Genomic DNA, 72,089 nt, shown 5'->3' with positions numbered 1-72,089 from the left:
TTAAAGTCCGAGTCCTATATTTTAGTCCAAAATAGGGATGTATACAAACCAAGCCATTCAAATTTTCAGTGGTTGATCAGTTTGAATAATTTTTAACCCAAAGTAAAACTCAACCAAATCCATCAGATGACGAATAATATATATATATATATATATATAATATTTTTAAATATTTTTATTATAAATAATTACATTTTAAAGTTTTTAAATTATTTAATTTAAGATATTACTTGTTAAAATATATATATATATATATATTTAAAGAATTATTAAAATAGTAAAAAGTAATAAAATAATATAGTATTGGGTGAAAGTTTAAATTGAACTGATAATGGTTGGTTCGATTTAGGTTGGTTTTTCTCAACAATTTGATGCAATTTAGTTTGTAGGAAACACAAAAAAACCAATCGAATTATAATAGATACTATTGTAAATTTTTGTTTGGTGAAAATTTTATTGAAAGCCCTTTAGATTTATTATAATTATATTTCATACTTTTGAAAAATACTTATTTGGACTTTCTCTAACAATTTTGAGCAGTAAATTTTAATAGTTAAAGATTATAATTGTATTTTTAATGTATTGTTTAATCATAAAATATTAATTTTTAACTTTTCAATTACTTTTAATTGTAAAAATTAATTGGGAAAAAGTACAAATGTGTTTATTTTGACAAATATAGAAAATTAAAAAAAGATTAATGATGTTTTTTTAAAAACATAGAGTTTAAGTGTAATTATGGCGAAACTGAAAAGGTATAAATGAAATTTGTTATTTTTTATTATTATAAAAATATCTAATTTAAAAGCAAGGATGTGATATCTTGAATCCAAAATACCATGGATATGCTTGTAAATGTAATAGGCATACTGACTAAACCAATCTTATTTGAAAAATTTCAATTTAGCTTCAAACATGTTATTAGCCTATGTTTGGTGTAACTAAAGCCGTAAAAAAACTTTATTTGAAGCTAAAAATTCTTTTGCAAAACAAATGAAGCGTTTGGTTGCAATCATCAAATATTTGTTGCTCAAAAAAAAAAAAAAAAAAGCCATTTTAGTTAGAGCATATCTAATGGCTTTCTGAATCTCTATAGTGGTTTTAAAAAAATCTCCATAAATTTATTTAAGAATTCTATCAAGCTCAATAACAAAAGAAAAAGGAAAATACTATAAAGGTTGTCTACTTTGAAATATGCTCGACAGTGTAACTAGAAAAAATAAAATAAAAACAATCCTTATTAAGAATAAGTTTTAAAAAGAAAGAAAAAAAAAATATATATATATATATATATATATATACAAAAAATCTATTTGGGCCAAGCAATCAAAGTCAAAGAATAGAATCATGAAAGAATGAGAAGGGGAAGAAATGGGTAATCAATTGGTCGACTTGTTAGGCCCATGACTTAAAAGATTCCATGAGTCCTGTCCCCCACCATTTAGAGAATATTGTTCACTCTGATCCAAAGGTTGGTTCCAACCTATCTACCAACGTCATTTCATACAGATAAAGACAAGCTTGGGGGGAGGGGGTTCTAATCGGTACAGGCAGTATATTAGATTTTTAATATGAAGAATCAAAGTTTGATAAAATTATTGGAGACTGATTTTTGGAATAACTATCTATTGAAATAGACATCTATATTATATAGGCAACAAATTCTTTCGGTTTTTGACCATATAGATTACAATGCATAGAGCCACTATTTGAGATGTTTTTAAGGGTGCTTCATCATTTTGGAAGTAGAATAAAAAAATTGTTCATCAATCGGTTCAATTCACATATGACCTTTTTCCATATTGACAAGCATTACAAAATATTGAATCTTTATTAATTGACATAGTTGGTTTGTACAATGAGTCAACTTTCTTGATAACCAAACTAGAAGCATGACCAAGAAATCTATGAAGGATCTTAAGATCAATACAAGCTTTACTAGAGACAGAAGTTTCTCCATTATGACCTTCAACTTTAGTGGAACAAGAAACATCATCCCAACAAAAACTGGAATTATTATCAGAACTATTATCAACGGCACTACTGGCATAATTGTTATTCGTAGTAGTGACATTAACAATACAACCATTATTAGAACCAACTACACCAATTGGAGAGTGAACAAAGGACAAAGTACACAAATTATTATTTCCTGTAACTTGTACAATATTAAGAACATGACTTGAAGCTTGAGGAACAGATCTAAATCTGGCAGGTTGAGCACATAAAATCCAATGTGAAGGAATTTGAAAAGGCACTTGCAATTTGTACAGACCATCTTCAAGAAGTCCTTGGAGAACAATTGTGCCCATCTGCTTGTCCTTTATCAAGCAGTGAGTATCGTTAAATTCAGCAACAACATTATTACCCAAAGTTGACTTGGAGATGGTCGAGCAACAACTAAAACTACTTTTAAGCATCAAAACATATCTAGGACAAATGAAGGAATGTATGAGAGTATTACCTACCCTTTTGATCTCAAGATCTTGTCCATTGCCCATAAGAAGCTTATTTTGAATTACCATTGATCCCTAAAATTTAAGTTGATGGGAGATGGATTATTATTTCTTTTATACTTCTTTTCTAATACTCCCCCTCTCATGTAATTCTAAATGAAATATCAAATAGGCTTAGAGTCCTATTTATAGGTATAAAGAGAAAAGAAAACGAAATAGGAAACTAAACAAATAATAATCATAACAAAATCCTAAAAATAAATTTGAAAAAAATAGAAAAATCTCATAGATCCAATAGCCTCGAATTCCAAGCATCCCCACAATCCCCAGTCTCCCAAAGCCGAGCTTGCTACCAATTCCACAATCCACCACTTGCAAAACCAGCTCAGCCCTTGAAGATTTTCTTCTATTTGTATTCTGGAGAACTACCTAGTCTATGTATTATATGAGACATTTGCTCTGTTGTACAGATCCATCGGACATTTCTATGTGCCATATCTCTACTCTATTGAGCATGTAGCAATGAATTTGATTTGTCGTGGTGCACTCTCGTTTAATGTAATAAATTGTATGCGGTTGGAAAATTTGCCTTTGTTTTTCATATCTTTGTTGGCAGTGTGGGCAAAGGAGGTAAGTTTGGCATGGTAGGCAATGGGGGCAATTTGGACAAATTTGGAGGAGTTGTTTGCAAAAGTTGACGACCTGCTAGGCCAACATTGATATTGCTCAAAAATGCAAAACCAGCAAAGCATAAGGCCAAGAAGAAGGAATTGCTCAAGGCCATATCTGAATGAAAATTCTAGAGAAAATTTCTTACAAACTTAATTAATATAAAAATAAAGGATTCGTTTTTGATTTCATGTGACGTATTTCATGGCTATCATGGGTTTTTATGGATATAGATTTAGACCTGGCAATTTGGATCATGACACGGTGACACGATTCGAAAACGACACGGAATAAATGGGTTTGGGTTTATTATAAATGAGTTCGGGTCATAATCGGGTCAACCCGTTTAACACGATTATTAATCGTGTCATTTTCGGGTTGACCTGTTTAACTCGAAATTGACCCGTTACGACCCATTTATTAAACGTGTCAGTTTCAACCCGACACGATTATATACCTATTACAACCCATTTAAATTTAATTTTAAATTAATATTTTATCACTAATATAATATTTAATAACTAAAAAATATTATAAATTAAAAATTTTATAAAAATAATTTTCTATTACTAATTTTTTAAAACAAAAAATACATCTTTAATAAAACAAAAACATAAAAATAAAAAAAAAATAAAAAAAAAATTTCGGGTTAATAGGTTAATTTTCGGGTTAACGGGTTAATAGGTTAGTTTTCGGGTTAATAGGTCAATTTCAGGTTAACGGGTTAATAGGTCAACACGACCCGTTAAAATAATCGTGTTAAACGGGTCGTGTCGTGTTGACCTGTTTATAAACAGGTCGGGTTAGTGTTTTAGATACCTGATACGATTAATAAATGGGTCGTGTTCAGGTTAGGTATTTTTGACACGATTATTAAACGGGTTGACACGAACACGACCCACCAACCCGAATTGCCAGATATATATAGATTAACGGAGTAGTGTCCGATTAACGTTACATAGTTTTCATGTTTGGTTGGGAAGGAAATAGAGAGAACTTTCTCTAACTTGGGAGTTTTTGATTTGGAGTAGTGTTCGATTAACGTTACATAGTTTTCATGTTTGGTTGGGAAGGAAATGGAGAGAATTTTCTTTAACTTGGGAGTTTTTGATTTAGTTTGTTCACCTTCTCATATTACGTACCATCTTAGATTATTTTCTACTGTCTAGGGTGTTTGGTTAGCTAACATGGGTTTATAATATAAAACACCTTAGTTTTTACAAGATTGTTGACCCATCTTAACCAACCAAACTTATTTCAAATCGGAAAGGTCAATACATAAAATGCATTACTTTAAAGTCAAAAAGCAACTATTACAATTAATACCCAATTTCAAGTTATAATTTTCGGAAATAAAATAACTAAAATTTACATTTTAGTTAATTTTATTATTTGTCATCATCGGTAACGATTGATAAATTTTAATTAAATTATTTAATTTTATTATTTTTTTATATTAAAACTTTAATAGTGACCTTTAATTGTAATTTAAATTGCTATATAACATATAAATCCTACTGGTAATCACTAATAATGATAAATAATATTTTTTTTAATTTTAATTATGAAGAAACGAATATTTTAGTGTTTATTTTAGTAATATGGCACTAAATCATTGGGTCAAAGATCTGAGTAAGCATATATTTAATGGACTAAGCATTCTCTCTTTTATTAATTTGTTGCTGTCTTGAACAAGCCTACATGTTTTGTACGTGAGAATATTTTAAAACTTGTGAGGTTAGAATATTCAGGACTTCTAATGTTATTTACAAAACTTTGTCCTGTGCAAAATAAACTTCAATTTCAATATGTTTTGTACGAGAATGTAAAAAGGGATGAGTTGCTAGTGAATCCGAGCTCATATTACCAAAATAAGTACACACGAGGTGAAAAGAGTTTCAACTCTATATCTCCAGCTAATAAAATGTAACATAACGAGAATAATCTCGATATTAGCTATAAAAATTATCTGCGGAAAACCTATGGTTACACGATCTATATATCGTACAAACTTAAAATAATATTCATCTTGTTCTTATTCCTGAGAGAAATTGCATTAGTGTAGAGGAACAATGGTGGCCATGGAAATAAACATTTCCTGTATAGGGAAGGATCACATTTACTAAAGCTACCTTCTTTCTTTTAGCTGTTAAAACGAACTTTTTTTGGACATGGTTAAAAGAACTTGTTTTATTATGAAAATTTCGCAGCCACAACTAAAAGAGATAAAATTGTTTTCCAAATAATTTCTTTTCGTTCTTGTTCAGAATGACAAAATCAATAAACAGAAATTGTTTCATCAATTTAAAATCTGAAATTATAAAGAATTTTTATCTGATTTTCACATCCTATATATATATATATATATATATGGATTGCTTATAATTAGAAACAGTGAGGAAAGAAGAGAGATGCCCCTTAAGTGCCTATACAAGCTCTAAGCATGGCATGGCAGGGTTGATGAGGAACAAAGCAGTGGAGTTGGGACTTTATTGTGTTCGTGTTAACTGTTTTTGAGATCTATCCATCTCTGTCCCTCTTGGTCAAAAGACTAGCTCATTGCCAAACCTTTTGTTAGAAGAACGTGGATGAGATTAATTTAAACATGGAAGTTAATATACATCCAACACCGCAAGATGTGGCTAGGAACCCATACATATGAAAAATACTTTTTGTTCACTTCTTTATGACCATCATCCATATCCACAAAAAGTATCTTTCTTGCCTGATATATTAATTTTGGATGCTTGAACTAAGATCCCATTTGAAACTAAGGTAGAAATTAATGTCATCAAGGAAGCCATCGAATTAGATCTCGAGGACTTTAAAAATATTAAATATTTACTCTCTATTTATCTAGTTTTGTTGTTGTTTATCTTTTTTCAATTAAATTTTTGCAATGCCCTTGTTAATGGTTATATCCGTTGGGGGCATGCAATATGATTAATATAAAGAAAAAAATGTTTGAAACTTCAATATTATATATGGTTTTGAGGTGCATTAGTCAAAGAAATTCCCAAAACGGTACCAATTAGGAAAAAATAAAGAAAAGGAAACTTTATATATATATATATATATATGTATATATTCAAGAATCAAGATATCAGATACGATTTATTATTGATAAATATAACTGCATAACAAAAAAATCAAATATACTGCTACAAGCTCCATAGAGTACTAGAAGATCACAGACACATATAGTATGTCCTCACTACAAAGCAATAATAATGTATCATGTATATGTATATATAGAGCTCGTACTACTCCAGAGAACACAACAGTGCGGAGTGAATATATATCTTCAAGGGCTGGTTTTTGAAGGTGGTGGGGAGAAGAAAGGGATATTGGATGGGATTGTTGGGATGGAGGGAATGTTTGGAAGCGAAGTCGCTGGCAGGGGCGGGAAGCTCAGCTTCGGGAGATTGGGGATGTTTGGGATGGTTGGAAGTGGAGGCAGAGTGCCTGGTTTAGGCAGAGATGGCTGTGTCGTTGGCAGTGTGGGCAAAGGAGGTAAGTTTGGCATGGTAGGCAACGGGGGCAATTTGGGCAAATTTGGAGGAGTTGTTTGCAAAAGCTGACGACCTGCTAGGCCGACACTGATATTGCTCAAAAATGCAAAACCAGCGAGGAACAAGGCAAAGAAGAAGGAATTGCTCAAGGCCATGGTTGATAGAAAATTCAAGATAATTTCTCAGAAACTGAATATGGAAAATGAAAGTTTTAAGATTTGGTTTTGTATGATGGATTGCAAGGCTATTTTGGGTTTTTATAGATGTAGAGATTCATGGAGTAGTGTCCAATTGGCTAGCTAGCATACATAGTCTTCATGTTTGGTTGGGACCAAATAGAGAGAATTTTCTCTAGCTTTTGAGGTTCTGATGTAGTTTGTTCACCTTCTTAAATTACGTACCATCTTAGATTATCGACAAGGGTGTTTGGTTATCAAACATGTGTTTATGATATAAAGTTTCAAATCTACATTTTCAAAAAAAAAAAAAAATAATAAATAAATAAAAAGGGAAAAAAACTTAGTTTACAAAATTATTGACCCATCTTAACCAACCAAACTCATTGCAAATAGAGAAGGTCAACAAATAAAACGCGTTACTTAAAAGTCATAAGGCAACTATTACAATTAATCCCTGATTTTTCAAGTTACAATTTAGGAAATAAAATTAAATTAAATCTACATTTTAGTTCCGGAGAAACTAATATTTTATTTGTTTAGTGGGGGTTCAATGCATTGCATTATTTCCTAATTTGGCACAATTGCGAGTGAAGGTCAAATCGTCTTCTTTCATCTTCTTCTTCTTTTTTCTTTTTTCTTTTTTTTTTTCCTTTTTTTTTTCCCCAATAGTTTCTTTTAATAATGAAAAAGACAATATTTGTTCTTTTCGAAAACAAAAAGACAATATTTGTTAACCGGAGCTATAACGCGGCTAATAGAAAACGAACACGTACCTTTCATGTGTCTTTCCATCAGTTCCATTCTAGTAGCGTTGTCATCAACTGTCCTAATAAAAATTCATTTATTCACAAAGAAAACCCAAAAAACAAAAATGATAAAAAAATTATTAAAAATTTTAGAATCTCCATTAAGGTTATGTTACGTAGCATGCAAAGACTATTCCTTTAAAAATATAAATAATTATTCATAAGAATAAAAAATAAAAAAAAAATTAATAAATTTTATTTATATATTCGATAAAAATAATAAATTTAAAGTGATTAAAATTTTTTATCAAAATTTTGGTGTCATGATTTAGTATTTTTTAAATGGTTTACATTCTCATGTATATATGATAATATCAATTTAACACTATTAAAAAACCACTACATAATTAGTTATCAAAATTTTGGTTAAAAAATTTGGCGTACGTAGTATTACTCTTGGTAAAAATATTAACTTAAAATCAAGATTTAGCCTTTATAAATATTTTATTTTTAAAAAAATATTCTAATTTAGTAAAATTAATTAAAAATTAAAAATTAATATATTTTTAGTATGTGATAATTAATTTAAATCTAAATATGATAAGGATATTTTAAAGTTTATCCACATTAAAACATAGAAATAGAAATTTTGAGATTTTAAAAATGAATTGTTATTTTTTCAAATTGAGGCATATCTATTTCTATAGAATAGCTAATACTAAATTCAAAAACTTACCAAATATATAAAAAATGAAATCTATAGAATAAAAATTTTATTCTCATGTTTATTCCATAAACCAAACATGCCCTAAAAAAAATATTCAAAGATCCTCAATTATTATTATTATTATTATTATTATTATTGTTACTATTTGTGGAGTATCAAACTTCCTCAATAATCTTACCAAAATATAATAAACTATCAGGACCCATCCAAAATTCATCACCGTAATCCTAGACAAGCCCTGATCCCAGAGAAACCCTATCGGACCCTCCAATAGAAAATTCGGCAGAACCTCCCGTAAGGGTTGGACTTACCATAATTTTCCTGCACTGAAAATATACTTCTATATACACTACCTTATTCCTCCCACATTACTACAATTTAAGTTCCACAACTGGGAGCACTTCGATAACAAATTATATAAAAAGGCATATAATGGAATTAATTTAGTAAATAACCAATTAAAATATACCAACATAGATTCTCGTCCGCCCACACCACCCATTTAGTGCTGCACAAGTCAATTACACTTCAATATCATGTTAAAAATATACCAATGCATAACATAGAAAGAAAGGTAAAACAACATCACATTAACAACAAAAATAAAAACAATAACAACGTTTTAATGATTCTGGTATTAATGTAACTTGCCCGAGGGTTACCACATAACCACACCTGCCCAAGGGCTATCTCACCTACCCAAAGGCTACCTCTTGTCTGAGAACTATTATACTTGCCCGATGACTATCTTTCTTACTCATAGGCTGTTATACTTATCCGAAGGTATCATATGGTAGTAATAATAATATAATAACATCGATTGAGAATATTGGTAAGAAATTAAATCACAGTTAGATAACATAACATAAATACATAAAAATCATATCTTAAAATCCATACATAAAATGAAATATGCACGCTCGTAATGGAGATACGTACGATACCTTCTGACATACTACGTGATCCATGATTCCAGCTGTCGCCGCACCTTACTACCAATACAAACCAGGGTGGTTCCCTATATTGGCCATCCGATCCCCTGGACTCGTAGGCAACATGATTATGGGGCTAGCTCCACATAGACCACATTTGTTCGCGGCCTCTGTATGGTGCGGTATATACAGAATAATATCAAATAATATAACATACAAATATATGTACGAACACACACACACACATATATATATATATATATACTTGATGCACCATACTATATACCAGTGATGCCCTCCAATACCCAGCGTCCCGAGCACCGACTGGCGGGGGGCTTAAAGAGAGAAACTTGCATACGGTCGCTTCGGCGTCCCGACAGCGCCACTGCTGAAACCGTCATCCTGGCCACGGAGGGGGGCGGCTGATGCGCATTACATAAAATTTGCCTGCCCTCTGTCCAATGGCAACTCACGGGAGACATTACAACTTGCGCACTAATCACATCCACATCCACCTGTGCGCTAATCACATCCACAACTACAAAACACTGGTACGTGTATGGGTGCATCTAAAATAAATAACCATATTTATTATTAAAATTTGCAATTTTTTCCAAAATTCACCATGGGAATTATACCATTTTTCAATTTCACCATCCCACATTTTTCTTAAATAACACCAGCATAAATCCACCGATAATAATATACAAATAATTTTTCCACAAATCATAAAATCAATTAAATAACATTCCAAGGGCATAATTATATAATTTGAAACCACCAAACTTAACCAATATTTTCCTCGAAATATTTAAAACCAAATCATGCTCAAAAATAATATTAAAATCCAAATACACTTAATTAAATGAAAACACCTTGCTCATACGTAATGAATACAATTAAATCACAATAATAAAAATCAAGAATTCTTTAATAAACCAAATTTCCATTTAGCATCAATAAACATAATAAAATTTAAATCATAATTTCATAAAATTTGTCTCTTCCACAATAATTCAATATAATCAATTTCGCAAACCTCCAAATTAATTCATACTAAATGTCAATAGAACCACATACAGTTCCACAAATAATTAAGCATATAAAGATACATTTTATTAGCTATTATAACTTCACAGTAACCTCCCAGTAAAGTTAACAATAATTTAACAGCAGTTTAAAATCTACAGCTTTCCAAATTTAAGAAAAATTAATTCAATCCATATTTATGCAATTCAACACAATTGGACATCATCAATATAAATAACAATTACTTAAACATCACACATACATTTTTCAGATTACCACATTAAAATAATATTATTTTATCCAAAAATGGCATCTTTCACAATACTCAATCACAATTCACAAATAAGGTACCAAATCAAAGCTTATAACGAGGACATCAAGAATATACCTTCAATTTGCCCCACCGCAGCCGGAGATGGCTGAAATTTTTGTCGGAAGCCGCTGCCGACTTGCCCCCCCGGTACACCATGAACGAGCTTGAATTGGAGAAATTGAAGGTCACCATCAGCTTTAGAGGGTCCAAATTAAGGGGAAGGGACCGAGAACTCAGTCGGAAACGGCGAGAATCCGGTGACCGGACGAGCTGCTACCGCCGGCTTCCATGGCGGTTTCCTGGCGCGTCAATAGCTTCCCCGAAGACCTGAGCACATTTCGATGAAGCTCAGATGATGGGTTGCCAGTTGGTGTGGTCGGTGCAACTTGGGTGCGCCAAAGCACAGCAGATTCGGCCGGAGAGAGAGGGACGGCTGCCGCCGCTTCCACCACCCGATCTGGGCGCGTCGCAACCTGACCGGCCACCAAATTTGGCAACCTAGCTTGCCAGCGGCTGGGAAATGTCTATGGCCAGCGCGTCTATCCAATGGGTGGCCGGAATGGTGAAGGCCGATGGACCCGAGGGAGAGAAGAGAAGAAAAAAGAAGAAAAAAGAAGAAGGAAGAAGAAGAAGAGGGATCGGGGGCTGGTCCCCTCTTTTCCCCACATGGGGGAAGGAAAAAAAATAAAGAAAAAGAAAAAGAAAAAGAAATAAAAAGGAAATAAAATAAAATAAAATAAAATAAAATAATTAAATAATAATAAAATAATATTATTGTATAAAATAATAATAAAATAATACGGCATTTAACCATAGTTGACATGTGGCATCTCACCGTTGTAACACATGGCACCTTTTATTAAGTCACACGTGGCACACTGTTCACATAGTTAAAAATAATATTAAAATAATACTGTATTTGAAAAACTCTACAGGTCCATAACTTTCAAACCACATGTCTAAATCGGACGTGCCGCTAGTCTACGGACTCGTATCGACAAGTACTTCGTAACGGTACCTTAGTTAACCTAGAATTCCATCTGAGTCAAAAAGTCAACTTTTGACCCCCTTCGGTCAATGGTCAACGGTCAACCTCGGTCAAAGTTGGAAAATTTCTGCTGTACTTTGGGACGGGGTGTTACAAAACCTTCGTTTAACTTTTAATCCTTATAGGAGGATATCCAATGGGTTAGAAGGATTTTCAAGTTATTTGCAATGAATGTCTATAACCTCATAGATACTAAATCTAAAAATTAATCTATAATAATTTTATCTCAATTTCAATTAATTAATGATGTATCTATTATTTTTTATTTTAAAAATATCCATGTTTCACCATATTTTCTATTTTTAGTTTTCAAAAATTTATTTTAAAAATAAAAAATAAAAAACAATTTTTATTTATTTCATGAAAACAAACGGTGTTTGGTTAGTAGTGTTTGAAAACAGTTTTTATAGTAAGAAAAAGAAAATAGAAAACATCATTTTAATGTTTTCTACATTTTTTATTTTTTTGATTTGTTTTCTAAAACTGTTCACTATGCGAAAAAAATGATTTAGCGACACCATACATGCAACGTAATATAAAAAAGAGAAATAACACATCGCTAAATAAAACAACAAGCGACGCACTATATACGGCGTCCCTAAATAGATAGAAAATTAACGTCTAGCGACATAAAATTAGCGACGATACGAAAAGCATAAACCGAAGATCGCTAAAAACAACAATAAGCGACTCTGGTTCTCGGCGTCGCTGCATATATAAATACCAACTCTTTTTCTATTGTTCTTTAATTATTTTTTATATTTTTTTATTTACAAATAAATATTGAAAATATTTCTTAAAATATAAAGGAAAATTACTGGTGTGGTGATTAATATTTTTATTTTTCAATTACAGATTATTTTCTTTTAAAATTTGCAAGTAATTCAAATAGTATTTTTATTTTATAATTACGAGAACCAACGACGCCAAGATTTACTCATGCGTCGCCGGATATATGAAATTAATTTTTTTATGTTTGTTAATAAATTTTTTTTTTCATTTTCAAATAAGCACTGAAATTATTTCTTAAACATGTGAAGCAATATTGCTTAGGTGATTGTTTAATGTTTTTGTTTTTCTAGTACAGGTTATTATGTTTCAAAATTTGCTACCCATTTAAGGTTTTCAAATGGAGCAGGCGACGCAGAAACCTTAGTTTTGAGTCGCCGGTTCAAAAAATAAAATTTTTATTTTTTAATAATTTTTTTCTCATCTTCAAATAAGCATTGTAATTATTTCCTAAATATATGCAGTAATATTTCTTAGGTGGTTATTTTAGTTTTTCTGGTATAGGTTATTATGTTTAAAATTTGCTATCCTTTTAAATTTTTTTTTTTTTTGAATGGACCAGGCGACCCAGAAGACTTCCTTTGGCATCGCCTATTCCAAAGTTTTTTTTTTTTTTTGTTTTTTCAATAATTTTTTATCTAACCATCAAATAAGCATTGAAATTATTTCTTAAATATCTGAAGCAATACTGCTTAAGTGGTTGTTTAACCTTTTTGTATTTTCAGTACAGGTTAGTATATTTTAAAATTTGTTATCAATTTAATATATATTTTGAAACAAACAGGCGACGTAGATATTTTGCTTTTGTGTCGCCGGTTCCAATTTTTTTTTTTGATTTAATAATTTTTTATTTGACCATCAAATATGCATTGAAATTATTTCTTAAATATGTGAAGTAATATTTCTTAGGTGGTTGTTTAATTTTTTGTTTTTCCAGTATAGGTTATTATGTCTTAAACTTTGCTATCAATTTAATTTATTTTTTTAAACAAACAGGCGACTCGTAAACATTCCTTATGAGTCACCGGTGATAAATAAATTTTTTTTTGTTTTTTTTTTATAATTTTTTACCTCATCATCAAATAAGTATTGAAATTATTTCTTAAATATGTAAAGTAATATTTCTTAGGTGTTTGTTTGTCTTTTTAGTTTTTTTAGTACAGGTTAGTATGTTTAAAAATTTGCTATCTGTTTAATTATTTTTCTTTTTTGAAGGGAACAGGCGACATAGAAGATATTTTTATTCGTCGCAAGTTCCAAATTTGTTTTGTTTAATAATTTTTACCTCATCATCAAATAAGCATTGAAATTATTTCTTAAATATGTGAAGTAATATTTTTTAGGTGGTTGTTTACTTTTTTTGTTTTTCCAGTACAGGTTATTATATTTTAAACTTTGCTATCAATTTAATATATTTTTTGAAACAAACAGGCGACGTATAACTCTTGCTTTTGTGTTGCCGGTTACATTTTTTTTTTATTTAATAATTTTTTATCTGACCATCAAATAAGCATTGAAATTATTTCTTAAATATGTGAAGTAATATTTCTTAGGTGTTTGTTTAATTTTTTTTTTTCATTCCGGCGATGCAGTAGCCTACCCTAAGCGTTATTGGTTCCCATTTTTTTTTTTTGAATAATTTTTTATCTCATCTTCAAATAAGAATTGAAATTATTTCTTAAATATATGAAGCAATATTGCTTAGGTAGTTGTTTAACTTTTTTCTTTTTCCAGTACAGGTTATTATGGTTTAAAATTCGATATTTGTTTAATTTTTATTTTTTTGAATGGAATTGGCGACGCAGAATCCTTCCTTATTTGTTGTCTGTTCCAAATTTTTTTTTTCTTTTAATAATTTTTTACCTCATCATCAAATAAGCATTGAAATTGTTTCTTAAAAATGTGAAGTAATATTGTTTAGGTGGAACAAGCGATGCATAAGTCTTTACTATGCGTCGCTGGTGACTTTTTTTTTTTTTGATATTGTTTTACCTTACCATCTAATACGCATTGAAATTATTTCTTAAATATGTGAAGCAATATTTCTTAGGTGGTTGTTTAATTTTTTTTTTTCCAGTACATGTTATTATGTTTTAAAATTTGCTGTCACTTTAAATTTTTTTTTTCTTGGGGAATGGAACAGGCGACGCAGAATCCTTCCTAATGCGTCGCCATTGACATTTTTTTTTTGTATTTTAATAATTTTTTTCTCATCTAATCTTTTAATAAGCATTGAATATTTGCAAAACAAATTCACCATTGAATTAATTAAATATTAACTCATGTGCGATATTTACATATTGGTCAACCATTTTATATGTACAAACAAAAGATATTACACAACCATGCATAGATATTCATTGTGATGAGATGTTTGAGATCATCTGTGTTGCCCATTCTTCTCTAAACTGGTTGACCTGATCAGCTTGTAACCAAGTGACACTTTCATACTGAACATTATAAAGTTATATAATCATACATATACAGACAATCATAAATATTAATTATTATTAATAGAAATACGAAATCATTAAATAATTTACCATTGTTCTTATATTTTGTCGATGAGGATTTGTCCTGACAATATCTCTCATTATCATCATAATATAATAACCGCATTCAGTGTTTCTGGGCTGCATAAGAGTCTGAATTTACAAACAATATGTAATATTAGATAAGAATACATGTGTAAGACAAAAAATATCTAAATTTATTAACAACTAATAATGCTCACTTTATATATAATAATTACCTTAGCATTTACCGAAGTTTCTTTTCGGGTGTTTTGCCCTTGTTCCATGCAACGAATGAACTATATAGAAATATAAATATTGTATAATATTATAGTGTAGCTTAAATAGTATATTCAATATAAGAACAATTAATTAAATAAAATTAAGAGTTTTTAACTTACTCATCGAGCAAAGATTTTAGACCCCCATCAATTCTATTCTTATGAGTCTTCAAGGAATCAAAAAACCATGCTACTGCTTTGTATACATCAACAACACAAAGCATCCAATGATTGCTAAAAACACCAATAAATATATTAGTTAATATGAGGTTTTATTAAATTAATATTGTAACAACATAATTCAATTAAAACTAACACAATATACCTTGCACAATAAGGAAAAAAACCATAGCTGATCTGGCGATGCATCTTGTCATTTACTCACTATATGTATCATCCGTTCATAAGGGTTTGGATGACCAACCGGTGCAATAATAGCTGGATGAACAAAGCAAAATTTTCGTTCAGATGGTGTGCCTGTTAATCCATCACATAAAAACTTGCGTAATCTAATTACAAGTAAATATAGTTTTTAAAACCAAATTTGTAAATAATTGAATGAAATAATTAGTTATAAACACATCCAAATTTAGGTTACCTTATATAGAACAAGATGCACTCGGCAGACAATTCTTGCATGTAACAAAAATCGGATATGTCACTTCTAGCTATGCACAACATTTGTTCTTCCCCAAAAATCTCTTTTTCCATTTGATATGTATATAAATTATTGCTCTTGACATTTTTGATCTGACGCAGCAACTCGCGGATCGGTGGGGTAATGCTTACGGGATCAACATCATCATCTTTATCATCCTCAACATGTGAACTCTTCGGACTTCCCTACAAATATCAACAAACAAAATTTGAAGTATAACAAAAATGAAATTAGTTAAAACATATACAAAATTAATTATTATATATAGCTCAATCAAACAATACCTCATCGGATGGCAAAATAACAAGATGTCTCGGCCATGCAACAAAAACACCTTCAGCATTACCGACACATGTAATGTTAAATGACGGAACAGGCAAAGGTGCAAATGCATCAATCACCTCATCAACAGTGACCTTATAATTTTGTGCACCTAGTTTCGTACCATGGCACATATCCATTGGCATAGAAGGTACCAAAGTGCCACGTGCTACAATATGGCCGACATTGCCTTGTGCAAGATTGCATTTTACGCCCTACAAAATTAAAAACAAATTAATATATATTCACATGGCAATATTCCTTCACTCGAAAGACTCGATCCCATGATCTCATGGACATTGATAGGAGTACTCAACTATGGGAGCTACCCACTTGGACAAGATAACATCTTAACAATAACCCATTTAAACATATATGTAACCGCATAACATAGATATTAATGCGCAAAATACGGTTATTTTTTTTTTTGTCAAAATACCTCTGCAGACGTCATGGGAGGAGGATCTCCCATAGTTGTAGATAGAGTCTCTTGAGCAGCAACATCATCGGATGTAGCAAAAAGCGATGGAAGGGTAAAACCACATGACGATAGGAGCTTGCGTACTTTCTCTTTGTTGCTTTCAGTTTCAAGGATGCCCACAAGACCAACAATCAGCTTCTCCATATTCTTATATTTTTCATTATCCGGGGCCTTAGTCTTTTTCTGTGGACGTTGCTTAGGGATATGGAAGAAGTTTGCCACCATGTATCCTTTGCCTTGACCCCTAAGCCTACCTCCTTATTCGTCATTCCCCAACGCTTGTGTAAGGATATCAATCAGAGGTGAATGGTCAATTTCTTCTTCCGCTGCTTTGTTCCTTAGGACATTCTACAATATATTTATCAAATGATTAAATGTCTCGATCGATATAAGATTTAACAAAATAATAATATATGCAACAAATAATCATAAAAAAATTTACTCACAATTTTTTCCACCATATTTTCAGTTTCTTCATTTGCATATTTTCCATCCTTCCCCATACGCGCCCGTATCCATAAGTCATCTCGGTCGATACTGTGAGATCCCATATTGGTTGGAAAGGGGAACGAAGCATTCCTTATAAAGGGTGTGGATATCTTTTTCTTGATAGGCCTTTTAAAGTCGTGCGGACATAGCCCAAAGCAGATAATATCTCATGCGGGTGGACTGGGCTGTTACAGTTGGTATCAGAGCCAGTACCCGGATTGATGTGCCAGGGAGGACGCTGGGCCCCAAGGGGGATAGATTGTGAGATCCCACATCGGTTGGAAATGGGAACGAAACATTCCTTATAAGGGGGTGTGGATACCTTTCCCTTGAGAGGCCTTTTGAAACCGTGCGGGTGGAGCCCAAAGCGGACAATATCTCATGCAGATGGACTGGGCTGTTACAGATACACTCTTGGGTGCCTTTTTCTTTTTGCTTCAAAAGTTACAAATAAATTTTAAGAATGCAAGTTATTAACAATGGCCAAATTACATATAGTTAAATGTAAATAAAAATAAATTGCATACGATGGTTTTTTCCAATTGGGCATATCCCATTATACCCATTTGATGCGGATACTTATTATTTAATTTCTGTTTTTTGAAATATTGGCGACTTGTTGCCTACAAAAATTATAAACACATGTACATATTAGAAAAGCCAAATAATGTAAGTCACCATAACAAATTTTATACAAGTAACATTAACGTGCATTAAATAAAACTATACCTTGAATTCATTCGACAACTTTTATTTGACAAATTCATTCCACACCTCTGGGGTTATGAATGTATACATATTGGGTTGATGTTCAAACACTTCGGATGTGTCGATATATGGTTTAATAAAATGTACATATAATTTATTCTTGAATTTTCTCCATTTTTCAGTACAATTGCTTAAAGTTCTCTTCCTTAAACTCTCGTCTTTTTGCGTATATTGCTACAAATTTAAAACATATATATTTATTAATATTGGTTAACAAGTAAATGTGGTAAGTTAGAAATACAAGTAAAACGCATACAACTTACTAATGCAAAAAACCTATAAAATCTACATCAAATAAATATGACTAATAATAAACATTTAACAATAATGTATTACCTTTATCGAAACCCATAGGTTATCTTTTAACATGTTTGACACGTCTCTCCATTTTTTAATAGTAATTGGAATTGTACTCCTAACCAACGAGCCCTCTAAATTGGTAATTTGGACAGCCGCATGGTTAATAGCAATGCCAACCTCATTATATTGAGGTTCCAAACTTTTTCTTCCCCCCTAAATCCGTCCTAAGGCCTTTCATCAGTGTATCTCCTCTTCTTCTACACTCTGTGGATGATGTAGTCGGTCTTGCCATATCACTTGATGGCGATCCATCGTCATCCTTATCCAAGAGGGCATGATCATTAAAAGGATCCATAATTCTACATACATGTACATTTAAAACAAAATATTAACTATAATTACTGATTAATGTTAATAATAAAAATAAACATCCATAGGTCATGTAATTTATTTACCAATTTATGCAGCAAATAGTATCCTTTTAACTTGTATCTCCCTTAACAGTCATTTAACATTTTCAACCACAAAAGGCAACAAGATCCTTAATTGGTTGTGAGGCATATTTCTCCTTAAAACGACGTCGTTTTTTATTTCCCTCGCATTTTATAACGGCTATATCTTGAATGTAAAATATCAACACATAATATAACTATTTTTCAACAAGAAGCTAAACATACACCATCGAACCCCATATATCATTAAAAAAACAGCACACCTTTACAAATCCAGCAATCAAGAGGGACAACAAGCCACCAAAGTAGTCGATGGTGACGGCAAGGTAAAAAACCAGACCCCACTATAGGCGACGGCGATGGCAAAACCCAGCCACCCAACCCCTGCAACGGCGACGGCAAGAAACTCAGCCACCCAACCCCGCAACGGTGACGGCCACGACCCAGCCACCCAACCCATAGCAAAAACTTGAAGTGCTTCCAATCCAACCAACGGCAAGAAGAAGAATATGAAAAAGGAAAATTTTTAAGGAAATAAACCGTTGAAATCCTTCAAACCCTTCAAAGAAACCCGATAGCCTAATGGGAGAGAAACCTTCAAAACCTTAAAATATTTTGTAGATTGCTTCCAAAACTCAATTTCCCCTAACATATGTAACCGGTAGTAGTGGTTGACAAGAAAGCCCATTGGAATACGTGCCATATTAGTTTCTTATTATTTTCATTATTATTGGAAATTTAGGGGCAAATAAAAAAAAATTTAAAGACCCAAAAAATTAACATATATATATATACATATCTCAAAAGGAACTAGAGACACTAGGGGAAACATATTGGGTCGCCAGTTAGCTTTTTTTTCAAAACAAAAAAAAACAAAACAATTTAAGAGGCTTCCAAATTTGAACACAAAATAAATTGTACTTGAAATATAAGACAAATAAAGAAAAACATAAAAAAGGGTACTGGCGACGCGTTGTGTAGTCATTGCGTCGCATTTAGCAATTTTTTTTTTTAAAAGAAAAAAATATATATACAAGTTAAGTGACTTGCAAAATTAAACACAAAATAAAATGTACTTAAAAAAAGATAATTAAGGAGCGAAAAAAAAAATCATTGAGCGGAACAGGCGACGTGATTACGTTCAGTTGCGTCTTCGGTTCAATATTTTTTTTCAAACAAAATGAAGACTTGAAAGTTTAAATAACAAATAAAATGTAAATATGAAAAGCAAATAAATATTTTATTAGGATTGCAACTTTTAAAAGCAAATAAACTATCATTGTAGCACTAACAAGTGAAAATACAGCCTTTTAATCAAACTTACGTATAGAATTGGTCAATAAGTCCTTGTTATGTGGTACAATTCTACTTTTAGATCAATGGAATATATGTTCATTGGATTGTTACATGGATATATTTGTAGATGAACAATCAAAAACAAAAATAAAGAAGAAAAACAAATTAAAACATGAACTGGTGACGCAGTATGAATAAACTAGGTCGCCATATTGCTTTTGTAAAGGGAACCGGTGACGCGTGTTGTAGTAACTACGTCGCTATTTTTTATTATTATTATTTTTTAAAAAAATGCAATTTAAGTGACTTGCAGATTTAAACACAAAACAAACTATATTTGAAAAATAAGATCATTAAAGAGGGGGAAAAAACCATTATGTGAACAGGCGACGTGATTGGGTTCACTTGCGTCTCCAGTTCATTAATCTTTATAAAACAATATAAAGACTTGCAAGTTTAAATAGAAAATAAAATATAAATATGAAAAACAAATAAAAATTTTATTAGGATTGTAACTTTTAAAAGCAAACAAACTATCATTGAAGCACTAACAAGTGAAAATACAGCCTTTTATCAAACTTATGTATAGAATTGGTCAATAAGTCCTTATTATGTGGTACAATTCTATATGAAGAGTATCGACAAAACTGTTTTCTATTTTAAGATCAATGGAATATAAGTTCATTGGATTGCTACATGGGTATATTTGTAGATGAACAATAAAAAACAAAAATTAAGTAGAAAAACAAATTAAAAAAAGAACGGGTAACTCAGTATGAACAAACTGGGTTGCCATATTGCTTTTGTAAAAAGGAACCGGTGACCCATGTTCTCGTGTTGTAGTAACTACGTCACCATATTTTATTATTATTATTTTTTAAAAAAAATGCAATTTTAGTGACTTGCAGATTTAAACATAAAACAAACTATACTTGAAAAACAAGATCATTAAAGAGGGGGAAAAAAAACCATTATGTGAACAGGCGACGTGATTGGGTTCACTTGCATCTCCAGTTCAATAATTTTTATCAAACAATACAGAGACTTGCAAGTTTAAATAGAAAATAAAATGTAAATATGAAAAACAAATAAAAAATTTATTAGGATTGCAACTTTTAAAAGCAAACAATGTCAGGACCCATCCAGAATTCCTCCCCCGTAACCCTAGACAAGCCCTGATCCCAGGGAAATACCACCGAACCTTCCAACGGAAAATCCGGCAGCACCTCCCCTAAGGGTAGGACTTACCAAAAATTACCTGCACTGAAAACACACTTCTATATTCACCCCCTTATTCCTCCCGCAAAACTACAAGTTGTTCCACAATTTACAGCACTTCACAACAATAACAGCAGCCCAGTGCATAAATAAAACATAAGTGTCCAAATAGTATACAAAGCTTTATGAAGTGCTAATCAACAGAAATACAACAAAGATGAAAGAAATAATACAACTGAAATGAATGAGTACAAAGGTACTTCTCGAAACACGATAGCAGCGGATAATTGGTTCGCTCCGGAAGAACGTTTACCACCCCTTACACCTAAGGGAATGGAACTTAAAAACGTGAGATGCTAATCATCTCAATGAGTGACCCTAACTACTGAACACTTTTAATGATAATAATAATAATAATATAACAAATAAGGGAATTGAATTAATACCAACAATTAATAAATAAATAATAATAGTTGGAAATGATAATTTTCCCTCAAAACTCTCACCAATCACTCCGTTGGAAATGTTCCTTTTTTAAAACGATTTCACAAAACCCGATATTCGTACCTCCCGAAAACCACGGGATCAATCATTTGATAAACAATAAATAAATAAATACCCCAATATATAATTAAAATGTAATAAATTATAATAAATAATTTTTGAACACCTTTGGGGTTTGAAACTTTATCTGAAAATTACACTTGACGCACCACACCATATACCGGTGATGCCCTCCGATACCCAGCGTCCTGAGCACCGACTGGCGGGGAGATTAAAGAGAGAAACTTGCAAACGGCACTTCGGCGTCCCGACAGTACCACTGCTGAAACCATCATCCCGGCCAAGGAGGGGGGCGGCTGTGGCCAATAACAAACTTACCTGCCCACGGTCCAATGGCAACTCACAGGAAAAATAATAATACTTGCACGCTGAACCACATATACATATACCAGAACACCAATACTGTATGAATGTGTCTAAAATAATTATTAAACCAACTGTACCGTTTTCCAAAATTACCGTGGGAAATATATCAAAATTTCACACTTACCATCCCATATATTTTTATTTAACAAACCGGTACGAAAACATCGATAACAAATAAAACCATAATTTTCTCGTAATACGAGGTTCAACAATTAAAATACCGTGGGCATAATTATAAAATTAAACCACCAATTTAACAAATATTTTCATAAAATATTTAAACCAATTATGCCCAAAATAATACTTAAAACCACGTACGACTATTACCGAAATATACTTTGCTCATGCATAATAAATAAATTAAATCACAATAAAACCATAACTAAATGGTACCACATGAACATAATTTAAATACCAATTAAATATAATTAATTTCCCAAAATATTTTTAAAGGTGGGTCACTCACCTTAAGCGCGTAAATCAGCTAAGATCCTCCGCAGGTCAACTCCACTACTCGTATGCACACCTAAAATATCCACAGTATACCAACCAAATATATTAATATTTTAATCGGATAATTCCCAAATGGGTATCCGGGGAGCGAACACAACGACAACTAAAAGTTACGAGTTATACACCGAATCGAAGCTTGAGTGATGAGGATCACGGATTCGCTCTTACTTTCCGGTGATCGGACCCGAGGTGGCTGGAATCTCGTCGGAAAGCTTTCAGGTTTCGACTCCTCAATTCTCCCAAACCGTCGAGAATTGGGGGAAAAGGATGCCGGATTCGGGTTCAGAAGATTGAACACAGTGAACAAGGACCGACGGTGCGACTGGGTACTCGCCGGAACAGTAACTTCCGGCGAGCCGCCGCGGTCACCAGCAACCGTCGCCGGCGGCGGTGCGTGCAGTGGCCGTTGGCTGAGACTTTTTGCAAATTTGTATATTGGGGGTAGAGGATTCCAACGGGACCGGTGGTGAGGCAAACGGAGGCCGGACGGCGGAGAAATCGGGGTTTGAAGATTTTCGGCCCCTCGGCGGAAAACGCTCCGATCCCGGCGCGTCGGAGGTCCGGTGGCCGTGAAATTTGGTGAGCTGGCCGAAAATGAGGAGGTGGTGAGGGGTGGCTAGCGCGTGTGGCCGAAAAACGGCCGGAAAGGGGTCAAACAGTGGTGGTTGGCGGTGGAGGGAAAAATTGCCGCCGAGCTTCGGCGCCTCGATCCGGGCGCGTCCGGCGGCCGGCAGTCCTGAGATTTTGGGGTTTGGCCGGAAATGAGGAGAGGCTTCCGTCTGGCCGACGCGTGTAATGAGAATCGACCGAACAATTGGTCGGAATCCGGCGGCCGGTCGGTTTCTCTCTCTTTCCTCGAGATTTTTGTCAAATAAAAGCCACAGTGGTGACACTGTTCATCCACGTGGACCAATCAGGTGACGACACATGGTATTTCAATGTTCATCGACTCAAAAATATTAAAATATTACGGTATCCGGCAAACTTCACGCGTCCATAACTTTTTAACCGGATGTCCATTTTAAGCGTGCCGCTAGTCTGTGAACTCGTATCGACGAGCATTTCACAACCATGCATGAGTTAAAGCTCATTTCCCCATAAATAAAAAGTCAACTCGGGCATCCCTTGGACAGTTTGGACCTCAACTTATTTTGCTCATAACTTTCAAACCGTAGCTCCGGTTTCAACGTGCTACTAGTCTACGAACTCGTGCCAACGTGTACTTTGTAACGGTACCTCAGTCAACCTAGAATTCTATCCGGGTTAAAAAGTCAACTTTTGACCCCTTCGATCAACAGTCAACAGTCAACAGTCAACCTCGGTCAACGTGCAAAAATTCCGACATGGTTCGGGATGGGGTGTTACAAACAAACTATCATTGAAGCACTAACAAGTGAAAATACAGCGTTTTATCAAACTTATGTATAGAATTGGTCAATAAGTCCTTGTTGTGTGGTACAATTCTATGTGAAGAGCATCGTAAAAACTATTTTCTTTTTTTAGATCAATAGAATAAAAGTTCATTGGACTGCTACATGGGTATATTTGTAGATGAACAATAAAAAACAGAAATTAAGTAGAAAAACAAATTAAAACATGAAAGGGTGACGCAGTATGAACAAACTGGGTCGCCATATTGCCTTTGTAAAAGGGAACCGGCGACTCATGTTGTAGTAACTATGTCACCATATTTTATTATTATTTTTTTAAAAAAATGCAATTTCAGTGACTTGCAGATTTAAACACAAAACAAACTATACTTGTATAAGAAGATCATTAAAGACGGGGAAAAAAAAAACCATTATGTGAGCAGGCGACATGATTGGGTTCACTTGCATCTCCAGTTTAATAATATTTATCAAACGATACAGAGACTTGCAAGTTTAAATAGAAAATAAAATGTAAATATGAAAAACAAATAAAAAATTTATTAGGATTGCAACTTTTAAAAGCAAACAAACTATCATTGAAGCACTAACAAGTGAAAATACAGCCTTTTATCAAACTATGTATAGAATTGGTCAATAAGTCCTTGTTGTGTGGTACAATTCTATGTGAAGAGCATCGGCAAAATTGTTTTCTATTTTTAGATCAATGGAATAAAAGTTCATTGGATTGCTACATGGGTATATTTGTAGATGAACAATAAAAAACAAAAATTAAGTAGAAAAACAAATTAAAACATGAAAGGGTGACGCAGTATGAACAAATTGGGACGCCATATTGCTTTTGTAAAAGGGAACTGGTGACTCGCGTTTTAGTATCTATGTCGCCATATAAAATGCAATTTCAGTGACTTGCAGATTTAAGCACAAAACGAACTATACTTGAAAAACAAGATCATTAAAGAGGGGGAAAAAAAACCATTATGTGAACAGGCGAGGTGATTAAGGTCACTGGTGTCTCAAGTTCAATAATTCTTATCAAACAATACAGAGACTTGCAAGTTTAAATAGTAAATAAAATGTAAATATGAAAAACAAATAAAAAATTTATTAGGATTGCAACTTTTAAAAGAAAACAAACTATCACTGAAGCACTAACAAGTGAAAATACAGCCTTTTATCAAACTTATGTACAGAATTGGTCAATAAGTCCTTGTTGTGTGGTACAATTCTATGTGAAGAGCATTGACAAAACTGTTTTCTATTTTTAGATCAATGGAATATATGTTCATTAGATTGCTTCATGGGTATATTTGTAGATGAACAATAAAAAACAAAAATTAAGTAGAAAAACAAATTAAAACATGAACGGGCGACGCAGTATGAACAAACTGGGTCGCCATATTGCTTTTATAAAAGGGAACCAACGACTCGTGTTGTAGTAACTACGTCGCCATTTTTTATTATTATTTTAAAAAAAAATGCAACTTAAGTGACTTGCATATTTAAACACAAAACAAACTATACTTGAAAAACAATATCATTAAAGTGGGGAAAAAAAAAACCATTATGTGAACAAGCGATGTGATTGGGTTCACTTGCGTCTCCAGTTCAATAATTTTTATCAAACAATAAAATGATTTGCAAGTTTAAACAGAAAATAAACTGCACTTTTAAAACTTAAATAATTCGAAATATAAAATATAAATTAACAGGCGACTCTGCACGAGTAGATTGCGTTGCCGATTATCCAAAAATTTTTGGCGCCTTTTAAAATTTTTACGCACGCCTTTGAATCGCTTTTCTTTTCTAAAACTACATGAAGTACACTATCTAATAGATGTTAGAGTTGGAAGCAATCTATGGGGAATTGAAGAGTTGGATATTTCGGGTTTAATTTTTCAATTGCCTACGCCTTGTTGGGAAGCTGGGGTTCTCTGTTTCACCCTCGTGGTTAGCTGGGTTTCTTCTTCCTTCGTCTCCATCGCCTAGGTGAGTTTCATTTTTTTCTTTATGGTTAACGGTGGCATGTGGTGGATTGTTTTTTTTGTTTTTTCTTTTTCCATTTCACCCGCAGGTTAGGTTTGGTTGGGTTTTCATAATCTTGCTTTTGTAGATATTTTTTTGTTATATTGCTTGACATTGTTTTGCTTAGAGATTGATAGGAAAATGGATAAATCGTGGATAACAAAAGATAGAACATTAAACGATTTTGCTAAGGGTGTGAAGAAATTTTTGAAATTTAGCATGGAGAATGCCAATGATTGTAATGCCATACAGTGTCCTTGCATGAAATGTGGGAAAATGGAAATCCATTCTATTAGGGATATTAAAGTTCATATATATTGGAATGGGTTTGATGTCAATTATCGGAGATGGATTTGGCATGGTGAGTCATGTAATGACGGTATTGGACCATCTTCTCATTTTGATAATATTAATGTAGAATTTAATGGAAATGATAGTGGTAGTGAGGAAGACGTGGCTTTCAATAACTTAGAAATGACCCGTGTTGTCTTTGATCATTTTGATAATGATCCTAATGAATTTGCTAAGTTATTGGAGGATGCAGAGAAACCTTTGTACCGAGGTTGCACCAAATTTACCAAGGTATCGGCCTTGGTTAAATTGTACAACCTAAAGGCAAGATATGGATATTCTGATAAGAGCTTCGATGTACTGCTGCAATTGTTATCCGAGATGTTGCCAACTGACAATGTGTTGCCAACATCCATGTACAATGTTAAGAAGACTTTGAGTGCTTTGGGAATGGAGTACACCAAGATTCATGCATGTCCTAAAAGTTGTATTTTGTTTAGAAAGGAATATGTGGATCTTCTAGATGGAAAATTGGTAAGAATGGAGTTGTTAGCAATATTCCAAATAAAGTTTTACGGTATTTTCCTATTATTTCCCGTTTTGAAAGAATATTTCGTAGTGTTGAAACGGCTAAGAATTTGACATGGCATGCCAATGGGAGAAAGGTTAATATAGGGGAAATGCAACACCCTGTGGATTGTCCATCTTGGAAGTTGGTTGATCGTTTATGGCCAAACTTTGCATTAGAAGATAAGAATTTGAGACTAGGATCGCGGCCAGATGGAGTTAATCCACATAGTATGTTGAGTAGTAGGTATAGTTGTTGGCCTATGATGACAGTTGTGTATAATCTTCCTCCTTGGTTGTGTATGAAGCAAAAATTTATGATGTTGAGTCTTCTACTTTCTGGACCCAAATAACCCAGCAATCATATTGATGTATACATGGAGCCATTAGTTGAAGACCTGTAGAAGTTGTGGAACGAGGGTGTTAGTGCCTTTGATGCTTATCGTCAAGAGAAATTCACTTTGAAGGCAGTGCTGCTATGGACTGTAAACGATTTTCCAGCCTATGGTAATTTATCCAGTCATGCAGTGAAGGGATATTATGCTTGTCCAATTTGCAGTGAAAATACCTTTGCTAGAAGGCTAAAGTATGGGAAAAAAAATGAGTTTTACCAGGCATAGAAGATTTCTTCCTCCAAATCATTGCTATAGAAGGCAAAAGAAGGTTTTCAATGGATTTCAAGAGTTTGGAGTGCCTCCAATACCGTTGATTGGAGAAAAAATCTTAGCTAAGCTGAATGCAATGAGTTTTGATAACTCAAACAAAAGGAAAATGACTGTTGATTCTGAAGAATGTTGGAAGAAGAAGTCCATTTTTTTCGAATTGGAATATTGGCAATTTCTCTGTATGCGAATAATTTAGATATCATGCATATTGAGAAAAATATTTGTGAGAGCATATATGGTACATTGCTCAATATTCCTGGTAAGACGAAGGATGAAGTTAATGCTTGGTGAGATTTACAAGAAATGGGTTTGCAGAAAGACTTAGCCCTTAAACCTCAAGGAAATCGAACTTTCCTACCACCGGCTTGTTATACATTATCAAAACAAGAGAAGAAATTGTTTTGTCAGTGTTTAGCGAACTTAAGGGTTCCAGATGGTTATTCTTCAAACTTTAGGAATCTTGTTTCAATGGAGGACTTAAAGATGGTAGGATTGAAATCTCATGATTGTCATACATTGATGTGACAACTCTTGCCTCTTGCAATTCGTGCAATCCTTCCTAAAAATGTGAGACATGCAATTGCAAGACTTTGTTTTTTTTTTTCAATGCAATTTGCAAGAATTCTTTCATTGTTGCTGAATTGGACAAAATTCAAAACGATCTTCTTACAACTTTGTGCATTCTAGAGAAATTCTTTCCACCATCTTTTTTTGATGTAATGGTTCACCTCACTGTACATTTGGTTTGAGAGGTCAGATTATGTGGACCAATACATTTCAAATGGATGTACCCGTCTGAGAGGTACATGAACGTATTGAAAGGTTATGTTCGAAATAAAAATTGGCCAGAAGATTGTATTGCCGAGAGTTATATTTGTGAAGAAGTGATTGAGTTTTATAGTGAATTTCAAAAAATGTTAAAGGCAGTTGAAAACCCCATTGGTAGATATCAAAACTTAAATGATGAAGATGATGTTGGCGCCCTCATTAAAGGTGGAAAAAATCAATCAATTGATCAACAACTTTGAGAGCAAGTCCATAGATTCGTACTTTCGAATGCACCAGAAGTGGCACCCTATGTTAGGTGCGTATATACATGTTAATGTACAAATTCGTTGATATTTTGAATATATATATTAAGATTATAAATTAGTTGATATTTTGAACATATTAATATGCATAAATAAGTTGATATTTTGAATATATTTATTAATTACAAAAACTTTTCTTTGTTTTAGTATTCATTTTGAAGTCTTGAAGTCAAGCAAAAAAAATCGAGAAAAAAAAGCAAAATGGTTTCAAGATGAACATAAACATACATTTATTTACTGGTTATGTGATAAGGTATGGAGAAGTTAAATATTCAATATCGTATCATTATTTTAGCTTTAGCTTTAGTGAATAAATATTTTTCATATTTTTTCAATTGACTAGATTGAACAGGAGCGAAGTCAACCAAATCACACAGTTTCTTAAACATTAAGATGGATAGACCATGGTCCACAATGGATAGTAACGAAACATGAAGGATATGAGATTAGAGGGGTTCAATTCAACACTTTAGATAGGGATAATAAGCGGATCACCCAGAATAGTGGTGTCAAAGTAATTGGCAAAAGTGAGTATTTTGCTAATGCTAAGGATACTAACCCAATTTTAGCTGAGATGGCATACTACGAGGTCATAAGAGAAATTTGAGATGTCAATTACATTGTGTTTTGAGTTCCCGTGTTCAATTGTGATTGGGTTGACAGCAGCGGTGTGAAAGTTGATGAGATGGGGTTTACATGTGTTAACTCAAATAAAATTGGATATAAATCTGACCCATTCATTGTGGCTTCACAAGTCAATAAGTATTTTATGTTGAAGATCAACTTGATTCGAGATGTTCAGTTGTTTTAACTCCACCACAACATCGTACTTTTGTTGAAAAAGAATTGGTTGAAGAAGATGTTCTTGGCGATACTACGATGGCTCACAATCCATTTGTCATACAGTTGCCAAGTGTTGATGAAAATGATTATGAGGATGAATGTGAGAGTGGCTATATTCGTAACGACTGTGAGGGGATATGGATAACAATACACCTTCTAAATAAATTGGTACGTAGATTTATTTATATGTTTTAAGTAATATTTATGACATTTATTATTATCCATTTAATTAATTTTTTTATTCACTTTCATAAGAACAACAATAATATTCTTTAGATTTTCATCTACTAAATTACTTTTTAATAATTAATATATATTTATTTTGCATAAGTATTTATTAATTTATTAATTTTTTCACATGCAGTATGAGGGTGTGTAATATCGTCAACAAGGGGATGGCAACTTCCATCTTAATGAATACGTAATTCATGGAGATTTAGTTAATATTGCTTTTGCTTTTGCATATACAATAGTTTACCGAATTGTAAAAATATTTCATGAGATACTATTTAATTTATTTGATAATTATTTTGTTATGAAAATGTTTACTTTAAATTTTTGTATTCTAATTATTTTGAATGAAGCTAATTTTAATATTTTTTGTATTTATCATTTTTTACTAAATTTTAACAAAATTACAATAAGCATATTAAAAAAAAGAAATTGCGACGTACAAGAAGAAAATTGAAGCTAAAAAGACTTGTAATGACGCACAATAACAACATGGTCACCATTTTTGACCTTTAGCAACGCTCTAGACTTGCGTCCCTGTTTTTAATGATGCTTTTATTTAAATATATAGCGACGCAAAAAAAAGAGTCGCTAAAGGTTAAACATATATGAAATTAGCAACACGTAGTTGTAAGTAAACGGCAACGTATAACTACACAAGTCGCTGAAAATTCTACAAATTAGCAATGCATAAGTTTACATAAAACAGCGACGAAGTGTAATAAGTCGCTAAAAATTATAACAATTAGCAACGCATAAATGTAGCATCGTTGCTTCTTCCATATTAGCGACGCATGAATTTACATAAAATAGCGACGAAGTTTAGACATGTCGCTAAAAATGCTAAAAAGTAGCAACATAGAGATTTAGAGTCGCAGATTCCTCTATGTTTAGTGTCGCAAGTCTCTTTACATTTAGCGACATGTTTTTGTACTGCGTCGCTGCTTTGTCCACATTAGGTGACTTTAGTACCGCGTCGCCGTTTGTATAATGTTTTTAGCACACAACGTTAGGCAACGTGGTGAACTGCGTCTTTGTTTTTCATTTAACGCATTTAATTGCGTCGCTAATCGGCACGATTTGCGTAGTGATTTTTGAAAATTGATGACCAAACTAGTTTATTTTTATTTTGAAAACAGTTTTATATTTTATAGAGTATAAAACTGTTTTAAAACCAGTTGGCCAAACAGGCCTATTTTGGCCTATTTTCTTATGCAAAATGTTTTTATTTTTATTTATTTTTATAATTGTGTTTGCTTTGTCTAATAAATCTTCCACAAAAAAATAAATGACACTCACCTTCAAAGTTTATATTTATTTATTTCCATATCATCTTGAAATTTTTTTTAGATAAACCTATTAAAAATATTTTTAATAATTTTTTTTTTTTTTAATAATCTGAGCAAATAAATTTTTAAAGTGAACAGAACCATTGAAGATTGATCTAAGGTTGGTGTGCATATGCCCTCGGCACTTGTAATTCTTTGATCTATATAGATGACGTGGTGGACTGTGTCTTGATTTATTAGCTCTATATATATATATATATATTTATATATTTATACATTTGATATAGCGCTGAAATCTATAGAGTACAATCCCAAAGTATACCAAGCAACAAATTAAAAAAAAATTTCAGTATGAGATACGTTAATTTATTATCTATAAATGAAACTGCAATAAACTGCAATACAAACAAATCAAATATTCTGCTACAAAGTAACTAGATCACTGGCAGATCACACACATAGAATGTCCCCACTACAAAGCAAATAAAGTATCATATATATATATATATATATTGAGAGAGAGAGAGAGAGAGAGAGCACGTACAACTCCAGAGAACAGAACAGTGCAGTGTGAGTATGTATCTTCAAGGGCTGGTTTTTGAAGGTGGTGGGGAGAAGAAAGGGATATTGGATGGGATTGTTGGGATGGAAGGAATGTTGGGAAGCGAAGTTGCCGGCAGGGGCGGGAAGCTCGGCTTCGGGAGATTGGGGATGCTTGGGATGCTTGGAAGCGGAGGCAGAGTGCCTGGTTTAGGCAGAGATGGCTGTGTCGTTGGCAGCGTGGGCAAAGGAGGTAAGTTTGGCATGGTAGGCAATGGAGGCAATTTGGGCAAATTTGGAGGAGTTGTTTGCAAAAGCTGACGACCTGCTAGGCCAACGTTGATATTGCTCAAAAATGCAAAACCTGCAAAGCATAAGGCCAAGAAGAAGGAATTGCTCAAAGCCATGGTTGATAGAAAATTCAAGATAATTTCTCAGAAGCTGAATACATAAAATGAAAGTTTCAGATTTGCTTTTGTATGATGGATTTCAAGGCTATTTTGGGCTTTTATAGATGAAGAGATTCATGGAGTAGTGTCCAATTGGCTAGCTAGCATACATAGTTTTCCTGTTTGGTTGGGACGAAACACAGAGAATTTTCTCTAGCTTTTTGAGTTTCTGATGTAGTTTGTTCACCTTCTCAAATTACGTACCATCTTAGATTATTGACGAGGGTGTTTGGTTATCAAATATGAGTTTATGATATAAAGTTTAAAAGCTACATTTTCAAAAAACGAAAAAAAAAAAAAAAAAAAAAAACCTTAGTGTACAAAATTGGTGACCCATCTTAACCAACCAAACTCATTGCAAATAGGGAAGGTCAACAAATAAAACGCGTTACTTTAAAGTCAAAAGGCAACTTTTACAATTAATCCCCATTTTTTCAAGTTACAATTTAGGAAATAAAATCAACTTAAATCGACATTTTAGTTGCGGAGAAACTAATTTTTATCTGACTAATGGGGGTTTAATGCATTGTATTACTTCCTAATTTGGCACAATTGCAATTGAAGGCCTTCTAATGGTTTTCTTTCTTCTTCTTCTTCTTCTTTATTTTTTTTTCTTTTTTTTTTTTTTCAATTAGTATCTTTTAATAATAAAAAAGACAATATTTGTTCTCTTCGAAAACTAAAAGACAATATTTGTTAACCGGAGCTATAAGACGGCTAATTGAAAATGAACACGTGTCTTTCATGTGTCTGTCCATCAGTTTCATTCAGTTAGTATTATCAACTGTCCTAATAAAAATTTATTTATCCACCAAAAAACCAACAAAAAAAAGTCCTAATAAAAATTTAGAATCTCGATTAAAGGAAAATATTCAGAGATCCTCAATAATAATAATAATAATATTATTATTATTATTATTATTTGTGGAGTAAGAAACTTCCTTAATAGTCTTACCTGAATAATCTTACCAAAATATAGTAAACCTTTCTTTTACTTTTATCCTTATAGGAGGATATCCAATGGGTTAGAAGGATTTTCAATCTATTTGTCATGAATGTTTATAACTTGATATATACTAAATTCAAAAATTAATCTATAATAATTTTATTTTAATTTTAATTAATTAATGATGTATCAATTATTTTTTATTTGAAAAATAGTTTTTCTTATGCAGATTGTTTTTAATTGTTTTTTATAAATGTGTTATAAATATTTGTTTTGTCTAATAAATTTTTCACAAAAATTAAATAACATTCACTTTGAAAAAAAAATATATATATATATATATATTTGAAAAAACTTTTGGACAAACCTATTAAAAATATTTTTTAAATATTTTTTTATTTTTTTAGTGTGAGCAAATAAATCTTTAAAGTGAATAAAGCTATTGAAGATAATCTAAAATTGATAGTATGCCCATATGCCATCGGCACTTGTAATTCTTTGATGTATATAGATAATGTGATAGTGGGTTGTGGCTTGAGTTATTATTTATATATATATATATATATAGTAATTTTACGGTACAGATCATTTGCATGTGGATCATATTAAAAATCGATATTTTTTGAAAAAATTCATCAAATTTACTACATATATACAACAAATTCGATGTTTTTTGAAAAAAATCTTAACTTTTGATACGATTCTCATACAGACAGTTCGCATCATAAAATATTCTTTTATATATATATATATATATTATATTTATTTTTTTTATCAAGAGGGATATTTTATTATAGAAAAAGATTATATAAGCATAAATCACTATCCAAAATAGATTGAAACTCACATACAGAATGGTATCCCACCCGGTATAAAACATCTTTATATTTTTGCGGCCCTAGCAGCCCAGTGGGCTGCCTTATTAGCTATATATTGTAATAACTTGTTTTGAGTCTGTTCCATAATAAATTCATTAACGAATGTCCATCGAAATTAGAGATCGGCGAAGAGGCTTTGAGGATCAAGATTGAGATCTAGATAGTTTTTTGGTAATATACGATATGACGATGCAACAAAACACTGAAAATGTAAATGTCACATCACCACCTCTTTAAATAAAATATTTTTATTTTTTATATTGTTGGAACTTAAAATCACCTAAAAAAAATGGCTTTACCCATCAAAATTTTTTATCTTATTTGTTTATGATATTTTAAACAATATTATTATTTACAAAAAAAAGAAAATATGCATGATTTCAATTTAAACATTTTCATTATATTTCAACACTTGTATAATTAATTTGGCGTGAAAGACGAAATGCTACAAATTTAGTTGGTCAGATCTTGGTCGCTAAGACTCAATTTGTAGTTAATTACATTATTTAATATATATAAATCCATTTGACAATTTGATATATTTGTACTACTTCGTGGAGTGTTGGTCTGACCATTTGAATTGTGGATTGCCCCAAAAAAAATAATAATAATAAATAAATAAATAAAACGTTGGTCTACAAGATTTTGAAATCTAAACAGAGCTATTAAAAAGTTCTATGATATGCTTAGAAAAATTTTTAGCATCCACTTGTTGTTTGGATTAGATTGGATTGTATCCATTCAGGTCTATTAATTACAATTACATTGGGCAATAATTTAATGAATTGATGTAATTTGATGGCGTCATAGAAACAATTTAAAGAAATTTATCAACAAATTAAAATATGAAACAATTAATATGAGAAAATATACAGTGAAATCTTATTAGCATAACCAAATATATATAAAAAAGACTCCCACAAAGTAAAACACAAATAAATTATATAGAGGACAATTATGAATTAGATAACATATAATATATGAGCCTCTAGTGACTCAATACACATGAGAAAGAAAACCTTCGAAACTGACAATACAATTTTTTTGTAAATTAAAGTACTGCATCACAAAACCAAATGAAACAAACTCCAACGAAAGTAGACAAACACTACTAGTACTAGTACCATTGCAATGTGAATATGATCTTCAAGGGCTGGTTGAGGAAATTAAGGGTTGTTGGATGACACTGTAATTGGGGTTGCTGCGATTTTGGGAATGTTTGGAAGCCCCGGAAGAAGAGGAGGCAAGAGCGTCGGGATATTGATTGGAATGGTGGGAAGAGGAGGTAAAGTGGTAGGTAATGGGGGCAAAGTTGGCAACTTTGGTATGGTTGTAGGCAATGGTACTGGCAACTTTGGCAACTGCAAAAGTTGACGACCTGCTGACCCAACATTGACATTGCTTAAAAATGCAATGCCAACAATGCACAAGGCCAACAAGAAAGAATTTCTGAATGCCATGGCTACTAGGTCACAATGAAATTGAAGACTGATATCCCAAACAACAATGTGATATGTAATCTAGTACAAAATGAAAGGATAGTAATCAACTTCAGTTTTGGTTTTTTGGATGAGGGACTTCAAGGGCCAAATCTTGGGTTTTTATAGATGGAATACATGGTTATAAAATGGTTTCTGTATATGTTTGGTTGGGAAAGATAGATGAGCTTTGTTTCTTTGAGTTATTTTAGCCGTTTGTAAAATGATTTAAAATATGTAAGTCACTTATTCACCACATCCTCCTTTGTGTAGCTAAACTATGGATCACCCTCTTTTTCTCTACCACTTGTTGGTTTTCTTGTTCAGAATTAAATTTATCTCCTGCTTCTTCATTTTATTTAATTAAATGTACCCCCAAAATTCTCTTCCTTCCTTTTTTCTATTGGCTGATTTTCTTATTTTATATATATATATATATATATATATATATATTTTTTTTTTGTAATAGTTTTCTTTTTAAAAATTCAGGAGCGAGCTTTTCTTTTTGTTATATTAGTATTGTGGAAAAAATTTCTCCTTTTCTTTTATTTATTTATTTATTTTTTTAACTTAGATTTCTTTATCTAGATTTCAAAAATACATTTTGTACAAAATTGTGGCGAAAAAGAAAACCAAAGGGAATAATTCAGGAAAAAGGTTGGCCAGGTTTTGCTGAACAACTGTAGTGGATAAAGCTCATCTATTTCTTTGCAATTTAATTCACCCAAACCTTCAAACACAATTTCCCATAAGAAAATCATCCAATAGAAAATCTGGAAGATAATTCCAAAAATAATGGAAAAGGATAAAGACAGAAGTAGTGTCGTTATTTATAAGGGAGAAGAATATGGACCTCCCACGTTGAGGTTGAGGTGGGCAAAGTTCCAAATATCAAAGTTTGCTTAAATTGGGTCCCATGGTGTAATGCCACTAAAAGTTTTGGATTAATAGAGCATTGGGCCCTTGAACCATGTTCCTTGGTAGTTCGAAACCTACGAATTGTCTACGTTTTTCGTGCCCAAGGGACTTTCGTGTCGGCTTAGGACAAATGAATAGTAAGAGGTGGAAAAGGAGCTCCGAGTCAATAAGGCAAACTACTTTTTCAATAAGAAAATTAGAGATGTTTTCTTTGGAGCTTTATAATAACCATAAATTAATAAATACAAAACCGTTGCCAAATATAATACGACTGTTAGGTAACTTATATACTACTTTTCTTTTCTTTTCTTTTCTTTTTTTTTTTTTTTTTTTTTGGTGAATAGGTAGCTTATATGCTACTTAGAATTTGGAATGGCTACTAAATATATCTTTATAGTACTAAACTATATGTGGAAGAAAAAGGTTTTTTTTTTTTTTTTTTGGTGGCCTTGTAGACAAAATAAATAAATCCGAAGTTTTAAACAACAATGTGATATGTAATAATTAAGGACTAATAAATTTTAGTTTCGGTTTTTTGGATGAGGGGACTTCAAGGCCTATCTTGGGTTTTTATATAGGTGGACTCCAGCATACATAATGTTTGCTTTGTTTGTTGGGGTAGTAAAGCTTTCTAGTTAATTAGTTTGAGTTTTTAGTATTACTTTATTCACCTTCTAACTTTACTATCTCATTGTCTAGGTGTAAATGGTTATCTAACACAAGTTTATACTAGTTTCAAACTTTTCAATTAGGCTACCAAATTGGTTATCTTTTTACACTTATATATATATATATATATATATACACTTCAAAAACCTTGTTGTTTGGTAGTCATTTAATTATATAAATTATTTTTCCAGATGTTGCTAGGACTACTCAAGGCATAGTGTTTCTAGGAGGCTAATTAATTAAGATTGGGAAAGCTATACTTGTATACATGCAATTAATTAAGCTTTAAAATTTTGGTTTAATTCATTACAGCAACCATGCACTAATTTGGAAAACAAACAACCCAATTCCGAGATAAATTAAATTGTGTGTTTCTATTATGCTTTGTCCCTGAGGGGGATTGCTTAGTGACAATGGTCACTTAATTCTCTAATAGTGAGAGAGTCTGGGTTCAATGCAGCCAATGATTTAAAATATATAAAAAAATTAAAAAAAAAAAAACCTTTGGATGGCAAATATATATTTGTGTTTTTAATTTTTTTTTTTTTAAGTTGCCACTGACCATATATTTAGCTAAAACTTTAGGTGTTTAAAATCATGCAATTACGTGGCAAACCATGATTGATTTGGAAGGTATTTCAAATTTCTATAATGCTACAAAAAATCTATTTGTTTAGCAACTAATTATGTGGCAAATATTGTGTTGATATTTATCGGTTTGTATATGGAGTTTTGTTAATCCATTTATTAAAATTCATTTATCAATATTTAATCAGTTAAAAAATTTTAAAAATTAAATCAAAGTGGAGTATTAAACAGCTTTTGTGCATTGCAAATATGGTGTTCTTAATTAGTTTACAATTTTCAAACAATTAATGTATTTACGTACATCATTAATGTCTTCCATGTAGGAAATTTTTCCTTCCATAGGTTCATTATCAAAACACGACTGACATCACAAAAATTTTGAAATCTCTAGTGCACCAACCAGTTTTTGTCTGTCAAACTCTACCACATGACACCTACTTGGTAAGTTTGTCGTTTATTTCAATTTTTTTTTTTCTTTTTTCTTTTTTCATCTTTCAAAGTAATAACATATTATCACAAAACGAGGGGAAGAAAAAGTTTTCACATGCTCTTCAAGGATTTTGCGCTATAGTGGGTGTACATTCCCCATATGTAATAGAGAATGGACGTGGAAAAAAAGAAAAAAAGAAGAAAAAAAAAAATTATACCTCTATCCTCAATAAGGGGACCATAAGATAAACATGCATGCCGACCGCATATAGCAAAATCGTGCTTTTCTATATCGACCTACCCAAAACATTACGGCATGAGAGTTGTCACTTTAGCCTTTTTGGCTAATAATTTTGGTTAATGTATTGAGCAGCATTTTTCATACAATAAATATTAATGTCTACGATTTCATAATAAAAATTAGAAGTTCTATTAGAGCTATATGTAAAAAGTTGTAATGCATTACAATTGATGAATTGTGCTTGTCATTAAGTATTCTTGGATTATTAAATCAATCTCTCTCTCTCATATTGTTTGATATCGCATTCAAAAATAGGAAATTAATATTTGATACAATTTAAAAGTTAATTGTATTTTGATATCTTTAATTTGTAAGTTTTTATAATTTAAATCTTCGATTTTTAAAATTAATGATTTAAACTTTTAATTTTTAAATTTACTACAAATTAGTTCACATTAATAAATCACAAAACTCTAAAAGTTAAAAATATCAAAATACAATTAAACCTAAAAAAAAAAAAATCAATTTCCGGAAATCTATTAAAGAGTGTAATATCATATGCCCAAATACGTGGAGAGAGTTCAACAATACTCAATAGCCATGAAAGAAAATTACCTAACTCAAAATTTCACATAGAAATTTATATATATAGTAATAAATTAATTAAATTACATCACACAATAAATCAAATGTACTACTACAAACCCTGTAGAGACACACAAACATACAGGGCACAACTTCAAAAGAGTTGAGAACACTAGTGCAGACTGAGAGAATCTTCAAGGGCTGGTTTTAGCAGGAGGTGGGGATAGGAAAGGGATGGATGGGATTGTGGGGATGGAGGGAATATTTGGAAGTGATGTCGCCGGAAGAGGAGGAAAGCTCAGCTTCGGGACGGCGGGGATGGTTGGGAAGCTTGGAAGAGGAGGCAAAGTTGGCTTAGGCAGCTGAGATGGCTGTGTAGTTGGTATTGTGGGCAAAGGTGGCAAGTTTGGTAATGTAGGCAATGGTGGCAATTTTGGCAAATTTGGAGGAGTTGTTTGCAAAAGTTGACGACCTGCTAATCCAACATTGATGTTGCTCAAAATTGCAAAACCAACAAAGCACAAGGCCAAGAAGAAGGAATTTCTGAATGCCTGCATATTGCTCTATGAAATTAATTCAAGATTTTCCAAACAAAAATGTGATATATGTAAAGTAGCAATGAAGGGTAGGAATTAATCTCAGTTTAATTATTTTGGGATGGGGGACTTCAAGGCTATCTTATTTTTATGGTTTGGGAATACATGGTTTCTATGTATGTTTGGTCGGGAAAAAGATAGATAAGCCTTTCTTCTTTGTGTTGTTGTAGCAGTTTGTTCACCTTCTCAGTTCACTATCTTGTTGTGTCTAGGTGTAATTGGTTATCTAACATATGTCCATGCTGGTTTCCAAGTTTCCAATCGTCGACCTATATTGACCAATTTACCTTATTATTGTTGCAACCTATAACTTATAATAAAAAAACATATATGAATCTTCTTGTCTTAATGTTTGGTGGTTTTCACCAATCCTCAAAGGAAAATCTTATCCATTTCCTATCTGTGTCTGACGTCAACATACCCACATTCCTCTGGCTTAATTGTTAAAAAAAAAAAAAACAAAAACAAAAAATAAAAAAATTATGTTGATATATAAAAAATGTTATTATTTGTTCTGTCTGAATATATAAATAAAACATTTTTCATTTTATTAGTTTAACATATATTGAATTATCAAATTTATTAACTTTTTTCAAGCCTTTTTTTCCTTTTTTTTAACGAATATCTTTTTTCAAGTTTTAAAAATACTTACTGAAAGAACAGCAGGTCCTTATTTGCTAATTATAAGATTATATCAAGTTAATTATATTATTTTTCCATTTTTTCGATAAATAATTGTATTAATTTAATTTTTCATCGTTGCTAGGAGTCTAGGCCTCGTTACTAGGGGTTAGATAATTAAGACCTGGAAAGCTGCCACGTGACAAGGTGTTATAAACTTTAAATTTCCGGTTTTCAGTGTAACCATGCATTAATTTGGAAAACGACAATTTGATTTATACATGTCTCTGTGTGTTATTGAAACTGAGGAATATGCTAATGACAAAATAACTAGTTTTTCTGACAAAGATCTATAATTTGACTTTTACCAAAATAATCATCAATTGTTTGAATATCTAACCTTCAATAACAAAATAATGACAATAATAATAATAATAATAATAAAAACAAAACAAAACTTAATCCATACATAAATCATGTGTTCCTATAATGGAAAATGCATTGAATTGCAAGGAACTTATTAAAGTTTGAGAGGTATTTCAAATCCAATAATGCTACAAACATCATGCTTACAAACTAATATAGCAAATAACGTGTAATATTTTATAAGCTTAATATCATTTATTCATATCTTTATAAGTATAATATATTAATTTAGTCAATCAAAAATTAAAAAACTTAATGTCAAAATGGAGTATGGAGGTTTTTTTTTTGTTAGAAGTGCAAATGTCCAAAACATAATTGGTTGTCATTTCACCAATTTTTATTTTTTATTTTTTATTTTTAGCTTTAAATGTATTGAAGCTGTCGTTATTGAGAAATATTTAGGATACAAAAATTGATATCTCAAGTAACTTCCATTATTAATCAAAACTACGACTGACTAGATGTGATCACATTATATGAATTTTGCAGTCTCAACCGCACCAATTTTTTTCTTTTTTGGGTTAACTCTACCACATCTACTTGATTTCATGATTTGCTTGCTAAGTTTGTTGGTTTTTTCATCTTTCACAGTAACAATATCTATATATATAATTAATTATATATTGTTTATTTTATAATTTAATTGAATGCTGAAGCAAAACGAGAGGAAGGGAGGTTTCCATATGCTTTTCAATCGAACATTTTTGTCTAACTTTTGTTAATATATCAAATAACGTCATTCTGTAATATTAATATCTGTAATTTCATTTTTAGTATTTTTGTTATGTCCTTAATATTAATAATAAATGTATCATCGCATGGCAGACCAAAACGTCGACTTTTTTGTGCAGATAGACTTCTCATTGTTTAATCTAATGTTTGTTGTAGTGTTATAATTTTTTTTTTTTTAAAGGAAAAAAAATTACAAGATAAAAAAAATTGTGAACATTTATGGTTAATTCCATTGTCTATTAGAATTCAAGAATAGGCATAATGATATAATGTTTGATTGGCATTCGAAGATAGGCAAGAAACAAAAAAAAAAAAGGACAAGAAAATAATTTCCAGAACTCTGCTAAGAGTGTGATATATGTGGCATCTGCGCCAAAATATATATAGAATACAATCTCAATAATCATACAATAAACACAAGAGAATAACAAATTTTTTTTTTTATTTCTTTAGTCCAAACTCACGTATGATTTATTTAGTAATTAAATTGATTAAACCACATCAAAATAAATCCAATGTACTATAACAAAATAACTCTGTAGAGACAAACAAACACAAACAAAGATATAGAGGAAACAGAGAATCTTCATAGCAAGAGTTGACATAGAGAATCTTCAAGGGCTAGTTTTTGCTGGTGGTGGAGAGGAGAAAGGGATGGTTGGCATTGTGTTTGGGATTGTGGGGATGGAGGGCAGAGGAGGCAAATTCAGCTTTGGGAGATTGGGAATGGTGGGCATGCTGGGAAGAGGAGGCAAAGTGGGTTTAGGAAGCTGAGAAGGCTGTGTGGTCGGTAATGTGGGCAAAGGAGGCAAGTTTAGTATTGAAGGAAATGGTGGCAATTTGGGCAAATTTGGAGTTGTTGTTGTCTGCAAAAGTTGACGACCAGCTAAACCAACATTGATATTGCTCAAGAATGCAAAACCGGCAAAGCATAAAGCCAAGAAGAAGGAATTCCTGAGGGCCATGGCTCAATGGAATTCAAGAGAGAAATAACAGGCTTTGAGAATAAAATATAATGAAGCTTTGATCAGATTTTGTTTTTGTTATGAATGATTTCAAAGGCCATTTGTTTAGTTCATATACATAGCTGGTAAGAATGTAGATTCAGCATTTCAAGGCCGGGGAAAAACAGAAAGCCATTCTGAATTTTTGGTAAAGTTTGATCGCCATCTAAATTATTGTCAAGGCTAGGTGTTTGGTCATCTAACAATAAGTTTATACATATAGCAATATTTTTCAGACGGCTGACCAATTTTAACCAGTCTTATTACCAAATAATAATAATAATTATAAAATAAAACAAAATAAATAAAATTTAACCTGTTACATATAAAACATGTATAAATATGCATTCAAAGTTGATGGTGAACCCCGCTTATGTATTTTAGGTTTTGATTATCCTAAAATAAATGGAATTATGCTGCTTGTTTTCAGACCTTTTTCCTTCATTTAATTCGATGCAACTGGCCATCGAATTGGTTATCTGTTTATTTTTATTTATTTTTATTTTATTTTTATTTTTCACAATTACTTGAAGAACATCACCTTCTCGTTTTTTAATTATATAACATTGTCATGAGAAAGCTGCCTCATGACAACATATAATTACCCATAAATTTTTAGCTCCATTGTTAATGAATTGAGATTTGGAGTCTCTCTTGACTTTTTTTTGTTTTTTTTTTTTTTTTTCCTCGTATAGTATACAAGACTTACCATGCATCGGTCGTTTGAATAAATACCAACACCTTAATCCATATATACTCATGTTGGAAATCAAATTTTTTTTTTCCCCACAATATTTTCTTTTCCACTCAGTGTTAAGTAACATTTTATAACAATATAGTATACATTTTATACCCAAAAATAGAATAATAATAATAATAATAATAAGAAAAAAACTATAATAAACATTGTCAATTCGATCATAAAGGAGAGATATATACCTTGCTCAAAAAGTAATGACCAAGTAGAAATAAGCGAATCAGTAATATAATATATAGCTTCTGTTCTATCATGAAGCTGCGGGAAGCTGAGCTAACCATGGAAGCAACTTTTCATGGACTAGTTCAGGCCTATCATCATGAGGGCAGTGTCCTACTCCTTCCAAAACAAACAGGCTCACATTTGATAGTTGGGAAGGCAAGGAAGAGAAGTATTTTCCAACAGGTCCATCAAGGGGAGTGAAAGGGTCTTGATTCCCCCATAAAACTAGAACAGGCAGAGAGATTTTTGGCATCAACTGTATAGGATTTGGCCCTGGTGGACCTGTCACAATTGAAATAAAAGCGTCCAACGCACCTTCGTCTGATGTTGGTTCCACTATTATCTGTAATTTTTCTCAACTCAAAACACAGAATGTAAGTGTTTGTTTTGGCACACAGAGAAGAACATGCAATAGTTAAAGATTAAAACTGTAGTACCTCCACTAATTCTTCGTCCACGGATTCTTTATTTCCATAGACAGACAACAAAATGTTCTTCAGGTTATCGCTGCATCAGACTTATATAGCATTAATATCATATTTACTCACTTCAACAAATTCAATATTTGAACATTTCTTTTCTAACCGCTGTTTGACACGCTCAAAGATCGCTGAAGCAATTCGCCGTTGTTTCAATAAAAAATCAACCAACCATAGCAGAGGTAAGAATAGCTTGATTCGCCAATCATCAACAACTGCCTTATTATTCATGCCACCAGCACAATTTAAAAGAACTAGTCCTCGAACTAGTCCTTGACTGGATTCTATTAGGACAGAGTAAAACAGAAATCACATGGGAAATCATTGGTAACACAGCATTGATATGGTGTAATTGATTGCTTTACAGACAAGATATAGATGCTTATTCTTTAGAAATGAGTAGGTTAAACATACCTGAGGCAGCAATTACACAAGCAAGGCTTCCAACAGAGTTCCCTACAAGCACAGTTGGCTTCTGAACGATTTCATCCAAGAAATCCAAGATTAACTGTTTAGAATTAGTCTTGAGTCAGCTGGAATACCAGTTCAGGTGTGGTGAAATCAATACCCCCATCAATATTAATGGATTAATAACAAATTTTCTATGAAGCATACCTGAGCCCACGTTTCCATTGTGTACTGAAAGCCTGCTGGCTTCTCTGAAGCACCAAATCCAAGAAGGTCAACCGCATAAACAGTGGAATTCTGAGACAGAGTCTTAATATTCCTGAAATAATTCAATTTTCTAAATATCATGACAATATCAAGAATTAAAACACTTGTACCTTTCAATTTAAATCTCTTTCAACCTAGACCCTGAGATATAAGATCTCATAACACAGACTCTGAATTTACGCATTAAAAACGAAAAGATTACAATAAAAATTATATGGTGTTCGTGTCTATGCATATATAATTTAAAGGATAGGTTATTATTGTTTTGGAAATAAAAAAAAATGATGTACCCGCGCTTTGCCTAAATTTCCGTGTACATGCATGTGTATAGCATGCAAACGGAAATTCTTTTTTTATTGGAGGTAACTTTTTTAACTCTAGAGGTTGATTAATATTATTTAAATCGAACCTAATTTGATTTCCAATTAAGACACTGTATTTCACCCTTTTTCAAGTTTTCAAAAAGGAAATATCTTGGATTTTCATTAAAGAAAAAAATGAAAAAAAAAATAAAAAAGGTAACAAAATTAATAATTCCTCACTTCATTCATAGCAAGTTAAATTTTATAGAAAGCTTACATCTTCTTTCCTTCCATGTTTAAAGTTTTTCTGTTTTAATTTTTTAAATATTATGCTCTATTTTCTACTATTCTTTATACTAACTTTTTAACATAACTGAAAAATATTTTCTACTGTAATTTTTAAACATAATAGGTAACTCTCATACAAGTTTTAAGGCATTCATATTATTATTAGTATTACCGGGAAAAAAATAAATAAATAGGATATATAAGAATCAACAAAGATTTCTAACATTTTAGGTGTAAAAAGCAAAACCGACGCGTGTGTGTATATATATATATATATATATATGCACACAAATACATGAGGATAAGAATAAAGAGTGGCTAGAAAAGCATGGAAACAGACAGTAGGATAAGAGACAAACGAACCTCCGCCAATGAGGAATGGAAGCACCAAAACCATGAACAAGAAGAACAGGAGGAATCGAATCAGACCCATGATGAGGATGCTGAGAAACAAAGTAGTTAATGGAGTACTGACCCTTCCACATCCATCTCTTGCTCTTCTCCTTTATCTCGCTCACCTCCATTTCAGTGGCTGCTTCTGTTGCTGATGAGGAAGGAGTACCTGTAACTGCAGTTGCTACTGCAGAAGAGTTCATGACACTGATCATCCCCATAGCTCTACTCTTGAACGGCATGGAAATGGACCCAAAAGCCTTTCCCTCACGACGAGAAGTCTTGACGAAGAAACTGTCACAAAAGAGAAGCCTTCCTTTCTGTCTCTGTTTGGGCTGCAGGAAATTCACCAGCCCCCCATTTGAAAGCGAGAAGGAAGCCATTGCTCTCGCTCCCGAGTCTCAAGAGTTCCTAATCTTCTCTCTCCTGCAAATAAATAAACAATTAAATCTCGTGGCTAATATAAATAAAAATAAAACTAAAAAATAATAATTATTATTATTACAAGTAATTATTAATTAATTATTATTCTATCAAATGGGTGTTTGTCAAAATCAACCTTTTTAGCAAAGAAAAAAGAAAAATTGATATACACTTTTTTTTCTTTCTTTTTTTTTTTATGAATAAAATTGATATACACTTGAAAGAAAGCAATTGACACACTTTTATCTCTATAGATGGTTAGTGGGTCCCAATAATCTGATGTGATTTGGTTTTCCTATAAAGTCATTACCCAAAAAAGAGAGAGAGAGCCATAAAATCTGATCAAATTCTTTTTCAGAGAAAGAAAAGATCCGAAACCATGAACGTGGAAGAAGAGGTTGAGCGACTGAAAGAAGAGATCAAGAGGCTCGGGAAGATCCAAGACGATGGTTCTTACAAGGTAGCTAGACACACACACACACACACTCTCGTATAAATGCTTCCTATTTCTAACACTTCTTTTGTCAGCGATTCTGGGACCGCTTTTATTATCTCAAATTATCTGTATTCTTTATTTTGTATTCATTGTGAGTTCGTAATACTGCTTTCGAGGTCGACCCAGTTGAGAATTATAAGCGAACATGACAAGATATGACTTTTTGCTTTGAATTTATCTGGATCTGAGCTTATCTGACCATGTCAATGGTCGATCTGGTTTTTGAATGATTATCTTTGGAGATACTACTGTTTTTCACTGTATAATGAATTTTCTTGTTGATGGGTATCGCTGCAAATAGTAGCATTCATGTTTCATTTTTGCACTAGTAATCTCGCAATGGGTCTGTTTGTTTTATCATCTTAGTTAAAGCTGATATTTCATCGTATGTGTGTCTACGTATATAGTTGTTTCATCTTGGGTTTCATTTTTTCGTTATCTAAGGGTTGATGATTGGCAGATGATAACAGCAAAATTTAATTTATAAATCCATCTTTAAAAGAATCATAAGCAGTTTCTTACTTTCCATTACTTTCTGTTTCGTAATATTATTGCCTCCTCCAAATTACATTGTTTACTGTTTGATTGCTTCTTTCTACCTACCAAGTCAAGAACTCAATGTGGTTTTATGAACTAAAGTAAGATGAAGCAGGTTTTGCTGAGGCAAAGTGAATTCTCAACTGTATGCCCTCTAATTTTTGTTCAAAATTATTTGATTCAATAATACTCAAGAGATTTCTTCAAGCAGTCACCGGGAACTGCATTATCCGTTCTTCGTTGTCTCTTCCGCAACATTAGCAGAATCATCATAACTGAGTTTAATTGCTTTTAATTACATCTTGAGAACATAGAACCAGGGATAGAATGCTCATATGCAAGAAGCTTACTATCGTTTTGTCAGCTTGACTGGTGGTGTTAGATGTAGATCCTGGCCATTAGAAAATATTTTCATACATGAAAAAGTTTGAGACGACAATGATGAGGCACCATGATCATTCTGCAAATGCATGTCTAATTTGTCCCGTGCTTATGATTGAGAAATTTAGCTGTGTTCCCTTGTTCTACCCTGTTGTTGCTCATCATGTTTGCATTTTCAAAAGAATTTTCTCATTATTCAGCATTTTACATTTTAAGTCTCCTTTCTCAGCTATGTTACTGAATCCAAAATTTTACATTGCAGCTCTATGATGATTTATTTTATTAAGCATTGAGATAGAGAAACAATTAATGGATGATAATTTGACTTTTCGGTGACACATGTACATATTAGTGCTAGCACGCATGAACATTCATGCATGCACACTGAAACATTTTTGTGAAGATAATATATACTGTGACAGATAACGAACACACCAATCGAGTTTCGTCAGCTTAGTATGTTGTCGATCATTCTTTGATTTTGATTCTTCTTGCTATCATTTGATCTAACTATTTTCATCTTGCAACATCTCAAGGTATAATTTAAAGCTGATGCCTTGATATTTCCATAGGCCTTCTTAATTTCTTCTCCTGATACACAGTTTGATGTCTATTTGAAGGTTACATTTGGTGTGCTGTTTAATGATGATAAGTGTGCAAACATATTCGAAGCACTGGTTGGGACTCTAAGGGCAGCAAAGAAGAGGAAGGTTTTGACGTATGATGGTGAGCTACTGCTGCAAGGAGTCCATGACAATGTAGAAATCATTCTCAAACCTCCTCCAACAACATCAACAGCAACAGTTGCAGCTGATGCAGTTGTAAAGAGTTGAACGAAACGTGCTCCAAAATACTATATTTATATATACAGTCTTGTTTTTGTGATAGAACTATATGTCTGTGACCCATGTTTACATGATGTTAACCTTAAAGTCTTCATCATGATGACGCGAATGAAACATGGGCAGATCTGATTTCTGTGATGCTTTTCAAAGGGTGTTTCTGTTTTTACATTTTAGTTTCACTTGTGTAGTGGTCAATTACAATTATCTGTGTCCGCATTTTGTTGTTGCCTTTTTATTTTATTTTTATTTATTTATATGAAATTGTTGCTTTCCTTTATTGTTACCAAAATTTGTTTTGGGCATGTTCAAAACACTTTTGAAATACCATTCAAACATTTCTGCAAATGATAGTCGTTTTAGTATCTTTTAAACAGAATCATCTAGCACTTATCCTGTAGGTTACTGTAACAAGCTTTGCTATTCACCAAGACGGTTTCCACCAGAGAACTAAAACCTAAACCATTTAAAAGCTGGAAAATCCACCAGTGGGGCATGTTTTTCACTTCAAAAGAACTTAAGGGCGAAACATTTTTTTTCCAATAAGAAAATGTAGGAAAAAGGTCTCTGATCTATTTGTTTGACAAAATAACAAGAAAGGGTATGCTATTAAAACTCCGATTTCATCTACCAAAAGCTATCATTATAATGAATATGCTTTAACACACCTATTTCATCTACCAGTCTAAAAACTCCATAACTACAGATACACCACAAAAGCTGAAAACAGATGAGCCACAGCACCCAATTCCTACTTTTCAATTTAGAGGATATTAGTTTGCATGAGATAACTTCTTGGATGGCTCCTATCTACAAAAAAATTCTTGTTTGTTACCTCATTAAAACTGGACGGCTAAAGCAGTCTTTTATTTAGTAGTAATTTTATGCAAGAATACAGTCCAGAAGGTGATTTGAAGTATATTTATGTGATAAGCAATTAACAAATAATTTCCGTGGCTGTGAGTTTTATCTGCAACACTCGTGGTATTAGTCCATCGTGATTGTAGAACTAAGAGTTACAAACATAAATTGGTGAATAAGTTTCATCTGTTAGGTTTTTGTTTCAAGTTGGAACTTTATTTTGTATTTCTTTGGGCAAAATACAAGCAGTAATACAAGGGCTGAACCCCACAACCAAACACAAATAGACCTCAACTATTAGGAAATATAACAATTAGTTTAACATGTAATGGCTTAATAAAACACAATTCCGCTTCTTCAAAGAAAGATCAAGGAGATAATATACCATAATAAATGCTCTCAGAATATAATTCTGGGGTTATTGACATACCTTGAAAAGGGAAATACATCCAGCATCCAAAAAGAGAAGGCTCTTTCTTCAAAGTTTCATCAAAATATACCCTTCCTCTTAAGAGGGAGAATTGTCAACATGATTAGCAGCCTAAGTTTGCCCAATTTGTTAAGCCCTACCTGAAACTTCTACATCTTCCTCTAACTGGAGAAACCCTTCACTGACCAGGAAGGCAGAAATGGGCAGAGAACCAAAAGTTCTAAGACACATTTGAAAATGGTAGGAAGCTGTCTTCTAAACTTTTCTCCTATTTCTGAAAAATAGTTAATGAATCAGGGAACATTGTATCTGACATCAACATAGCACATTTTGGGCAGGCAATTAGAGCTGAATTGCTTGATTAAAGGCCTCAATTTTCCTAATCTAGTGTACAGTTTTTTGAGAAATTATAACCAATAAAAAAAGTGAAGCAGGAGTCACCCATCAATATGTGATTTGTCATGATGGTCCAGTAAGAATGAATGCATGGAGAAGGCTTTGTGCAGCCTGGGTTTCATCAGGTGTCCCAGAAATGACAACAATCCTGTCACTTGATCCAGGACGAGGTTCGTGCACAATAACCTTGGCACCTGAAATCTGATCATAAAGAGAGAGAGAGAGAGAGAGAGAGAGAGAGAGAGAGAGAGAGAGAGAGAGAGAGAGAGAGAGTCAAAAGAGTTGGAAGCAATTACCTATGCTTGTAAATACAATCAATTTAACTCTGAACTCGATTTTTTCAAACTCAACTCCTAAGAAAACTAAATCAATCTTCAGATAATAATAATAATAATAATAATAATAAACTTACTCAAAATATGAATTGACCTTGAGTTTTGACGAGGTCAACTCAAGAAATCCACAAGTAACTCCAATTCAACCAAGAGACATCGTACATTTTATCAGATACTGACTTTTTGAATTGGAATCTTTCAAACCATACTCAGTTTGTAACCGATAATTGTAATTAGATCTCTCAATTTTCTTTAATTGGAAATACAATATTTTACAGATATAAATATTCATGTATGTAAGTATGTGTATATATATATATATATATATAAGTACAAATAAAAATCAAAATACAGTAATAGTTTAGTGTCAGGAAAAATTCAGCTCTTTTAGACTTCTCCTAATTCAGCTCTTTTAGACTTCAAAATAATAGATTTTCTAACAAAGTTGAACCAAAATTTAAACTTGATTGAGCTCAAACTTGACTCATTACGCAATGAACCAAGTCAAGCTAAATGAGAGCTTAATTAACATGACAGCTTGAGCATATTGCTTTAATTAAACCTGTTTTGATGTTTCAAATCTTTTACATAATCATCTAATAATTCTGAGTATCATGCTTATTCAATTTGACTGAAATTGCCTATCGCTTCTCAACTAGTGTACCTCCTCTTAGGATTACATTCACTTAAAATATACTTAAACTAAAAAGATGACTAGTACACACCCATGCACACATCCAGAGGTTGGTAGAATCTATAGCAAGCACTAAGAAGATAATTAAACCCCCATCCTCCAAAACACATACACAATAGAAAAACAAAATAATATAACAAGCTTGCGAATAGAAAAGAGAAATTTTGCAGGTAACAATACTAATAATTTAGAAGTTTTGATTATATATTATTTTAAAACGTGTTCCTCAATGATCTCTCTGTGACAGTCAAACACCCCCACCCATAATGAATAAAGTAAAATAAAGAGGCAAGCCCATGTTCAAACCACACAATTCATTGAGAACAACAGTTTACCATTGTAAACTAGCAACTTTCAAAAAAGTTCAGTAGAATATTTCAGTAGCCATGGACAGTCATCATAAAGAACAAATTGATAGCATATATCAATCATGTAGCTAAATACCCAAAAAAACTTTTATCTAGTAACTTCAATTCCATCAACTATTACAGAAATAAATACTTAAAACTTTCTTCTTCCAAAAGTCAAATTTCATGCCCATTGATCTAGCTACCACTAAAATGCAGCATATTTGAACAAACTATCGTCAAACAGAATTACCTGTCTTAGTCGAGCCAAATTGTTACCATTCTCTCCGTATACAGAGCCAATAACATTTTCAGGGACTATAATCTCTACAGTTGTATTTGTTACAATGGCTGACTTGCTTCCACTGTTAATGCCAGAAGAAAGAATCAAAATAAATAATTAATACTTTAATCAGACTCAGACGTCCTGAATGTTTTTGTTTCTTTAATACATCATGCAACTTTAACATTGCATTAGAAACCACACGAGTAGATGCTTTACTTAAATAACTTTTTGAAAACATAAGATAAAATGAATGAGTTAGGAAAGCAACTAATTTTCTATCATGATTGTAGCCATGACTTTCAGTTTACTGTAATTGACTTGAACAACTGACTACCATTTGAGCGAGAAAGATCTTAGGGACAGAAACATGTGCATATAAGTTATCGGGGACTTAATTCCTAAATCAAAACACAATAAATTTTATATTTAACTATGAGTACTCCGGAAAGCATACTAAATCCAGATAGTAAAGAACACCATCTGATTTAATTACCAGTTAAACTGCACCAATATATTTAACTAACAGAATTAGATTCAGATTACATCCATAACCCGAATTAAATAGTGGCAACATCAGAAAGCATCATTTTCAGGTGAAACAAAAGGCTTCGATTTTGTTTTATTGTTTAAACTAAGCAGTTTTGAGTGTCATGATACCCATTCCATAGGGACAGCTTAGTGTCAAAGCAACTATTTGAAACCACCCACCCTAAGTCAAAATAATAATAATAAATAAATAAATATATAACCATGCATTGTGCTTCATAACCTACCTGCCAAGTTCTAAGCCACCTCTTAGATTAGTTAATCCCCTGCTAGAATCAGTGATGCCCATTAATCCCCTGCTAGAATCAGTGATGCCCCTTGTACTTACTCCGCTTATCATCTGCGATCAAATCCACAAGTAAACTATTTTAGGAACATGCGAGAGAGAGACAGAGAGAGACAGATATAGAGACAGAGGCAGATTTTGCCTGTGATGCTGCCTGTGGTGTCCATGATCTTGGTGGTGACGGAGGACGATCATAAGTGTGGGAAAGTCCAAGATGATCCATGCCTTGAGTCAGAGGAGTATGTCGACGAACACCATGAGTAACACCAACTGGTGGAGATGTCTGAATTCCAAGAGGGGCTGAATCCCTCATTCTTCCATAGGGACTTGTAGGTAGTAAAGATGAAGAGTTCATTGTTCCAGTGCTGTTTTGTGTGCTAGAGAAAAGGTTATCTCGCAACCTACCAGTAACATTGTACACAGCGTCTTGCACACTTGAAAAATCTCCTGAAATCTGTCAAGAAAATGAATGAATAGAAACGTATTAAAACCCTGCTAGACTAAAAACCCTAAAAATTAACAAGTAAATTAATGCTAGCACAATTCTCAAGGAAAATGATGGAGCAGCTGCATGTGGAGTACATGAAAACTAAATACAGAATTTTCCATGTTTTACTTTATTATCCTCCTTCTCTTCTAGGGACTATTCATTAAAGCAAAGGTTTCAAAGAAAGGAGAAAAAGGTAATTTTTATTACCCTCCTTGTAATTATTCATACAGAACCAGAAGTAATAATTTGAACCCCAATGAAACAAATATAAGATGAAACAAATGCATAACAGTAAGACATAAAACCAAAGTTGATCTAAAGTCTAAGAAGAAACTGTCTTCATTGTCCAATTACAGAAGAATAACTTGATAAGCATGCTCAATGAGGCAAAAAAACAAAACTGATCCAAAATCTTAAAACTGAAGATACATGCAATTCACATGTTAGCATGCTAATGCAATTATTCTCCATATACAATTTACAATTTGTATTAAAAAATAAGTTCAATATAGAAATCCAAGTATAAATAAAGAAAAATGATGCAGGAGCATATTAGGTATCTCATTCCAGTTTAGGCGAACCTACAAAATGCATGTCACAATAAGTACGTAAGATAAAATTTAAAACGTTGGTTCCTAACATTTATAAATTATTGGATACACATTTGGGAAGTCTCAATGTTAGTATCCAATTAGTACATATATATACATAAACAATATGCAGAAGGCCTTAATATTTTGTTATTCCACATTGATAGATATATCCATCATCAGATCCCTTCAAAAAGTCTCAATACGATGAAGCATGCATACGGTATTAAAAAGAAAAGGATGAATAATCACACTTATTAATCTTTTTAATTACATGCACAATCATGGAAAGACCCGACCTTCTGTCAGAAAATATTTAATACAAATAGGATTCCTAAACTTGGGTTCGTTGGAAAAACAAAACCCACATTTATGAACAGCACTGAAAAGACATTACACAAGCACTTGAAAAACAGAAAACTAGCAATATCTATGGCATAGTGTGAATACTCAGAGATCATCTAGTTTCTAAAGTCTAAGAAAATGTATGAACAAAGAATCAAGTTTGCCTTCTGTTCTACTTTGTTTGGTAGAGATTCAACCCCCAATTCTCCCCTTAAACATTTGGGCCAAAAAACAAGAGCTATCACAAACATTACTCACTAAATAAATAATAGGCCAAGCAATTTGACAGTTTTAACAACGATATGTACAAATACAATAATCTGTACTACAATGAACTACTGATCCAGTTAATTAACAATCCACGAAGCAATGAAAACATTGATAGGAACAATTGCCACCAACCACAGAAATTAGCATTGGTTATCCATTTGACTACATATACCACCGAGTTGATGGAATTTTTCAACAAAATATGATGTTGGATAACAAATAAAAGACTAGGTAATACAAAAAGATGACTTTAGAAAATAAAAGAAAGTAGATCACCATATAAGATTGAATAATTTGCAACATAAGGAAGTGTGAAGTGCAAATTTATGATGCAGAATAGGAGAAAAATGCTGAGCCCTTATAATATTGATTGTAAAATATAAGGAATATGTATAACAAAGCAGTCATCTAATAGGTTTAGGACTCAAAACTGAGATAGCATCACGAATTTTTTACAATAAAACAAGACGGATCTACTCCCATAAGGAGTATGAAAAATGATATCACATTTATAATCTACATAATTCAGCTCAAAAATTAAAAAGCTGTTAAGAGGAAATTTTTTTTCTATTTTCTACTTTCCAACTTTGAAACTATGTTCGACATACTACTAAATCTCACATGAATCCATCAGAAAAATACGCTCAATTGTGCCAACCCAGAAAACTGGATAAAATTCAATGAAAGAAAGAGAGACCATCACACCTGTACCACATCCTCATTCTCTGAGATACATTTCGATGCCTGGTCACCCCCTATTATTCTTATGCTAGCACCCGTTGCCTTCCTCATCTCCGAAATTATTGCACCTCCTTTTCCCAACAAACATCCAACTTGGTTTGATGGGACTACAACACGTGCAGTAACAGATAATCCTCTATTTGAACCAGATTCTTGACCCTTTTCTATGCCTGCCTCTACAGACCTAGAATAGACAAGAACCGCAGCTTTTTGTGCAGGGGAGTACCGTGATTCAGGGCTCTACACAATGATGGAGATAAGGGAAAACACATTACAAACAAACACACCTGCATAAAGAATGGATGTTGGGAAAAATTAGAAATTTGGAGATGACATACCTCTGATGCAGTAATAGTAATTAATCGTTCCTCAGACTCTGCCGAAGTTGCTCCAACACTTATGATAGCTCCAGTCTCATTCTGAAGAGCCCTAACAATTGCGCCCCCCTTTCCAATTACACCCCCAACCCTATCATTCGGACAAAGAATCTTAAAAACAACTTCCTGCTGTTGATTTTTTGCATCAAGTGTGGAAACTCTCTCAGACTCTAATGACAATGGACGAACCCCTGATATGTAACTAATGGAGCTGCTCGGCATAGGGATGGAGCTGCTTGGAAAAGTGGGTAGCAGTGAATTCTTTTGTGAAAGTTGTTCTACATGCAAATCAGGTAAAGTCTCACGGGAGACTGCCTCAAGAGGTCTGCTACCAACCATTCTCGTCTTATCAACTGGTGCGGAATCTTGTAGACAGCGAGAGACAGCAACAAGTGCCTTCTTAACAGCCAAAACATCTCCTTCTATCTGCGATAAAATATAAGCATGTCAACAGGGGACAAGAAACAAAATCTCACTAGAACAAAGAAAAATGAAGCACGATAAGGCTGACATATACGACAGTTAGCCATGAAGCTTTACCATAATAACAGAAACAATTCTTATTGAACTTTGATCTCTATGGTGTAAACTAACAATTTTCTTTAACTAGCCAGTTTCTTCCTCCTATTTGGTACAGTAATCTGACCCAGGCGCATAAGCAATACAGTTTAAATAATACTTAAACTGAAACTTATTGCTAAGTTACAGGAAAAGCGTATAAATCAAACCACTCAATGTACACATGAAAGCTACTACCTAAACCAACAAGTATTCTTAAATTTGTACGAAAATATTGTTTCTGGAAATTGATTTAGTGAAACCAAGTTTTATGCAAAACCAAGGTTTCCTCTTCGCTTTGAATGACAGATGAAGCATATTGTATCTCTGACATGGAAACCTTGTAGTAAAAGGTTGAGTGAAACACAAAATTCTGTCCAAAAACAAAGAAGAATTTTATTCCATAGCAATCTTAGAGAATTCTATTTCCGTGGTTTCTTAGTTTAGTTCCTAGTTAAAATCAATTTATTGTTCACTAAAACACACTGTGCCCGTCTCCAATTCTTTGTTCATCTATCCTGCTACATTTTATGCTTGCTTTTAAGGACTGTCATTTTTTACTCCAAAGAAATAAAAAAAATAAAAACGATTAAGATTTCCAAAATCAAAAACTTCAAAGCAACTATCATCCAATAATATCCAGTGCTTTAGAACAAACACACAAATACACACACACACACACACACACACACACACACTATGTATATATATATATATATGTATTTAACCCATGAACATTTTACAACCAAACTCCATGATTCAATGCCAGTACTTCCAAACAACTTGCAGCCATTGAAGCAAAGACCCAGTAAACTTCCAACCTTTATCAATCCCCCCAAACAAAAAACAAGAAAAAAAAAAAAAAAAAAAAGGAAGACTTACCTCGATCATCTCGTCCGTGGAGGCAGCGCAAGCCGGCAACTTGTCCGTCAAAACCCTAATTTTGCAGCCACTGTCCTTCCTAATCTTCTCCACCACCTTCCCTCCCTTCCCAATCACCGAACCAACCTGTTGGGCCTCAGCCAGCAACCGGCACGATACCACCCCAACCCCAATTCCGATTCCGACGGCCCCGCTCTCCGCCGCAACCTCCAGAATCCTATCGAAAACCCTTAATAGCGCCTCCTGCGCCTTCGAAACCTCCATATCTCCCCCGTCTCCATCATTATCTCCGCCGCCGCCATTGACATTCCCTATTGGGCTCCTCAAGGAAACCCTAGCCGCCAAAGCGCTCTGCGCAACGACCACGACGACCCGGTCTGGCGAATCGGGTAGGGCATCCTCGATCCGGATCTTAGCCCCGGTGGTCTGCTGCAGTTGCTTGATCACGCTCCCGGCCTTTCCGATCACACCGCCTATGCGCGACGCGTGGCAGAGCAGCCGGAACGCCACATGGCCGGGAGGTACGTTGAGAGGCGGAGTCGATGGCTGCTTGGGGCGCTTGGAGTAGGAGTTGGAGGACCCGTTCTCGATGTACGGGTTCGGGTCGGACATTCGGGTTTCTTCTGAGCTATACAATATTGAATATAGGGAACGCTTCGCTGGTAGAGAGACAAAGCTGCTTCCCATAATATATCTCTACGGACCTCAAAATCTAGAAATCTCTCTCTCTCTCTCTCTCTATATATATATATATTTATATACACTTTCTCTCTCTAGAATTTATATGAATTTCTTTTCCTCGCTCATTCTCTGGCTCATTCTTTGTCCCAAAGGGGGCGGAGACATGGGGTGTGTCGCAGAGAAAGAGAGAGGATTTTGGTTGCTAAAGTGCGCCGAGGGGGTTGACGATAGAGTGCGCACTATGCACGGGCTGGATTGGGTGTGTGCGTGTGCACGCTATGGAAATGTCGTTGTGAATCATCGTACGGATACGATGCATTTTTTGCTGACGTAAGATATTTGACCATATGTTGTTTTTACTCTTTGAGAAATATTCGTCGTGTGTCAGCGAAATGGTCATGAGCGGAGTTGACATTTTTTTTTAATCAACTTTAAAGATTAAAAATGAGATAATAATATTGAGAGTTAAAAATGTAGAAATTTCTATATAAAAATATTAAAAAATATTGAATAGCAATGAAATTTTATAAAATAATAATAAAATTTTTTTATGAAATTTTTTTATTAATTTATTTAATTAATTAATTATTAGATTAATTATAAAAATTATTAAAATATTAAATAATTATTGTATTATTTTTAAGTAATTAATTATTAATAAATAATAATGATCACAAATAAATTATTAATAATAAAAATATTTCATAATTCAGTTAGTAGAAACTATTATCATATATATACATCTTAAAGTTACATAATTATCAAATCCAATTTTTTATTTTTTATTTTTTATTTTTTTTGTTATGATTGAACAAATGAATTTCTCTATTCCATTTTCAGTTGCAAATAGGTTGAATTCCAATTGTCAAAATTATTCATTAAATTTGTCAAACAGTGTTGGTATCAGTACTAATGGTTGGTTTTTAACAAGCTACCTAAGAGGGCAGAGACCTTAATTTTCATGTAGAACATCCCATTACATGCTGCGATCACATGGCTCTATTTCAGTCAATGGAGCTCCAACTGCAAAACGCAATAAAACATGATGGTGAATGAAACTTTATCTATAAAATAGGGTGGTCAAATTGGCATAATCTTGTAACAGATCTGTCTAGATAGGTGAAACTTTCAGAATAATGCCATTCAGAACTTCCACGAAAAGTATCGAGAGGGATCGTATAGAACTGAGGCTGTTGTTTTCTCAAACTAAAATCTTTTTTTTCGTTTCTTTTTTGTGCATAATAGCAGTTGTATTACTTAATCTAGAACTCTAATAACAATGGAATATGCGTGATCTAATGCAGTAATCTAGCTTTGTGCAAAGGAAAACCTTAATGAAAGCTATTTTGTCTTGTAATATAATAGTTGACGGAGAAGATTGTACACGCTTTTTATGCTGCTGTCGGGGACTAGCTCAATTTGATAGGTATTTTACCAAGTGATACAGTGGGAAAAGCCAAAATAACGGCTTGTTTTCCATCCTAGGTAATAGGGATGGCAATTTATGTTAATGTGTTATATTTATGTCAATTCATTTATCAATCGTGTTAAAATTGTTTAATCTTAATTTTATCCGTTTATTAATCATGTCAGAAATTTTCAATTCTAACCTGACCCGTTTAGTAAACAAGCAATCTGACACGATCCATATAACCCATTTATTCAATGAATCAATTTGCATTAACACAATCTATTTACACGAAATTAATCCGTTTACACAAAATTTATTCAATTAAATAAATTATATTGTTTAAATTAGTTATTTCATATAACATAAAAATAATTTAATCATTAATTAATCCAAAATTAAAATATATATGTAAAACCATATAATTAAAGTTATAAATTTACAATAATATAACATATAATATGATAATATAAAAATCTCATATAATAGTTAAATATAGATAGATATATATATACATAATAAATCAAATACTACTTCCCTAAAAATAATATTAAAAAACTTTATTAATAATTATGTCTTTAATTTTCTATAAATACAATACTCTTAGGCATTTTAATTATTATTTTTAAGTAAATAAATATTATTTTAATAATTTTTACTTTTTATTAATAAAAAAATTAATAATACAACCTTAAATAAGTTTGATATTTAGTAATAAAAAATATTAGTTAAAATTTTATTAATAGTAACTTTAATATATTAAAGTTATAATTTAAATGGGTTATAATAGTGTCGGGTTAAATTGACACGTTATTTAACACATTTAATTAAAGGGATCAATTCGGATCAATTTCGGATTAAACGGAGCAATCCAAAACTGACACGTTTATTAATCGTGTTATATGGATTGATCCGAATTTGATCCAAACTCATTTATAATAAACCTAAATCCGCTAACTTTATATCATTTTCAAATCGTATCACCATATCATGACCTAAATTGCCACCTATAGAAAATATGGTGCTGAAACTTGTAAATAATTGACTAAAAACACTTCATTTGTTACCTCAAACCTTGAGCCTCACAAGCCCCTCAAAAGTGTTTAGCTAACTTGTTATGAAAATACGTATGCAACTATGTTTGTTGGTTATTTTTTTTTTAAATCAAATAATTGCAATTTTGTATATAACACATCACCATTATACACTAAATATTAATCTCAATCTTCTTTATATTGATATAAGATAGATACTAAAAATATAAACCATACATTCTATTAACCTCATACAGCAGATATGCCTTGTAACACTCAGAACGTAAGTCATAATTTTGCAGGATATTTATAACCTTGTTTCAGCAAAAAAGAAAAAAGGGGAAAAAAATAAAAGAAAATCCCACTTAGCTTCAAGAAGAGGTAAATATCCTATCGCTTCTAGAAATTCAATATCTTAATGGACAAGGCAGATGCAAATGCCAAAAGGAAAGTAAACCCAACAACCACAGCAGCAACAACTCCTAAGAATTCATGATCTTAACCGTAGTAGTCCCTCAAAAAATCTTTCATTGCTTGTCCTGTCTCCATAACCTCCTTTTTCACATCACCATATTGTGATGCATCCAAACCATATAAGCTCCAAGCCATAGGATTTCCCCAACAATACCATCTCTACCATATAGGAATTCTTTATTTGGCAAACGCAAAAATTACATAAGAAACAAACAAACAATTCACAAAGCAAATGCTTGCATTATTATTTACAAAGCTTACATTTCTTGGGATTACGAATCCCGACAAGAGATTCCACATTGCATAAAATGCAGAGGCACATATAGCAGCAATGTGCAGGTTTGGTGTCAAGCCACAAACATCATCCCACAGTAAGTGTAGTATAGAAAGGTGAAGAACTTGAAAAATATATATCAGAAGAACTTGGCTAAAGTCCATTGGGAACCAAGCACTGTTAGGAATTTACGGATCTAAAACATACATAATAATAGTGCATATGAACATACTACTCTCAAACCACTCTCAAACTGATCTCTAAAAAACCTAATCACAAATATAGTATGTATTTGTTTACTTATCTTGGGATTATTTACAAAGCTTACATTTCTTGGGATTACGAATCCCGACAAGAGATTCCACATTGCATAACATGCAGAGGCACATATAGCAGCAATGTGCAGGTTTGGTGTCAAGCCACAAACATCATCCTACAGTAAATGTAGTATAGAAAGGTGAAGAACTTGAAAAATATATATCAGAAGAACTTGGCTAAAGTCCATTGGGAACCAAGCACTGTTAGGAATTTACGGATCTAAAACATACATAATAATAGTGCCTATGGACATACTACTCTCAAACCACTCTCAAACTGATCTCTAAAAAACCTAATCACAAATATAGAATGTATTTGTTTACTTATCCTTATTTACTTGCTCTAAACTTTATTTATAGTCTCTGCAAATCAGATTTATCCATTAGTTTTTCACACACACAAAATAATAATAATTTAATAATATAATAATAATAAAAATATGGATAAATCAATAAACTTATAAAGAGAGTTAGTCCTCCAATCAAATTAGAGGTGGCACATGTCAGGTTCGTTCGCTCCGTTTAATAATCGTGTCAAAAATGTTCAACCCCAACCCAATTCGATCGTGCCAGATATTTAAAACACTAATCCAACCGTTTATAAACAGATCGACCCGACACGACATGACTTGTTTAACATAATTACTTTGATAGATCGTGTTAATTTGTTAACCTACAAACTTAAATATTGATCTATTAACTTAAAAATTAATTTATTTATTAAAAATTATCTTATTAATTCAAAATTAATCTATATATTAAAAATTAACTTGTTTATTAATATATCCATTCTACTAACTTGAAATCAAACTCCCTATTTGAAAATGATTTAAAAATAATAATTAAAAAAACAACATAAAAATAATTTATGCATTAAAAAATTAAAATACAATATTTAAATTTCATAATAATATACCTTCAAATTATATTTGTAAATCCTAATCTACAATACATAAATCTCAATACATGTGCTTTTATAAAAAAATTACTTTTATAAAATTTTTTAATTTATAATATTGTTTATTTATTAAATAATATATTATAAGTAAAATTATAATTTAAAATTAAATTTAAATAGATTATAATAGGTATATAATTGTACCGGATTGAAACGAACACGTTTAATAAATGAATTATAATGGATCAATTTCGAATTAAACAGGTCAATTCGAAAATGACACGATTAATAACCATAATAAATGGATTGACCCAATTATAACCCAAACCTATTTATGATATGCCCAAACTCATTTATTCCATGTCATTTTCGAATCGTATCGCTGTATCTTGATCTAAATTGTCGGCCCCAAATCCAATAGATTAGCTGGAGTATTACAGAGAATATGTAACCAAAAAACCTACTACAAAATAATAAACAAATCGATCCCTTAATGGCATAAATAAACTGTCAGGACCCGTCCAAAATTCCTCACCGGAAACCTAAACAAGCCCTGATCCCAGGGAAACCCTACCGGACCCTCCAATGGAATATCCTGCAGAATCTCCCCTAAGGGTTGGACTTACCATAAATTTCCTGCACTGAAAACACACTTCTATATACATCCCCTTATTCCTCCCACATTACTACAATTTAATTCCACAAATTGCAGCACTTCAAAATAAATAACAGTAAATCAGTGCATAATTAATAACTAAATGTCCAATACAGTATACAGAGCATTATACAAATAAATATGGAATTAATACAATGACAGATAAAGCAATACAAGATGAAAAGGAAAAAAGGAAGAAATGCTTCTTGGACTTTCGGCAATGAACTGAGACGTTGAGTTCACCCCGGACGATCAACGTCTCCCAATCTGGACCTTGGGGAATGGAATTTAAAAATATGAGATGTTAATCATCTCGGTGAGTGATCCTATCTACTGTACAATTATAATATTAATAATATAACAATAAAAGAAACTTAATTAATCGATACCAAACAATAAAAAAATTAATAAATAATAATTAATTGAAAGTAATATTTCTCTCAAAACTCTCACCATTCACTCGATTGGAAAAGTTTCCCTTTTAAAACATTTTCCAAAACCCGCTATTTATATGCCTTGAAAACCAAGAAAAACAATTGATCAACTAAATATCAAATAAAGTATACTAGATCAAGGATCCAAAATTTATAATGAAAATAAAATAGGAATATAATAAAAATAATTTCTTAATAATTACTAAACGATTGATAATGTCATAAACAAATCATATAAGAATATTAATGAAACTTACATTAAAACAATTCAGGAAATAATTAAAATAATTAGAATGAATTAATTAATTAAACAATTAAATAAAGGAATAATTAAACCAAATTAAACCTCAATTTAAGATAAATGGTAAAAATATAGTAAGATCTCTTTAAAATCACCAAATCAATATAATTAGTAAAATCAAGATGAAATGCATTGTTAAAACACTAATATAAATAAGTAATCAAAAACATAATAAAATTCCATAAAATTTGTATTAAGTTTTCCAATTGAAATAAATAATAAAAACAACGTTAAATACATTCTCATTTAATTACTACTTTAAAATTTTAGGATTTGAAATTTATCTCAGAAAAAAATAATTACTTAACGCACCACACCATATACCAGTGATGCCCTCCGATACCCAGCGTCCCGAGCATCGTCTGGCGGAAGGTTAAAGAGAGAAACTTGCATACGGTCGCTTCGGCGTCCCGACAGCGCCGCTGCTTAAACCGTTATCCTGGCCATGGAGGGGGACGGCTTATGTATACTATATAAAACTTGCCTACTCTCGGTCCAGTGGCAACTCACGGGAGACATTATAACTTGCACGCTCAACCACATATATAGTACAGAACACCAGTACTGTATGAGTGCGTCTAAAACCAATTATTAAATTTATTATTAAAATATCAAATTTTTCAAATTCACTGTAGGAATTATACCACTTTTCAAATTCACCATTCCACATTTTTTTCTTTAATATCACCAGCATGAATACTTCGATAATATATATAATTTTCTCATATCACAAAATCCGTCAATACAATTATTTAATTTTCAAATCCATCAACTTTCATTTCCATCAACTCAAATATACAATTTTCCAATAGCATAAATATTTTTGAAACATAATTCTTTAAAACAATATTTTTCTCCAATCTTCAAAATCCATTTAAATCAACAAATCCTTAAATCACATAAATTTCATATATAATTAATTCATATAATTGTGCACAATAATTGAATAATAAACATAGCAATAATTAAAATAAATCAATCCACAATTTCTTTAAATTCCCAAATATATTCTTTTGGCACCAAAACATTTATTAAAACATTATAATTTAGCAATACAATTTATATGGAAATTCTCTTAATATCAAATACATAAAACATATTTACCAAATATTTAATTATGAAATATTCCAACAATGAAATTTGATAATAATTACCAAAATCTCAAATTTCTTAAAACCAAAATATTTTATAATGCACAAATATTTAATTCCATTCAATTTTGACACCAAAATTTCAAATATAAATTTACTAAATATTCAACACATCAAACATATTTTTCAAACAACCAATTTATACAAAATATATATATCTTAACATCCCAAAATAATTTTGAAGGTGGGTCACTCACCTGGAGCACGCAATTAACCTAAGATCCTCTATGGGATCAATTCCATAACGCATACGTGCTCCTAGAACAACAATTCACACACAGTCAACTAAAATAATATTTTATTCAGATAAATAATACCTGGTACCCGGGGGGTTAAACACAAACATTAACCAAAATTGACGAGTAATATACTGAATCGAAGCTTGAGTGACGAAGATTACGAATCCGGTCTTACTTCCTGGAAATCGGATCGGTGGTGGTCGGAATCTCGCCGAATAGCTCTCAGCCTTTAGAGCCTCGATTCTCCCATTTTGTCGCGAATTGGAGGAAAAGGACCCCGGATCTAAGTTCAGGAGGTCGGAATTAGTGGGGAGAGACCGGCGGTGCAACTGGGTACTTGCCGGAACTGGATTTTCCGGCTAGCCGCCGAATCCCACCAGAAATCGTCACCGCCGGTGGCTGGTGGCCGAGATTTTTGGAGATTTTGTAGATCGAGGGGAGAGGGTTCTAACGGGACCGGCGGTGAGGTAAACGGAGGCCGGAATTGGAAAAAATCTGGATTTGAAGATTTTCAGCCCCTCGCCGAAAAATACTCCGATCCCGGAGCGTCAAAGGTCCTGTAGCCGTGAAATTTGGTGGGCTGGCCGCAAATGAGGAGGTGGTGAGGGTGGCTGGTGCGTGTGGCCTGAAAATGGCCGGAAATGGGTCAAACGGCGGTAGCCGGTGGTGGAGGGGAAAAATGGCCGTCGTTGGAAAACGCTCCGATCCTGACGCATTACCGGCCGGTTGGCTGTGAGATTTGGGTGGCCGATCGGAATTGAGGAGGCGGAGGTAGTGGGGTGGCGCGTGTGGCCCTCTGGTGACCGGACGATGGCCAACCGGTGGTGGCCGGTGTTTCTCCCCCTCTCTTTCTCTCTCCTCCTTCTCTCTCCTCTCTCCCTCCCCCCCTCTCTTCTCTCCCACCTCACCTAAGAAAAACCACGTGGGTGCCACTGTGCACTCACAAGAACGACTGAGATCGCGACATGTGGTGTTTCACTGTTCACCGATTCAAAAATATTAAAATATTATGGTATTTGAAAAACTTCGCATGTCCATAACTTTCAAACCACATGTCCAGATCGGACGTGCCGCTAGTCTACGGACTCGTAACGATGAGTACTTCAGAACCATGCATGAGTCAAAGCTCAACTTTGCATGAATAAAAGTCAACTCCAGCACCCCTTGGACAATGTGGACCTCAACTTGTTTTGCTCATAACTTTCAAATCGTAGCTCCGTTTTCAACGTGCTACTAGTCTACGAACTCGTGCCAACGTGTAATTCGTAACGGTACCTTAGTCAACCTAGAATTCCATCCGAGTCAAAAAGTCAACTTTTGACCCCTTCGGTCAAAGGTCAAAATCAACGGTCAATGGTCAACCTCGGTCAAAGTTGGAAAATTTCCGTTGTACTTTGGGACGATGTGTTACATAAACCCTATAAATGAGTAACTAATTATACTAAATCCATAAATATTTATTTATTTAACAAGCATAACATAAACAATTGCCCCATATGCTAGGGCTTGAGCTAAGACACAAGGAACCTCAATCATAACCTACATAAACAAATGAAATTCCCACTTCATCATAGAAATGTTTGGAATTATTTTTGACAATGGAAGTTTCTAATAAAGAGTATGGAATTTAGTCACTCACCTGTGCAAAGGCATATGGAAAGGTTGAATACATTCCGACTGCTCATTCTCTACAAAAAACTGTTCACTCCACAGAAGCCACCGACTGCATTAGTGATGATTTTTTAATACCAAGAAAGAGAGCTGCACAGTACATGGAACCAATTGCGTTGAAAGGATCCCATTTCATCGTCCTGAGGATTCAACAATGCCAGCGTATTATTATATATAGGCAAAAATACTTACAAAATTTCAACTTCTATGTTTATTGTGTTTCTATTTTAGCAAGAAATAGAAAATGGATGCTAGCACTCACTTTGTTGGGGCGTTCAACCGAATACAATCCACTTGTTTACTCATTCAATTTTAATAAATGAACTTTCAAGTTCAACCAAAATCCATTTTCAAAATATAAAGTAGATGAATAAAAATTTTCAGAAAGCCTTTCATTTGCCTATCATTATAGACAACACAAGCCATATCATCTATGAAATTCCAACTGAATTTTATTCTTTTTATGATTCCTTTTTTCTATCTCATCCGTTCATATTATCTATGAAATTCGAATATGAACTCTATTATATTTATTATCCCTTTTTTCTATCTCATCGACCCTTATTTCATGTTCTATTTCCTATTCCGGCATACCGATTTAGGCCTAACCTATTATTTATTATATATTTATAATATTACTTTATATTATTTATTATATTATTTTTCTTTTGTTTTTTTATACCTATACCCTTTCCTCCTATTCATGAATTCTGCATATTTTTACAATCTTTGGAACCAAGGTTCAGGAATATTGTCCCAGATACTAGAGCCATAAAGGTTGTAAAAAAGAATTTTATGCGTGGATTGTGCCAGTAAGACAAATATTGCTTCCAAAAGCAAGCCAAACATTGTGAGAAAAGTGACTGAGAGAATTCAAAAGGGAAATGGAGGCCCTTTGAACCGGAACAGGACTGCTTAACTCCTCAATAAGTGCTTAGTTTCTACTAAACCATATGAAATAAAACATTCGCAATTAAAATATGCTGTATAAACAGGACAGGCTTTTAACAACAATTTTATCTTTATGTTGGGATATTCAATCCGGAGTAGTTTATATATTTATTACTATTATTATTATTTATTCAGTGTAACTACATAAAGTAGTAATGAGCAGACTTACATGTAAAGTCCTGAATTTCTGTATACATCAGCAAAATCAACTCTCAGCTCTTTTTCTTTCCCTGGAGCTGTAACTTCCAGCATCCAACTTGCTAGATTATAACCATCTTTAAATTTAGTAACTCCCTTGAATTCCCTCTATAAGAACAAAAAATGTTTTAAGTATCTGTAAACATTTTAAAATATTATAATTCATTTTAACCACATTTAGTTGCTGGTTTTTAGCAGCATCATAGCTCAAAGGACTTGATTAAATAGCAAAAGTGCCGAACCAATGGACCCACATATACCGCTTTTCCTCCTCGCTTCATTAGGAATACCTGCAATGTCGGGCAAAATATATGATATATGGAGGAAAGCAAACAAATAAGCCCAAATTTTTCGCATTATTAGCGTTTCCTACCTCACCAAAAGCTTCAAATATGTCGATGCTTGGCTGATGGATAGTGCACACAACTGTTCTTCCAGTGTCCACAGTGTTCCTAAATCCTAACTGCTCTCATAACAATGATAGCAGCTCTCGCATCCAGCCCTCAAGTTGGTTCATCCAAGAACATTACGGAAGGGTTAGCCACTAACTCAACTGCAATTGTTAGCCTCTTGCGCTGCTCAGTTGAAAGACCAGTTACACCAGGTAACCCCACCGTTGCACGTTTCAATGTTTTCAGCTTTACAAGTTCCATCACTTCCTCAGTGAACATCTATGACCAGAATCCAGTTTCAAAAAAAATAGCATTACTTAAAAGCTGGTAAAGGATCAAGGCTACTTGTGCAAAATAAAAACAATTTTTTACTTGTAGCTTATCAAGTATTGGAAGTATTATGAGCTTTTGCTTTCTTTTTGCACATACAATTAGTTTAATATATGAACAATTTGACTAATTAGAAAACTTAGCCATGCAAAAAGCAAACAATACATGCTAACTTTCTGTGACTCGCCTTTGTCATCCTTGAGAAGGGAAAGGCCTATTTGTGACTAATCTCGAAAGTGATATTTCAACAAAAAAAGTTTTGACTTTGGCATCAGTTTAAGTTAAAGTCGAAGCTCAATATGTAGCTCAACAAAATATCTCAATCCTGAATTAATCGGTCATGGTTATGAAAAGCAAAAGCCTGCAAAGGATTTAGATTTAAAATACCAACCTTCCTAGTTTCAGAATTGACTTCTGGTGACAAACGCAGTCATGTTGGGCAGAGCAAGGACTCACAGACAGTAACATTAGGAGAGTGGATGTCACTTTCCTTGCAGTGCCCAGATATACTATCAAATATGTTTTGGATCTTTGGGAAACCAAAACGTTGATACCACCCTTACTATATCCTCCAGTTTTCCTACCAGCCAGAGCATCCAAAAGAGTTGTTTTGCAGCACCACTTACAGCCATCAAAGCTGTAAGCACACCTGGCCTGAGAGGACCACTCAAACCCTTGAGAATCACTAGTTTCTTCCCAAGGTGGTTTTTCATTTCCTGAAAGTGGAATTCAGACAAATAGATATATTTTGGCACTAATCAAATCTGAAAGATGAACAAGCTTTATCACTTTAGTGCTATCTATGGCACGTCAGCAGAGTAGGTGATCTTCTCGAAAGTGATGCAATGCGGTTCAAATGGAAGACACTCCCGCTTTCCTGTTATTGATTTTAGCAACAGATGAGGATCTGGATGGATTACTTCCAGTCTTAATATCTTGATCTCCACACTCTACACATCAATTAGAATTCAACCATCTTAACCAAATCGCACAAATGATGAATAGTCTGGCAGAGCCAATACAAATATATCATCTCTGTTGCTTGTTGACTAAAACTACCATCTCTGCTTTTTGACCTAATGGCTTCTTTTGTCTTGCTGACATTCTGATTGCTTTGAGATACTTCTGATTTAACAGCATTCTGCTTCACATAAGCTGCACAACAATTTATGAATCTCAATATTACATATATAGGCTTAGCCTTTTAAATCTTCATATTGATTATGTAAAGATACCCACGGCTGAGGTATGTAAGGGCCAGACTGAAACAGAAGTTGATCAATACCATATATAACAGTAATCCCCCTATGCCTCTCCAATACCAATACACTTGAGTGAAAAATCCATGGGACCTCAAAACCAGTATTCCCAGAGGTTCCATTTAGTCTAGAAGAACCTTCAATAGAAATTAATATTCCCAGAGGTTCCACTGAGTCTGGAAGAACCTTTAATAGAAATTAAAATTCAGATGGTTATTGAGAGAAAAAACAGAAATGGATGACTAATTAACAATCTGCTTAGAAAGTACCTTATTCCAACTTTTGTTGGAGACAGAGGACTACAAAGTAAACAAAGAACTGATTTCTATTAATTAATAGAAATTAGTACGCTCTTGCACACTTTTCAATCCACACTAACACAGAATCGCTTGACTTTTAATGAGACACCATTCACTCACTGACACGCGCTAACACTTTTCTCACTAAATTGGAGACCCACATAATCACATTCACTCACCGACACTTGGAGACAGCACACCCACATAATCATTCACTCTCTCAGATTGTCATATATATATGACTAGCACGTGTAACCTCTTTATACTAAATAGGAGTCTGTTTACTTCACCGACTTGGATGGATGGTTCCAGATAGGCCGTTAATATAGATTTTTTACAACAAATTTTTTTCATCAATTTCTAGATTCTTTTTGCTGCCCACTTAAATAAAGACTATTCAATATAGCTGTAGATTATTCTAGGGAGTAATTATTCTATAAAAAACTAGTTAGAATTGGCATTTATAATTATCAATGCTCCGTCTCATTGTTGACTCTTGATTGATTCTCTGATCACCATGTTGAGCATTTCTTTGAACTTTGCGAGCTTGGCGATATTGAGTCCTTCAATAAATAAGCCTGCCACTTAATCCTCTGTTTTGATATATTGTATTTTAATTTCTTCTAGCTATACTTTTTCTCCGATAAAATGATAATGTACCTATATATATTTTGTTCTTGCATGGTATATTGGAGTTTCTGTGAATTATATTGCTGATTGGTTGTCACAATGAAATGATATGGCATAGTTAATTTGTTGATGTAGATCTCTTCAAGTAGTAGTCTCAACCACGTACCGGCTGCACTGTACTCTGCTTCTTTAGTTGACAAAGACATGGTTGGTTGTCTTTTACTGCACCAAGAAGTTGTTCCTGAAACAAGGTTGAACACATATCCAGTAGTTGATCGTCGTGTATTATGATCTCCAGCGGCATTTACTTGACATGCAATTATAATTGCTCCCGAGCTGTCAAAATGCAGTTGATCTTTTTCCTTTTTTGGTTTTTAATCATGCATGGCAGTTCTTTTTACAGAAAGTTTTTAAATTTGTATAGCATACTAGGCAGCAAAAGTGCCTGGATGGCTAAAACTCAACTTAGCAAATGCATCTGAATTTTTTTTTTTTTTCTTTCTTTTGTTGAAGTTTGGTAATTTATCTGAAACAATAGAAAACAGAGAAAAGCTGTTGGGATAAAAAGTTGAAGCCTTTTAGATTAACATGGTCATTTCCAACCCAGTGAGAAGAAAACTCCTTTTTTATTTCAACGATAAGTTTCGATGTTTTTCTTCTATTATTATTATTACTTTCACAAAACCTCATGCTTTCCCATAAGTTAAACCAATACAAGTCCAAGGAAAAAAAAAAAAAAAAAGTTACATAGAAACTTCAACATTAAAGGTAGGTTTAGAAGGCAAATCATATGCAAATCCATCATCTTTTTTTTATTAAAAAAAAAAAAAAAAAAAAGCAAACTCATCAATGGAAAGCGCTAAATTTGGTGATATGCTAGTCTCTGTAAAATAAAAGAAAGTACATGAAATGCAAAACATCAACTAATATGCTATTTTATGGGGCTGGTGTTATTGTCACGGACAATTTGGTCTTCCACGATAATTTATCTATTCTTGCACTTTTGCCCCTACTTTCAAAAGCATTTTTGATAAAACTTGCTTTTTATTTTTCCATCTCACATCAATATTTGCTGATATAAGCAAGAAAAATCAAGTCAATTGGGGGAAAAAAAAAAAAAAAAAAACACACTAAGTGATTGGCAGGAAGTTGATGAGTGGGTTTCCAGTTGGTGAGAAATTTCTCATTTGCATAACTAGAGCTCAAGAATAGTGAAGGCAGATTAACAGATTCAATCAAGCCATAAGTGTCCAAAATTTTTCACCGGAATCCTAGACAAGTCCTGATCCCAAGGAAATACCACCGAACCTTCCAACGAAAAATCCAGCAGCACCTCCTCTAAGGGTAGGACTAACCAAAAATTTCCTGCACTGAAAACACACTTCTATAAGCATCCCCTTATTCCTCCTACGTTACTACAATATAATTCCACAAATTTTCAGCACTTCAAAAGAATAATAGGGAATCAATGCAGTATTTAATAAAATAAGTCCAATACAGTATACAGAGCATTATACAAATAAATGTGGAATAAATACAATGACAGATAAAGAAGTAATACAAGATGGAGAGGAAAAAAGTAATACAAGATGGAGAGGAAAAAAGGGAAGAAATACTTCTTGGACTTTCGGCAACGAACTGAGACGTTGGGCTCACCCTGAATGATCAATGTCTCCCAACCTGGATCTAGGGGACTGGAATTTAAAAATATGAGATGCTAATCATCTCAGTGAATGACCCTAACTACTGAACACTTTTAACATTAATAATATAACAAATAAAGGAATTTAATTAATACCAATAATTAGATAAATAATAAATAATAAACATTTGAAAGTAATACTTTCTCTCAAAACCCTCACTATTCACTCCGTTGGAAATGTTCCATTTTTAAAACATTTTCACAAAACCCATTATTCGCATTTCCCGAAAACCAAGGGATCAATTAATTTAGTAACACCAGATAAATACCCCAAATATAAATAAAATGTAATAAAATATAATAAATAATTTTTGAACACTTTGGGGTTTGAAATTTCTATCCGAAAATTTATACTTGACGCACCACACCATTTACTAATGATGCCCTTCGATATCCAGCGTCCCGAGCACTGACTGGCGGGAGATTAAAGAGAGAAACTTGCATACGGCATT

The 72,089-nt window shown here is 32.8% G+C and overlaps 5 protein-coding genes and 1 pseudogene across 9 annotated transcripts; 2 read left to right on the top strand and 4 right to left on the bottom strand.

Annotated features, from left to right (window-relative positions):
- Positions 1-31,586: 31,586 nt before the first annotated feature.
- On the top strand, positions 31,587-39,097 carry LOC125424239 (uncharacterized). The gene is made up of 2 exons (XM_060811247.1): positions 31,587-31,803; positions 38,946-39,097. The coding sequence occupies exons 1-2, from the start codon at positions 31,587-31,589 to the stop codon at positions 39,095-39,097; spliced, it is 369 nt and encodes a 122-aa protein (XP_060667230.1).
- Positions 39,098-41,720: 2,623 nt separating this feature from the next.
- LOC132799429 (pre-mRNA polyadenylation factor FIP1-like) lies at positions 41,721-42,071 on the bottom strand. The gene has a single exon (XM_060811246.1). The coding sequence runs from the start codon at positions 42,069-42,071 to the stop codon at positions 41,721-41,723; it is 351 nt and encodes a 116-aa protein (XP_060667229.1).
- Positions 42,072-42,970: 899 nt separating this feature from the next.
- LOC107427733 (uncharacterized) lies at positions 42,971-49,335 on the bottom strand. 4 transcript variants are annotated; one of them, XM_048461719.2, is made up of 8 exons: positions 49,197-49,335; positions 45,197-45,652; positions 44,184-44,295; positions 43,983-44,076; positions 43,675-43,852; positions 43,527-43,596; positions 43,405-43,432; positions 42,971-43,314 (listed from the first exon to the last, which is right to left on the bottom strand). In XM_048461719.2, exons 2-8 carry the CDS (start codon positions 45,607-45,609, stop codon positions 43,118-43,120), a joined length of 1,092 nt encoding a protein of 363 aa, XP_048317676.1. In that variant the 5' UTR covers positions 45,610-45,652; positions 49,197-49,335; the 3' UTR covers positions 42,971-43,117. The 4 variants fall into 4 exon arrangements, with proteins under 4 accessions (XP_048317676.1, XP_015893601.1, XP_048317675.1 ...); XM_016038115.4 differs by having other exon boundaries at positions 42,971-43,432; XM_048461718.2 differs by lacking the exon at positions 49,197-49,335 and adding an exon at positions 45,960-46,097 and having other exon boundaries at positions 42,971-43,432.
- On the top strand, positions 45,977-48,197 carry LOC107427686 (costars family protein). Its single transcript, XM_016038066.4, has 2 exons — positions 45,977-46,109; positions 47,684-48,197. Exons 1-2 carry the CDS (start codon positions 46,029-46,031, stop codon positions 47,894-47,896), a joined length of 294 nt encoding a protein of 97 aa, XP_015893552.1. The 5' UTR covers positions 45,977-46,028; the 3' UTR covers positions 47,897-48,197.
- Positions 49,042-57,222, bottom strand: LOC107427676 (KH domain-containing protein HEN4). Of its 2 annotated transcripts, XM_048461717.2 has the most exons (8): positions 56,340-57,222; positions 54,861-55,325; positions 54,487-54,762; positions 52,229-52,540; positions 52,028-52,140; positions 51,222-51,333; positions 49,638-49,793; positions 49,042-49,470 (listed from the first exon to the last, which is right to left on the bottom strand). In XM_048461717.2, the coding sequence occupies exons 1-7, from the start codon at positions 57,024-57,026 to the stop codon at positions 49,656-49,658; spliced, it is 2,103 nt and encodes a 700-aa protein (XP_048317674.1). In that variant the 5' UTR covers positions 57,027-57,222; the 3' UTR covers positions 49,042-49,470; positions 49,638-49,655. The 2 variants fall into 2 exon arrangements, with proteins under 2 accessions (XP_048317674.1, XP_048317673.1); XM_048461716.2 differs by having other exon boundaries at positions 49,042-49,793.
- Positions 57,223-66,999: 9,777 nt separating this feature from the next.
- Positions 67,000-69,466, bottom strand: LOC107427677 (pleiotropic drug resistance protein 1-like; annotated as a pseudogene).
- Positions 69,467-72,089: the final 2,623 nt, after the last annotated feature.

This window comes from Ziziphus jujuba, chromosome 9 (genome assembly GCF_031755915.1).
Source record: "Ziziphus jujuba cultivar Dongzao chromosome 9, ASM3175591v1".
In the NCBI taxonomy this organism is placed as follows: domain Eukaryota; kingdom Viridiplantae; phylum Streptophyta; class Magnoliopsida; order Rosales; family Rhamnaceae; genus Ziziphus; species Ziziphus jujuba.
Note: the sequence above shows the minus strand (reverse complement) of the source record. Positions and strands in the feature narration are given on the sequence as shown.

Excerpts from the sequence above, each read along its gene's own strand:
- LOC125424239 (XM_060811247.1), top strand. The coding sequence starts at position 31,587 with ATGTATCTTCAAGGGCTGGTTTTTGAAGGTGGTGGGGAGAAGAAAGGG. Across the intron at positions 31,804-38,945 it reads TGGCAGCGTGGGCAAAGGAG|GAGGTGGGGATAGGAAAGGG; the intron begins GTAAGTTTGGCA and ends TGGTTTTAGCAG.
- LOC132799429 (XM_060811246.1), bottom strand. The coding sequence starts at position 42,071 with ATGGCCCTCAGGAATTCCTTCTTCTTGGCTTTATGCTTTGCCGGTTTT.
- LOC107427733 (XM_016038115.4), bottom strand. The coding sequence starts at position 45,609 with ATGGCTTCCTTCTCGCTTTCAAATGGGGGGCTGGTGAATTTCCTGCAG. Across the intron at positions 43,853-43,982 it reads TTGTGTAATTGCTGCCTCAG|AATCCAGTCAAGGACTAGTT; the intron begins GTATGTTTAACC and ends CTGTCCTAATAG. Across the intron at positions 43,433-43,526 it reads TGGACGAAGAATTAGTGGAG|ATAATAGTGGAACCAACATC; the intron begins GTACTACAGTTT and ends GAAAAATTACAG.
- LOC107427686 (XM_016038066.4), top strand. The coding sequence starts at position 46,029 with ATGAACGTGGAAGAAGAGGTTGAGCGACTGAAAGAAGAGATCAAGAGG. Across the intron at positions 46,110-47,683 it reads AAGACGATGGTTCTTACAAG|GTTACATTTGGTGTGCTGTT; the intron begins GTAGCTAGACAC and ends GTCTATTTGAAG.
- LOC107427676 (XM_048461716.2), bottom strand. The coding sequence starts at position 57,026 with ATGGGAAGCAGCTTTGTCTCTCTACCAGCGAAGCGTTCCCTATATTCA. Across the intron at positions 52,541-54,486 it reads AGAATGAGGATGTGGTACAG|ATTTCAGGAGATTTTTCAAG; the intron begins GTGTGATGGTCT and ends TTTTCTTGACAG. Across the intron at positions 51,334-52,027 it reads GGTGGCTTAGAACTTGGCAG|TGGAAGCAAGTCAGCCATTG; the intron begins GTAGGTTATGAA and ends TGGCATTAACAG.